Source organism: Oryza sativa, chromosome 1 (genome assembly GCF_034140825.1).
Source record: "Oryza sativa Japonica Group chromosome 1, ASM3414082v1".
Classification (NCBI taxonomy): Eukaryota; Viridiplantae; Streptophyta; class Magnoliopsida; order Poales; family Poaceae; genus Oryza; species Oryza sativa.
Window position 1 is genome coordinate 20,494,510 of NC_089035.1, and position 70,870 is coordinate 20,565,379.

Here is a 70,870-nt window from a genome sequence, read left to right on the forward strand (position 1 = left end):
CTACACCACTCGGTCAGATCACCCTTCCAGTTACCTTCGGCACTCGGGAGAATTTTCGCACAAAAAATGTCTGTTTCGAAGTCGCTGATTTCGAGACATCATATCATGCTATACTCGGACGACCGGCTCTAGCCAAGTTCATGGCCGTCCCGCACTACACCTACATGATGATGAAGATGCCTGGTCCTCGAGGGGTCATATCACTACGGAGCGACATCAAGCAAGCCGTCACATGTGACAAAGAAAGTTGCGAGATGGCTTAAACCCACGAGACCACTCTCGCCCGCGAAGAGATCCGACTGGCCGCGTCCACGGCAAGCGAGGGAGAAGTGCCTGCGACCAAGCTGACGAAGACCAAAGAAAGTGATGCCAAGACGAAAAAGATTCCCTTAGATCCCTCCGATCCTTAGAAGACTGCTGTAATAGGTGCTGAGTTAGATTGTAAATAGGAAAGCGCGCTCATCACCTTTCTTCAGAATAATAAAGATATTTTTGCATGGAAACCATCCGATATGCCTGGTATCCCCAGAGAGGTGATTGAGCACTCTTTACATGTTAAGGAAGACGCCAAACCCATCAAGCAACGACTCCGCCATTTTGCACAGGACAGGAAGGACGCGATCAAGGAGGAATTAACCAAGCTGTTAGCAGCAGGCTTCATTAAGGAAGTCCTTCATCCCGACTGGCTGGCTAACCCAGTCCTGGTTCGGAAAAAGACGGGGCAATGGCGCATGTGCGTCGATTATACCGACCTCAACAAATCTTGTCCCAAAGACCCTTTTGGGTTACCTCGCATTGACCAGGTGGTTGACTCAACGGCCGGCTGTGAGTTACTCAGCTTCTTGGACTGTTACTCGGGATATCATCAGATCCGACTAAAAGAATCCGACTGCTTGAAGACCTCGTTTATTACGCCTTTTGGGGCCTACTGCTACATCACCATGCCCTTTGGATTGAAGAACGCAGGAGCAACCTATCAACGCATGATTCAAAGGTGTTTTTCAACTCAGATCGGTCGCAATGTTGAAGCCTATGTTGATGATGTAGTCGTCAAGACCAAGCAGAAGGATGACCTAATTCCGGATTTAGAAGAAACTTTGACAAGCATTTGTGCTTTCAAGATGAAACTAAACCCGGAAAAGTGCATCTTCGGAGTACCGTCAGGGAAGTTGCTCGGATTTATGGTATCTCAGAGAGGCATACAGGCCAACCCGGAGAAAATCAACGCCATCCTCAGCATGAAATCGCCAAGCTCCCGAAAAGACGTCCAAAAGCTGACTGGTTGCATGGCGGCGCTCAGCCAGTTCGTCTCGCGACTCGGCGAGCGGGGGATGCCCTTCTTCAAGCTGCTGAAGAAAACTGACAATTTCCAGTGGGGACCCGAAGTACAAAAAGCCTTTGAAAACTTCAAGAAATCTCTCACCACTCCACCAGTTTTGGCCTCGCCACATCCACAAGAGCCGCTACTGTTATATGTGTCGGTGACCTCCCAGGTTGTGAGTATGGTCCTGGTTGTCGAGCGTGAAGAGGAAGGCCATATTCAAAAAGTCCAACGACCAATCTATTTTGTCAGCGAGGTTTTAGCCAACTCCAAGACAAGGTATCCTCAGGTTCAAAAGTTATTATATGGTGTCTTAATTACCGTCAGGAAATTATCTCACTATTTTCAAAGTCACTCGGTCACGGTGGTCACATCGTTTCCCCTCGGGGATATACTTCATAACCGCGAAGCGAACGGACGGATTGTGAAGTGGGCCTTGGAGTTGATGTCTTTGGACATATCATTCAAGCCACGAACTTCGATCAAGTCACAAGCTTTAGCTGATTTCCTTGCCGAGTGGACCGAGTGCCAGGAAGACATGCCAGAGGAAAAGATGGAATATTGGACTATGCATTTTGATGGGTCGAAGAGGCTTACAGGCACTGGAGCTGGGGTCGTCTTAATTTCCCCGACTGGAGAAAGATTGAGCTACGTATTGTGGATACATTTTTCTGCATCCCATAACGTGGCGGAATACGAGGTGCTACTCCATGGATTAAGGATTGCAATTTCTTTAGGCATTCGCCGATTAATCGTCCGTGGAGACTCTTAGTTGGTTGTCAATCAGGTCATGAAAGAGTGGTCATGTTTAGATGATAATATGACCGCTTATCGACAAGAGGTACGCAAGTTGGAAGATAAATTCGACGGACTCGAGCTCACCCATGTCCTCCGACATAACAATGAGGCAGCCGACAGGTTGGCCAATTTTGGTTCAAAACGGGAAGCAGCTCCTTCAGATGTGTTCGTCGAACATTTTTATGAACCAACCGTGCCCAGAAAAGAGACAATTGAAGCCATGGACACTCAAGGTGTAAGCATGATCGAAGCCGACTGGAGAGAACCGTTTATAAAATTCTTGAGCAAACAAGAACTCCCTCAAGACAAAAATGAAGCCGAGCGGATTTCCAGGCGCAGCAGACTTTACATTATTCATGAGACTGAGCTGTACAAGAAAAGTCCATCAGGAATACTACAGTGCTGTGTATCTTTGGAGGAAGGGAGACAATTGTTGAAGGATATACATTCTGGTATTTGTGGTAATCATGCTGTTGCACGGACCATCGTCGGCAAAGCTTACCGACAAGGTTTTTTCTGGCCTACAGCTATGTCCGATGCGGACAAGATTGTGCGGACATGCGAAGGTTGCCAATTTTTTGCCAGACAAATTCATTTGCCAGCCCAAGAGTTGCAAACCATCCCGTTGTCCTGGCCGTTTGTGGTCTGGGGGCTTGACATGGTCGGCCCATTTAAAAGGGCAGTCGGCGGTTACACACATCTCTTTGTGGCTATCGACAAATTCTCCAAGTGGATTGAGGCTAAACCGGTCATCACGATCACAGCAGATAAAGCTAGAGATTTTTTCATCAACATTGTGCATCGGTTTGGGGTACCTAATCGGATCATCACTGACAATGACACTCAATTCACTGGTGGAGCATTTAAAGATTTTTGAGAAGACTTCGGCATTAAAATTTGTTATGCCTCCGTGGCACACCCTATGAGTAACGGACAAGTTGAGCGTGCTAACAGCATGATACTGCAAGGGATCAAAGCACGAGTTTTCAACCGACTACGCCCCTATGCTGGCAAGTGGGTAGATCAGCTGCCGTCCGTACTTTGGTCTTTACGCACTACTCCTAGTCGGGCTACCGGCCAGTCGCTGTTCTTTTTGGTTTATGGCGCAGAAGCAATGTTGCTGAGTGAAGTGGAATTTGAATCACTACGATTTCGGAACTTCAACGAGGAGGGCTATGAAGAGGGCCGAGTAGACGACATCAACCGACTAGAAGAAGCCCGAGAAGCAGCTTTAATTCAATCGACTCGATATTTGCAAGGGTTGCGTCGTTATCATAATCGAAATGTTCGATTGCGAGCCTTTTTAGTCGGTGACCTGGTTCTGAGGAAAATTCAAACAACACAGGATCGGCATAAATTATCTCCCTTATGGGAAGGACCGTTCATAATTGCTGAAGTCACTCGGCCAGGTTCTTATCGACTCAAGCGCGAAGATGGTACTATCATCAACAATTCTTGGAATATTGAACACCTTCATCGATTTTACGCTTAGGCATTTCGTTTGTATCTTTCCTCTTTGACTGCTAACTTCAAGTTTTTCCTCGAAGTTTTCAGTCGGGGGGCTACTATAATAATAATGGAGTGTGATTTTTATCAATTCAATTTGCTTACTTGATGTATCAGTGCCCTGTTTGATTTCTTGGCTTAGTCGATGAGGACTGAAAGTTTTTTAACAACTTTTGCGGGTTTTAGGCTCAACAAGGTTTGACAAAAACTTTTAAGAAATCAGGAGCTAAGTTAAGATATCATGCACAGCATAAATTCATCAGTATTGTACAAATTGTGCCTCCATCATCATTAATCATCAAGATTATCGGTACATTAATCAGTATCAGTCTTTTCATCATCAGAAATATCAGGACCAGTCGGTCGAAGATCGGTGTCCTGAAATCTCTCAACTACATCAGCAGCAATTTTGTCAGCCGCTTTCTGCGCATTACTGATGAGGTCAAGAGCAGCTTCTTCGCTCGTCCCGTCCGCAAAGCCATCAATGGCGTCAATATCAACTCTCGGATAAAGGGATTTAGTCATCGCCAACGCCATGCTTGCTCCCATACTTCCAGCTTCTTTGATGTTCTTGAAATATATATCCGGAGCAACTCTCAGCTTGTCGAAAATTTCAGAAGCATCAAGTGCACTCGGGCCGTTGTTATTGAGGAACATCGCTTGAACAATTGGGGCAGCAGCGTTAGCAACCTCATCCTGGGCTCCTTCAAGTTTTTTGATCTTGCCAACCAGGACGTCGAATTGAGCTTGAGATTTGATCTTGCGGTCTGCATCGACAGATTCATATTAATAAGTCAGCATATGGAGGATAATAGCTTTTGAGGTATTGATTGTTGATACCTTCAACTTCCTTCAAAGCCAGGTCTCTTTGTCTTGCCAGTTCTGCCTTGTCATTTTCCAGAGTTTGAATTTGCTTCTCCAACTGAGATATCTTGGTAGCTTGCACTACATTGATTACTGTAAATCAAGATTGCAAAGATAACAGTATAAGTCAGTTGGGCAGAGTTTGTGCAAACCTTTCGATGAGCCACTCAGTTCAAAATTGGATTCCTGGAGCTCAGCAATTCGATTCCTCAGATCATGCTCATTTTTCCTGGCAAGCTCTTTTGTCTCGTGCAGCAGACTCCTGGTGGTTTCAAGGGTCCCGAGATGAGGGACTAGCCTCTCTAAGGTTGCCGTTTTAGCTTCGTTCCTAAGATGAATCCTCTGCAAGACAGTTTAATTAGCGCATGAATTAAATGGCAAACAAGATGGTTGAGATCAGGTACCAGAGGGCTTACATTTACAATGCGGGTTGCCTGACCAAGTGCCTTCTTCAGTAGGCATAACTCTTCGTCCTCTTTTTGCTTATTTATCACGATCCCTTGAGGCTGCATGTTGTCATCCCACCACTTGACCAGAATCGGAGGGCGTGAATCCTCAGCTGCTTGTATGCGGGGAATTTCTTCTTCATCACTGATCATTGGCCCTAATGTATCCACTGACAGAGGTTAGACAATTGGTCAGAGTTATTTGGGTCGACATGGTTTCAGACAAAGTGTTTTACCCGTAATGATTTCTAGACGAGGACGAGTAGATTTGGATGCCTTTAAAGGAGATCCAGATCTCTGGTTATTGCTGGCGTCTTGACCGCGAAGGCTGTCTGCTTGAGCTCCAACTTCTGGAATCTCTTGGCTTAGCCCTGCGTCCGACTGGTTTCCAGTCGGGGGCTCCTGATTAACTCCGGCTTCGGCTTCGGCCGACTGGTTTCCAGTCAGGGGTTGATCACCGGATTCTACATTATCGGTTGCCGGCTGATTGTCACTCGGACGGTCCTCGGCAGTTGGCCCGGTTTCTTTGGAAGAACTTGCGTCCACGCTAGTCGGGTCAGAATCTTTCCCAGACGGATCTATATCAGATGGTTTCTTGCAATTTGATTATCAGTATTATTGCCGCAATGGATGCGCATCAATACAAGAGAGATCGTTATATGAGTTGTACCTAGAAGACTTCCTGATCTTTGGCGCAGGGCGACTGGATGTTTTCTTCCTTGGAGTAGCCTGTTTTGGTAGTTTCTTGGTTGTCTCTCGGTCTCCAGGCCTCCTGGTAGTATCATCGGCTTCGTCGTCACTTAAGACCAGCTTCCTCTTTCGAGAGTCTGACTGGCCGACTGGATCAGAAGCACTTGGTTGAGTTTCAGACCAAATTCTTGGTCCTCCGTTCCCTTGCCCAGTTTGGTGGCGGGGAGATCGGCGTTGAGCGATTGGTGGATCCGACTTTAGCAAAGCAAATTCCTGGGTGTAATATCTTTCATTATTAATTGATTCAACAGGAAGACAAGATCATATTTTGAGGAAGGATGAAATGTTTGAGAGCATACCGGTGGAGGAGGGTTGAATGCGTTGAATGGCACAACGGGCAGCAGATGTGAGTAGCTGACAACAATAGCGTTTGAGAAGATTTTGTACATTCTTTCTTTCATGACCTTAAAGTCAAGAGAATCTGGATCTTCCCGATTTGGATCATGCTTGCCATCAAACTCAAAAGCTGTGCGGGATCTTTCTTTGATTGGTGCTAACCGACACTTGATAAAGTGCCGGGTGATCTGCTCTCCTTGAAGACCCTGTTCTTTCAGCTTTATCATCCTCTCCATCAGTTCTACTGCCTGAGCAGCTTCATCTCCCATAGGCAATGAGTTCCATGTGTCCTAGTAAACCGGAGGAAGACAGCAGTACTCGGGGAGTACGGGCTTAGGATTCTGAACACAGAACCAGTTCGCATGCCAGCCTTTGTTCGAGGTTTTTGGCTCAAGGTTCCTCTGAGTTGGAAATCAGCTCCCCCAACAACGCACGGCTTGCTTTTGTTTGGCTGGGGCTTGAGGAAGAAGATGCGGCGGAACAAAGCGAAATGAGGCCTAATGCCCATAAAAGCTTCGCAGGCGTGGATAAAATTGGCAATATGTACTATGGAGTTTGGATTCAAGTGATGCAAGCTAATCCTGTAGAAGTTCAGAATGCCCCGGAAAAATCTCGAGGTTGGAAGAGAAAATCCGCCATAGAAGAAATGAGCAAATACCACGATTTCGTGTGTATCGGGGGTCGGGAATGCCTCACCAAATGCCGGTCGCCACCCGATGATCTCTTTTGCTGGAAGAACGCCGTGTGCCACCATCTCCTTCAGATTGTCTTCCGTCACATCGGAGGGCGCCCACTGACTCTCGAAGCTTTCTCTTTCTTCCGCCATGAATGTGAACTGGATGGATTGATTTAGTTCGAGATATGGCTGGAAAGGGATGGGGAATCGGAGCGGTGGATGCGGGGAGAAATCTTGTGAAGTTTTTGAGGGTGGATTGGAGCGGATTGATGAACCCTAGTTTGCCCGGCGCAATTTTGCACTGTAGCAGGAAATGGGGAAAATGGCGAGAGTCTCGGCGGGGAAGACGAAGAGACGTTTTTCACTTCGGTATTATTAGGGTATCCGGAGTACTAATGGGCCTGGACCTGTACAGTACTTCAGCCCAATTATGTTTTCAGCGTGGCCCGTTGTGATCCCTAGGGACTTAGGCGCTTTTTGCTTTGGCAATATGTGCTCACAATGATGTGGCCCGATACTGTTAAAATCCTTTTTAACGTGATTCAATAATTCTTTGGAATTATTATGATGCACATGAAAAGGTGCCCGATAGAAAGGTGTTATACCATTTTTGTAAGCTTTTTTAGGCTACAAGAGCTGTTGGGTTAATTTGAGATGACTGGTTTATTAGTAATCATTCTCCTAGCATGTTATATGCTTATTTTGGTTATGATAAGGGTCACAGCCTAGGCTGTTAGACTCATTAATTACCATGATTTTCTGTCATGTTTGGGGGATCATTTTAAGAGTTTCTTGCTCGGATTCCTACCAAATATATCTATTTTTGGGCCTTTTGAGTGTTTGTCACTCGGCCCTTCTTGTATTTTTTGTCCTTGATATATTCAAGTTGAGAAGCAGTCGTCTAGGTATCTTACTAAGTACCATGCGTGCTTCGCTATAAAACCACTCGGTTCTTGACTATATGTTTAGTTTTTCAACTAATCACATAGTCGGGGGCTACACCTAATTAGGTGCATCTACTCGATGCACCATGTTTTATTTTCGCCCTTCACAGTTTTTGATTTTTAGTACTCGACAAGCTGGAGCAAGTTGAATTGAAGCACTCGGATTATTGTTTTTTGTTTCAAGAAGACTATTTTGGTCAACTGCGAAGGTCTCGGGGGCTACTGTGGAGATTATGGTTTGTCACGTCCTGATAAATTCATCCCGAATTAAAAATCATTCGCTAAAAGGAATAATAGAATTAATTAAAATGCGAAAAGAAATTGGCAAACACTAAAATACGTGCAAGAAAAATTCAAATGTGGCCCGGAGAATTTTTGTTAAATTCTCCTTGGTCTAAAAGGAGCCCTCAAATTTTACTTGAATTTTTATAGCACCGGAAATAATTATTAAGCAACAAAAACAATTAACAAAGTTTATTAAAAAGAAAAACCTAAAAATAACCCTCCTTCCTCCTTTGGGCCAAGTCTGGCCCAAAGTCCTCCCTCTCTCCCCTCGGCCCGCGGCCGAAGTCTCCCTTTCCTCCCTCTCTTTCTCTCCCTCTCCTTCTCTCCCTCCTCTTGGGCCCCCTTCCCCTCGGCCCAGCTCCCCCCCCCTCCCCTCCCGGCCTGCCCGGCCCAAGCCGCCTCCCCCTCCTCTCCTCCAGGGCCGGCCGCCCGGCCCAACCCGAGCGGCGCCCTCCCGCCCGTGCCGCGCACGTGCGCGCGCGTGCGCGCCGTTGCCGCGCGCTGACCGCGCGCCCGACCGCGTGGGGCCCACGCGTCAGGCGCGTCGTCTCCCTCCTCCAGCCGCCCGGCCACCTCTCTCTCTCTCTCCCGGAAACCTAGCTCGCTCCCTCCTCCAAATCCGCTTGATTCAATTGGCCAATTCCAAAATTAATTGGGGGGTTTTAATCCCCATTGAATCCTCTTCAATTGCCCCCAAATTCCCCCTTGATTCGTGCCTTCAATCCCCGGGAACGGACGCGCCAAGTCCGGCCGCTTTCCATGGCCGTCGGCCGCCATTCCCGCCGCCGTTCCGACCTCCCCCGTGGCCGGCTCCCTCTTCTCTCATATAAAATGGGATCCTCATCCCCCGTTCTCTCGTTTTAGCCCCCTCCCGAGCCTCCCCGTGGTCCCTAGCCATCTCCCCGCCGCCCTCCTCTCTCTCCCACGCCGCCGGCCGCCTCCAGCCGCCTGTGCCGCCTCGACCGTGCGCCGGCCGGCCGCGCCGTCGCCTCCTCCAACGTCGCCGCCACCTCCTCCACCCCGGCCTGCCCTCCGTTTCGCGCGGTGACCGCCGGAGGCGCGTTCCCGCCGTCGCCCTTCTCTTTCCTCCGCGCCGGCCGCCTCCAGCCGCCTCTCCCTCCTCGCCGGAGCGCCGTCCGGCCGCGCCGTCTTCTCCCTCGGCCTCGCAGCCACCTCCTCTCCCTCGGTCAGCCCTCCGTTTCGCGGGGAAAGCACCGGAGACGCGTCCTCGCCGGCAAAACAGTGGCGTTGCCGCCACTGTTCCACCTCCGGCCGCCACTGTCGCGTTTCCCGTGCGCCGGCCGACGTCGCCACCACCTCCCTCGGCTCCGCGACGCCGCCCTCATCCCCGGCATCACCTCCTCCTCGCCCGAAGCTCGCCGGAGTGGCCTCCTCGTCGGCGTCCAGTACCTCCCCGCCTCCGGCCGGCTCCTGTACGTCGCCGGTACGCCGATCGACGTCGCTGTGTTGTCCTCTCCTCCAGCTGCTCCTCGGTTTCGCCGGAACGCCGTCGCCGCGCCGGCCTCTCCATCCTCTTCGTCGCCGGCGTCCTTTCGGCCACCCATTCCTCCTCGTCGGCTCGTCGCCCCGCTGCACCACCACCTTCTCCAACATCGCAGCAGCGCGTTCCACGCCGTCCCCTCCTCCGCTCAGCCGCTGCTGCCTGCCATCATCGTTTCCTCGTCACCGTTCGTCCTCGCCGATCGACGTCCCGTCGGTCGCCCGGCTCGTCGTCTCGCGGCGCCGCCTCCGTCATCATCATCGCTGCGGCGTGTTCCACGCCGTCCTCGTCCCCGTGCAGCCGCTGCCGGCTGTCCTCGTCGCCTCCTCGCCGGTCCCGGTCGTCGTCGTCGTCGTCGTCCTCTCGTCGTTCCCGGTCGTCGTGGCGTTCGTCCCTCCGTCGAGCCGTTCTCGTCCGTCGTCCGCGTTCGTCAAGCGAGCCGCTGCAGCCCCGTCCTCGTCTTCGTCCTCGGCTCCGCGTCGTCAAGCCTCGTGCCGGCCGCGTCTCGCCTTCGTCCAAGGATCGCCGCCGAAGCCGTCCCCTCGCCGTTCGTCTCCGTTGTGCCCGTCTGTCTCCGCCGCGCCCGTTCGTCGTTGTCGTTCCCGCGCCTCGTCGCGTGGTGGTAAGGATCCCTCTCCCTCGCTGCCCCGTCCTTGTCCTTTCGGTGTCGCCCGTGCTCGTTGTGCGGTTGTCGGCCCCGGTACCCGTGTACCGGTGTCGGTGGTCGTTCACGCGTGCGGGTGGTGACCGTGTAGTGTCCGTGTTAGTGCGCCCGCTCGGTAGCCGCGTGGTTTCCACGTGTGCAGGCCGTGTGGTGCTTAGTGGAGTCCGTTTGTCGGCCACTCGCCTCGGTTGACACACGGGGTCTGCTTCCGTCGACCCGGGGACCATCTCTGTGTACTCGGTCTACCGCGGTCCTTTAGGTTGACATGTGGGGTCCGCATGTCAACAGCGCAGCCTTCCTGTCTCTTCCAGGCTAGCGCTTACACATGTTTTATAGTTGCAAAGCTTAATTATAATAATCCGCAAATCTCCATATAACAGCATTAAACTTCGGATGATCATATCTTGGTCATACGAGCTCCGAATCGACCCGTTCAAGTCTCTTAATGTTTGTTATAACCTAAAGAACCCTGTGCTTTCTTTTTATGTATTGTTATTGCTTCTTTATAGGCTTGTAGCTTTGCTTGTGTGCTTCGCGTAGCTTTCGTCGTTCCGGAGGTTCCCAAAGCGTGGTTCGTGGTCGTCGCCGAAGGTTCGGAAGGCCGTTCTCTCTGAGCAAGGCAAGTCACATCATCCTTGAGCATATTGAATCCCAGTTTATAAAATTATTTTGATTTAAATTAATGCATTATCGCTTTATTTAAATTCCCGCGTTATCACTGTTTTATTTAGCCATGCCTATTTACCTTTGTTAAGACCTTATTATTGCTATTGTTATTATTACCTTGTTCACCCTAGAATAAACAAAACCCCAACTAGTGGACACTCTATTTATGGTTCCACTAGTATGAACTTAGGTAGATGCTGTCACGACCGGAAATAACCCAACGGGCTTTCCTGACGTGCGTGCATTAATCCTTGTCCCAGGAGGCAAGGTACACCAAAAGTTGATACAAATCAGAGTTTAACAAGCGGAAGCGTAAATAGTTAACTTATTACATGGGCAGCGAAGGCCCAGCACACACAGAGACAAACGAGAAACAGCGGAAGACTAGGGCGACGACCACAGGCGCTTGACGGCAGGCACGAGCTAGACACCAAAGCCTTCATCTTCAAGGAGCTCCTCTTCTGGACTTGGGAAAAATTGAGCAAGACTGAGTACAACCACCGTACTCAACAAGACACACCCACAAGTGCAGAATAAATGCAAGGGAGTACAAGGGAATTATAACATAGAGGGGTTAGGGTTGCAGTAAACAGCATTTAAAGACATTTAGTTGCTCAGGGCTATTTTATAAACACGATCTTAGAACTATACAATGTTATTAATCAAGGCCGTGAACCCACACGAACCTGCCTTAACCCAAGGCCTATGATGATTCAGACCGAACTGGCAACCCGACCCTGGGTCCCAGCTCGTCCCAAGCCAACCCAGGCCAACCATTCCATATTTTAGTTGTTAAGCAAGTTTTAAGAATTAAAACACTAACTTGGGTACATTGCTCGGCTTGCCCATAACCGAGGGCTCGGCTATTCGAATAGATTATACTCTGATCAGAGGTGTACATCTTTACCCACAAGACACATCTTCCTCACGTGTAACCACGTGCCACATACCACCACGATATACGGACGGAAGACGTGACATAGTTTCCAACCCATCCTAGCCTTAGACAAGAGTACCGACCCAATCCCGCCTACGGCCGGAACCCCCGGGACAGGCAGGCAAGACTGAGCCCCTAGCAGCAGGGCACCAACCCTCTGCCATATGACATCTCGACTACCGGGCCGCAGCTCGTGTAGCCTTCATTTGCCCTGGAGAATGTCCATCGACCCCCGACTTCATCCATCTTCAATCCGTGTACTTTTGTTTATGACTAGACTGAGCCACAAACTAAGCCTTACCCACTAGACATGTGGAAGTACGGTAGTGCTTTGCAACAGAGGCCCGAAGACCGGTCCTTATATGGCCGAGGTGCTACCATCAAAACCATGCACCCCGAGCCCAGCCTAAAACCAATTTAGGGGATTTTGAATAGAGGGGGCGGTGTGAAGCCAATTCCACAATAATCCAACAATTCCATAGTGTCCAGGTGATATGAATATTTCCCAAGTCTAAAGTTATAAAACCACCTAATGTTACCTAATTAAATTGCGAAGCATCTACCTAAATTTAAACTAGGGATACCACGAGTAGAGTGTCCACTAGTTGAGGTTTTGTTTAATCTAGGGTGAACAAGGTAATAATAATAACAATAACAATAATAATATGGTCATAACAAAGGTAAATAGGCATGGCTAAATAAAACAGTGATAACGCGGGAATTTAAATAAAGCGATAATGCAATAATTTAAATCAACATAATTTTATAAACTGGGATTCAATATGTTCAAAGATGATGTGACTTGCCTTGCTCGCTTTCCCAACCGACGGCTTCGACTTCCACGAAGAGCGGATCTTCCGAAGCTGCAGCGTCTACACGACCAACGGAAAAGAAAAGGCTTTTACACTACTAAACTCCACATAACAGCAGAAACAAAGCACAAAAATGGGTTCTTGACTTCTTAAGGAAAAATTAGAGACTTGAACGGTCCAATTCCGAGTTCAAATGGCCAAGATATGGCCATTTGAAGTTTATATGCTCTTTAAATGGATATTTACGAATTTCTTCATTTAAATTTTAATTAAAAAAAACTCATTTATTGCGTCAGCCGAGGGAGAGGGCGCGCGGACCGGGTCCACGGGAGTGGGGCCCACGCGTCAGCCTCTCGGTCCACGGTGGACCGGGAGCACGCGGCTGGCGGCGGCCGGCGCCGTGGGTCCCACGCGTCAGCCGCACCCGCTGGCGCGGGCGGCTGACGGCCGGGTCCCACCTGGCAGCCGCGAGGGCGCGCCCGAAGGCAGCCTCGCCGGCACGGCCGACGGGAGGGGGACACGCCCGCGCCCCGATGGTCACCGCCGGCGACCACCGGCGCGGCGGAGCGGCACCCGAGAGAGAGGAGGGAAGGGGGAAGCGAAAGGAACGGTCTTCGGCTCACCCCGGTCGACGGCGACGACGGGAACGGCGGTCGAAGCGGAAGAAGGCGGCGGCGCGGTTCGGGACGGCGAGGACGACGGTGCTCCGGCGGTCGGCGAGCGAAACGGAGGCGCGGACGAGGTCGACGGGAACGCGGCGAAGCCGATGGAGGTGACGCCGAGTGGGGAGGAAGTCCGGAGCGACGGCGGCGGCGAACCGGAGCACGGCGGCGACGGCGGAGAGAAGGTGCGATGGTGCGGGCTCGATTCCGACGGGGAGAGTGAGCGGCGAGTGGCGGAAACGGAGGAGCGGAGCTCGGGGATTGATTTTATAGCGACGGGAGAGAGAGGGGGCGGCCGGAGAGAAAGGAAACCGGCCGCGGAGTTCTCGGGCTCCATTGAAGACGCCGGCGACGATTGCGGGATTCAAATCGGACGAATCCGAGGGAGAGAGAGAGGGAAAAGAGGGGGAATCGGGAGAGGGAATCACGGGGAGTAATTCGCCCCTCTTTATGGCGCGCGGGGAAGGCGGGATGCGGCGGATTCGGCGGCGGCGGCGGCGCTAGGGCACGGGCGGCGGCGGGCGCGGCGCGGGGTTGGGGATGACAGGTGGGCCCCACCCGTCAGCGAGGGTGGCGGGCGGGCCCGCCTGTCAGCGGCGCGCGCTCGGGGAGGAGCCGATGGGCCGGAGGGGAGGAGAGAGAGAGGGAGGGAGAGAAGTGGGCCGAGCCGGCCCAAGAAGGAAAAGGGGGGAAAGAAGACTTCTTTTAGGGTTTTTCTTTTTATAAACCTTTTCAACTTTGTTTATTTCTTTTCAATTATTATTTGTGCTCTGAAAATTCCACTAAAATTTATTTACGCATTTTAGCCTTTTAGGAAATATGCAAAAATCCTCCAAGCCTCATTTGACTTTTACATTTGCACATTTTAATTGTTGGAGGCTTTCACATGAATTTTAATTATTCTTTGCACAATTTCGAGGATGTATTTTAGAGTCGATTTGGGACGCGACAAACCTACCCCCCTTAAACGGAATCTCGACCCCGAGATTCGGAAGAACTGGCGAAGAGATCGGGATGGGCTGCCTTCAGCTCGTCTTCACGCTCCCAAGTAGCTTCTTCTTCGGCGTGGTTGCTCCACTGGACCTTGCAAAAACGGATTACCCGGTTCCTGGTCCTGCGCTCCATGGTGTCCAGGATTTTCACTGGCCTCTCCACGTAGGTCAAATCTTCGCGAACTTCAATTTGCTCTGAGTCGGTCTGCTCGGATGGCACTCGAAGGCATTTCTTGAGTTGCGACACATGGAACACATCATGCACGTTGCCCAAGGAGGCGGGCAGCTCCAACTGGTAAGCGACTTCTCCGCGTCGAGCAACGATACGGAAAGGACCCACATACCGAGGTGCAAGCTTCCCTTTCGTCTGAAACCTGTGTACACCTCGCAATGGCGTGACTCGAAGATACACAAAATCATCCACTGCGAATTCCAGGTCACGGCGACGGTTATCTGCATAACTTTTCTGCCGTGACTGTGCCACCTTTAGATTATCCCGAATGATTCTGACTTTAGCTTCAGCTTCTCTCAGGATATCAGTCCCGAACACTTGGCTTTCCCCAACTTGGTCCCACAGGAGCGGTGTCCGGCATTTGCGCCCGTACAACGCTTCATATGGTGCCATTTGTATGCTGGATTGATAGCTGTTATTGTAGGAGAACTCGGCATAGGGGAGACTCTTATCCCAGGTCTTCCCGAAATCTAGTACACATGCGCGGAGCATATCTTCTAGAATTTGATTTAGACGCTCGGTCTGTCCATCTGTCTGCGGGTGATAGGCGGTGCTGAAATTCAATCGAGTACCCAGCTCTTCTTGGAGCTTCTTCCAAAAGTGAGAGGTGAATTGGCTTCCCCTATCAGATACGATTTTCTTGGGAACGCCGTGGAGACTCACGATCCTAGCGAAGTAGAGCTCCGCTAGTTTGTTCCCTCCATAGGTGGTCTTCACAAGAATAAATCGAGCCACCTTGGTTAATCGATCCACAACTACCCATATAGAATCATATCCGCCTTGGGTTTTTGGAAGTCCGGTGATGAAATCCATCCCAATTTCATCCCATTTCCATTCAGGTACTTGGAGTGGTTGGAGAAGTCCGGCCGGTCGTTGGTGCTCTGCCTTGACACGCTGGCACACATCACACAGGGCCACAAACTCTGCAATTTCCCGCTTCATGCTAACCCACCAGTATTTCTCCTTCAAATCTAAGTACATCTTTGTACTGCCAGGGTGGATGGAATAAGGACTTTCGTGAGCTTCCTGAAGTATCAGCTGTTTAAGTTCTCGGTTATCTGGAACGCATACCCGATTTCCGTTCCATAGGGTTCCGTGTTCATCCTCTGTGAAACCAGCGGCTTTACCCTGTTTCATATTCTTGAGGAGTCCATGCATGTCCGGATCATTCTTCTGAGCCTCGCGGATTTGATCGAGCAAGGTGGGCTTGGCTTCCAACGCGGCCAAAAATCCACGACCAACTATGTTTAGGTTCAGGGCTTCCATCTGTTGACTAAGTTCGGGTGGAATGCCACGGACGTTAAGAGTGTTGCAATGGCCCTTTCGACTTAGAGCGTCGGCAACCACGTTGGCCTTACCAGGATGATAGTGAATTCCCACATCATAGTCCTTGATGAGTTCTAACCATCTCCTTTGCCGAAGATTCAGGTCCGACTGAGTGAAGATGTATTTCAGACTCTTATGGTCGGTATAGATTTCACAGCGATTCCCAATGAGATAGTGCCGCCAGATTTTTAGAGCATGAACTACTGCGGCTAACTCCAAATCATGTGTAGGGTAGTTGCCTTCATGAGGACGTAGCTGGCGTGAGGCATAGGCTACCACATGACCGTCCTGCATGAGCACGCACCCCAATCCTTGGCGCGAAGCATCACAATACACCATGAAGTCCTTGCGAGTATCCGGCAAGATTAACACCGGCGAGGAAACCAGCTTTTCCTTGAGAGTTTGGAACGCCTTCTCGCATTGCGGGCTCCACACAAATTTCTCTTCTTTCTTCAACAACTGTGTCATGGGTCGAGCGATTTTGGAGAAGTTCTCGATGAATCTCCGATAGTATCCTGCCAAACCTAAGAAACTGCGGACTTGGGTAACTGTCTTGGGTTGCTTCCAATCGGTGACGGCGGTCACTGTTTCGGGATCCACAGCAACTCCTTTAGCAGATATCACGTGCCCTAAGAATTTGACTTCGGACAACCAGAACTCACACTTGCTAAGCTTGGCATACAATTGATGTTCCCGCAACTTTCCCAACACCAGACGGAGATGGTGCTGATGGTCTTCCTCTGATTGTGAGTATATCAGAATGTCATCAATGAAAACCACAACAAACTTATCCAAGTATTCCATGAACACTTTATTCATTAAGTTCATGAAGAAGGCAGGTGCATTGGTCAAACCGAACGACATCACCGTGAATTCATACAGCCCGTATCGCGTGGTGAATGCGGTCTTCGGAATATCTTCTTCACGAATACGTAATTGGTGATATCCGGAACGGAGATCAATCTTGGAGAATACAGTGGCACCTTTGAGTTGATCGAACAGATCATCGATCCGGGGAAGAGGGTACTTGTTTTTGATGGTGACTTCATTGAGAGCTCTGTAGTCAACGCACATCCTCTTCGTCTTGTCTTTCTTCTCTACAAAAATCACAGGAGCACCCCATGGGGAAGTACTCGGACGTATGTACCCCTTTTCTTTCAACTCTTCCAACTGTTTCTTTACTTCGGCTAGTTCATTTGCTGCCATACGGTAGGGTCGCTTGTGCAGAGGAGTAGTTCCTGGAGCAAGATCTATTCGGAACTCAATCTCTCGCTTGGGCGGCATACCAGGTAGTTCTTCCGGAAACACGTCTCCGAACTCTCTGACGATGGGAATTTCTGACAGTTCTATCTGATGAAGTTCTGAACTTCTAACAGAGGTTGGGGGTGCAAAGAAAACAACCGGTTGTTCCGGCCCTCGGTACAGAGTAACAGTGCGTCTCGCGCAATCCACTACTCCTTGGAATTGTGCCAACCAATTCATCCCAAGAATCACATCCAAGTTCTTGGTGTCTAGCAGAATCAGATCCGAGGGAAAAGGAATCCCCTGAATTTCTATAGGGACGGCAGGGCTATAAAACTTTGCTGTCATAACCCCTCCAGGGGTGGTGATGAGCAGAGGGTTTCTAAGCCTTTCTACCCCCAACTGATTTCTCCCCACGAATGGCACAGATATAAACGAGTGGGAAGCTCCAGAGTCAAACAAAATTGTAGCAGGGATGGAATGAACGAGGAACGTACCAACGATGACGTCTGGAGTTGTCAGCACGTCCTCGGCCGTCACGTGATTCACACGACCCCGAATGACATCCTTCCCGCCGTTGTTGGAGCGGGGAGGCGCTTGGCCTTGCTGACGCCTTGGCTTTGGGCATTTATCCGCAAAGTGCCCGGGCTCGAAGCAGTTGAAGCACAGACGCTGCTGACCTTGAGCGTCCCTGCGGCCTTGAACGGGCTGCACAGCTGGCGTAGGAGGACGGGGCGCACGAGTCCCTTGCTGATTCTGCTGCTGCTGCGGCTGTGGGACGCGCACCACGAATTGAGGTCGAGGCGCTGGGCGAGGTTGCTGCTGCTGCTGCTGCGAGGAGGATCCCCCTGGATAGGGATTGGTGTAGCGAACCCTTTGGTTAGCACCCTGTTGATTGCGGAAATTCGCCAAGCGGCGCTTGTGCGATTCCAACTCCTTGTGCTTGGCTTCCAAGCGGATGCTCTTGTCCACCAGTCGTTGAAAATCCGGATAGTCCCCAGAGACTAGACGGACGGACAGCTCAGGGTCCATTCCTGCCAAGAACTTCTCTTGCTTCTCCTCATCTTCCCGCACATCCTCCGGAGCGTAACGGGCCAGGTTGTTGAACTCATGCAAATACTCCATCACGGAGCGGTTGCCTTGCTTCAACTCTCGGAATTCCCTTTTCTTAAGAGCCACGACTCCAGCGGGCACATGGGTTCTCCGGAAAGCGGCGGTGAAGCGAGCCCAAGTAATCGGCTGTCCCTCTGGCTGCGTAGCCTGGAAGTGGTCCCACCATAGAGATGCAGGTCCCTGCAGCTGATGGGCGGCGAAGACGACTTTCTCCTCATCGCTGCACTGCACCGTGTCTAGCTTTTTCCCCACGGCATGCAACCAATCCAAAGCATCCACGGGGTTGTTGGAGCTGGAGAAGGTAGGTGGGCGGATGCGGAGGAACTCGGCGAGTTTAGAGTGTTGGGGAGGTGGTGGTGGAGCATTCTGTTGTGGCGGGTTTTGGAGGTGGTGGAGGAAAGCATTCATCATGTTGGCTTGCTGGGCGAGGATTTGGGTGAGAATGGCGTTGGTGTCTGGTGGTGGTGGTGGAGGCGGAGGAGGAGGTGGAGGTGGGTTGCCCTGGTGGTTGTGGTTGCTGCTTTCGGGTTGGTTGCCATCACCGGTAGCAGCATTTCTCCTGGTCGTCACCATCTGAAAACCCCACACAGAGCCAGCAAACAGAGAAAGAGCTAACAATTAAAACTAACCACCCACGACTACCATTATTCTTAAATTTATCACTGCTATTAAATTGGTTCATTAATGTTCAAGTTGCTTAGGCAAATAAAATAAGACAGGCTCCGACATAGTTACACCACACACCGGCATAACCATGCCCCACACGACTCCAAAAAAGACAAACGAGAAAGAACACACGCGCAAGCCTACTAACTGCTCGTCTACCGCTGCGACGGGCCAGGACGGAAGGTGAGCAACAGCGCACCCTCCGAGCTACCAACGCCGGAGGCTTCCCCCTCCTGGGGAACCACGGGCGCAGGCTCGGCACGAGGGGTCTCGACGAAGCAGGTCCACGCCAGGGACTGACGAACAAGCTCGGGCCTGGAGGTGCTCTTGCGGGCGGTGATCTTCTGGCTGCGGCAGACACGGCGACGCTTGGGGCGGCAGATCTCTCCCTGGGCGACCTTGAGCTGGTGCAGCTGCGCCTCCACTGCGTCGAGGTCCTTCTTGAGCTGCAGGTTCTCCTGACGCAGCTCCAGGATCTTCATGTTGTTCTCGACCATCCCGCGGCGTACCATCTGATGGAAGTCGATACGAGCCGCGTCGTACGCCTCCACCATGCGTGCCAGGTGCACGATGGTAGCGTCATCCTCCGAGCTAGCATCCCGGAAGGTGGCGTAGTCGCGGGCTCCTCCGCGACGAGGGTGGTAGCGGTAGGGCGAGTGCTGCAACTCGTCCGGGTAGCGCTGGTGAAGGGTGCCGATGGCGAGGAGAGCGGCGTTCTGGCAAGCGGCGGGGAAGGAGTCTCCACCCGCGGTGACTGCCAGCGAAGTCCGCTCGGGGGAGCCAGAGAGGATCACTGCGGTGACCTCCCACCCAGCGTGGGGCTCCGCGTCGTCTCCCTCCTGATCCGGAAGCGGCCTGGCCTGGTAGTCCTCTCCGTGTGGATACCCCAGGACCACGCACATGCCTCGCAGCTCCAAAACGAAGCCAGTCATGTCCAAACCACGACGGGTGACGCTGCCGGCCATCTACAAACAAAAACAAAAAGAGAAACAACATTTTAAAGGTCAGATTTTGATGATAAGTGAAGCAGCAAGACAGAGAGAGACTAGACAGTTTTCACAAATAACAAAGGATTTTTATTTTTGAAAATATTGCTAAGGCTTGGGATCTACGGCTCGTCCTAGGGTCAAGGGAGGCTCTGATACCAACTTGTCACGACCGGAAATAACCCAACGGGCTTTCCTGACGTGCGTGCATTAATCCTTGTCCCAGGAGGCAAGGTACACCAAAAGTTGATACAAATCAGAGTTTAACAAGCGGAAGCGTAAATAGTTAACTTATTACATGGGCAGCGAAGGCCCAGCACACACAGAGACAAACGAGAAACAGCGGAAGACTAGGGCGACGACCACAGGCGCTTGACGGCAGGCACGAGCTAGACACCAAAGCCTTCATCTTCAAGGAGCTCCTCTTCTGGACTTGGGAAAAATTGAGCAAGACTGAGTACAACCACCGTACTCAACAAGACACACCCACAAGTGCAGAATAAATGCAAGGGAGTACAAGGGAATTATAACATAGAGGGGTTAGGGTTGCAGTAAACAGCATTTAAAGACATTTAGTTGCTCAGGGCTATTTTATAAACACGATCTTAGAACTATACAATGTTATTAATCAAGGCCGTGAACCCACACGAACCTGCCTTAACCCAAGGCCTATGATGATTCAGACCGAACTGGCAACCCGACCCTGGGTCCCAGCTCGTCCCAAGCCAACCCAGGCCAACCATTCCATATTTTAGTTGTTAAGCAAGTTTTAAGAATTAAAACACTAACTTGGGTACATTGCTCGGCTTGCCCATAACCGAGGGCTCGGCTATTCGAATAGATTATACTCTGATCAGAGGTGTACATCTTTACCCACAAGACACATCTTCCTCACGTGTAACCACGTGCCACATACCACCACGATATACGGACGGAAGACGTGACATAGTTTCCAACCCATCCTAGCCTTAGACAAGAGTACCGACCCAATCCCGCCTACGGCCGGAACCCCCGGGACAGGCAGGCAAGACTGAGCCCCTAGCAGCAGGGCACCAACCCTCTGCCATATGACATCTCGACTACCGGGCCGCAGCTCGTGTAGCCTTCATTTGCCCTGGAGAATGTCCATCGACCCCCGACTTCATCCATCTTCAATCCGTGTACTTTTGTTTATGACTAGACTGAGCCACAAACTAAGCCTTACCCACTAGACATGTGGAAGTACGGTAGTGCTTTGCAACAGAGGCCCGAAGACCGGTCCTTATATGGCCGAGGTGCTACCATCAAAACCATGCACCCCGAGCCCAGCCTAAAACCAATTTAGGGGATTTTGAATAGAGGGGGCGGTGTGAAGCCAATTCCACAATAATCCAACAATTCCATAGTGTCCAGGTGATATGAATATTTCCCAAGTCTAAAGTTATAAAACCACCTAATGTTACCTAATTAAATTGCGAAGCATCTACCTAAATTTAAACTAGGGATACCACGAGTAGAGTGTCCACTAGTTGAGGTTTTGTTTAATCTAGGGTGAACAAGGTAATAATAATAACAATAACAATAATAATATGGTCATAACAAAGGTAAATAGGCATGGCTAAATAAAACAGTGATAACGCGGGAATTTAAATAAAGCGATAATGCAATAATTTAAATCAACATAATTTTATAAACTGGGATTCAATATGTTCAAAGATGATGTGACTTGCCTTGCTCGCTTTCCCAACCGACGGCTTCGACTTCCACGAAGAGCGGATCTTCCGAAGCTGCAGCGTCTACACGACCAACGGAAAAGAAAAGGCTTTTACACTACTAAACTCCACATAACAGCAGAAACAAAGCACAAAAATGGGTTCTTGACTTCTTAAGGAAAAATTAGAGACTTGAACGGTCCAATTCCGAGTTCAAATGGCCAAGATATGGCCATTTGAAGTTTATATGCTCTTTAAATGGATATTTACGAATTTCTTCATTTAAATTTTAATTAAAAAAAACTCATTTATTGCGTCAGCCGAGGGAGAGGGCGCGCGGACCGGGTCCACGGGAGTGGGGCCCACGCGTCAGCCTCTCGGTCCACGGTGGACCGGGAGCACGCGGCTGGCGGCGGCCGGCGCCGTGGGTCCCACGCGTCAGCTGCACCCGCTGGCGCGGGCGGCTGACGGCCGGGTCCCACCTGGCAGCCGCGAGGGCGCGCCCGAAGGCAGCCTCGCCGGCACGGCCGACGGGAGGGGGACACGCCCGCGCCCCGATGGTCACCGCCGGCGACCACCGGCGCGGCGGAGCGGCACCCGAGAGAGAGGAGGGAAGGGGGAAGCGAAAGGAACGGTCTTCGGCTCACCCCGGTCGACGGCGACGACGGGAACGGCGGTCGAAGCGGAAGAAGGCGGCGGCGCGGTTCGGGACGGCGAGGACGACGGTGCTCCGGCGGTCGGCGAGCGAAACGGAGGCGCGGACGAGGTCGACGGGAACGCGGCGAAGCCGATGGAGGTGACGCCGAGTGGGGAGGAAGTCCGGAGCGACGGCGGCGGCGAACCGGAGCACGGCGGCGACGGCGGAGAGAAGGTGCGATGGTGCGGGCTCGATTCCGACGGGGAGAGTGAGCGGCGAGTGGCGGAAACGGAGGAGCGGAGCTCGGGGATTGATTTTATAGCGACGGGAGAGAGAGGGGGCGGCCGGAGAGAAAGGAAACCGGCCGCGGAGTTCTCGGGCTCCATTGAAGACGCCGGCGACGATTGCGGGATTCAAATCGGACGAATCCGAGGGAGAGAGAGAGGGAAAAGAGGGGGAATCGGGAGAGGGAATCACGGGGAGTAATTCGCCCCTCTTTATGGCGCGCGGGGAAGGCGGGATGCGGCGGATTCGGCGGCGGCGGCGGCGCTAGGGCACGGGCGGCGGCGGGCGCGGCGCGGGGTTGGGGATGACAGGTGGGCCCCACCCGTCAGCGAGGGTGGCGGGCGGGCCCGCCTGTCAGCGGCGCGCGCTCGGGGAGGAGCCGATGGGCCGGAGGGGCGAAGAGAGAGAGGGAGGGAGAGAAGTGGGCCGAGCCGGCCCAAGAAGGAAAAGGGGGGAAAGAAGACTTCTTTTAGGGTTTTTCTTTTTATAAACCTTTTCAACTTTGTTTATTTCTTTTCAATTATTATTTGTGCTCTGAAAATTCCACTAAAATTTATTTACGCATTTTAGGCTTTTAGGAAATATACAAAAATCCTCCAAGCCTCATTTGACTTTTACATTTGCACATTTTAATTGTTGGAGGCTTTCACATGAATTTTAATTATTCTTTGCACAATTTCGAGGATGTATTTTAGAGTCGATTTGGGACGCGACAGATGCTTCGCTGGTTAATTAGGCAACATTAGGTGGTTATATAACTTTAGACTTTGGGAATTCTCATATCATCTGGACACTATGGAATGGTTGGCTTATGGTGGAATTGGACATATCCCTCTCTTCCTCTTTCAAAGCCCCTAAAACCTGTTTTTTGGTGGGGTTTGGGTGCATGCCAGTTGTGGGAAGTAGCACCCCGGCCACTATAAGGATTAAGCTCAGGCCTCTGTTGCAAAGCACTACCGTACTTCCACATGTCTAGTGGGTAAGGCTTAGTTTGTGGCTCAGTCTGGTTATAAACAAAAGTACACGGATTGGAGATGGATGAAGTCGGGGGTCGATGGACATTCTCCAGGGCAAATGAAGGCTACACGAGCTGCGGCCCGGTAGTCGAGATGTCATGGCACAGGGCTGGTGTCCTGCTGCTAGGGGGCTCAATCCTGCCTGCCTGTCCCGGGGGTTCCGGCCGTAGGTGGGGTTGGGTCGGTACTCTTGTTTATGGCTAGGATGGGTTGGGAACTATGTCACGTCTTCCGTCCGTATACCGTGGTGGTATGTGGCACGTGGTTACACGTGAGGAAGATGTGTCTTGTGGGTAAAGATGTACACCTCTGATCAGAGTAAAACCTATTCGAATAGCCGCGCCCTCGGTTATGGGCAAGCCGAGCAATGTACCCAAGTTAGTGTTTTAATTCTTAAAATTTGCTCAACAACTAAAATGTGGAATGGTTGGCCTGGGTTGGCTTGGGACGAGCTAGGACCCAGGGTCGGGTTGCCAGTTCGGTCTGAATCATCGTAGGCCTTGGGTTAAGGCAGGTTCGTGAGGGTTCACGGCCTTGATTAATAATACTGTGTAGCTCTAGGATCGTCTTTATAAAATGGCTTTGGGCAACTAAGTGACTTTTAAATGCTGCTTTCTGCAAAACTTAACCCCTATATTATTACCCCTTGTACCCCCTTGCATTAATCATGCATCTGCCGGTGTGGCTTGCTGAGTACTGTGGTTGTACTCATTCTTGCTCAATCTTTCCCCTCTTCAGTAAGAGAAGCTTTGGAGAAGATGTCTTAGGTGGAGTCCTGGCTTATACCCCAGTTGAGCGCCTGTGGAGATGGAGCCGTAGGCCCGCTAGTCCGCTGCTGTTTATTTTTGATTGTCAGGCCTGAAGCGCCTTTGTAATAATGTAAATATTATCGATATAATAAAGATGTGTCTTTTATATCATGTTTGTGTGGTGTACCCCGGCTTTTCCTGGGACGGGGATTAATACACTAGCGTTCGGGAAAAGGCAATTTTCCCGGTCGCGACATGGTTATCCCATATCTACATGGCGGTTATATTCCAGCTGGATATACAGTACCAAATATAGATAGAATATCTTTATGAGGACTCGGGTTAGATTCTAAACTTGTATGTCAAGAAAGTACCTGGGATCCTAGTCGGTTACGATTGTATTTTATCTGTAATCCCATATTCCGTTAGGATATAGACTGTACCTTGTATTACGGATCCCTTCCCCTATATAAGGAGGGTACGTGTGCCTCTTGGGGCACGATTCTTTTTTCTCCCAATCATACAATCAATAACACACTCGGCGGAATCATCCCCGGACAGGAGTAGGGTATTACTTCTTGAATAAGAAGGCCTGAACCTGTATAAAATTCCTTGTCTACAAACCCATCCACTTTCCTAGCTTGATAGCCACCCCCTTTTATTATTGTCGAAATCTTGTTTCGACATGGATCATGGCTTGTTTAAGTTGAATATGAGACTAAATAATCAGTATTTTAAAAATATTAGATATCTTAAATATTTTTTTTGAGATTAGATATCTTAAATAATTAGACTTACATAGAAAACACATAATATAAAAAGATGGAAATATGATGATTTTCAACAAAATATGATCGACGTGTTAAAGCAAGAATTTAATACAAATTAAGATAATCCTATTAAAGACTAGAAGAATTTAATCCTATTGAACGGGCTATAAAAAATTTAATCCTAGCGGGTACGACTCCATCTGGGTAATCGTGGATCGACTCACGAAATCAGCTCATTTCGTGCCAGTGAAAACCACCTTTGATGGAAAGAAACTAGCAGAACTCTACATGACCCATGTCGTATGTAGATTTGGCTGTCCCAAGAAGATTGTGTCAGACCGAGGCACTCAGTTCACCTCAAGGTTCTAGAAGCAGTTGCATGAAGCTCTCGGAACCGATCTAAATTTTAGTACAGCTTACCATCCGCAGACCGATGGTCAGACAGAAAGGGTAAACCAAATCCTAGAAGACATGCTACGTGCGTGTGCCCTGGATTTCGAAGGCACTTGGGATCGTTGTTTGCCGTATGCTGAGTTCTCATACAACAACAGTTATCAGGCCAGCATTCAGGTGTCGCCGAATGAGGCAATGTTCGGTAGAAAGTGCCGCACTCCCTTGTGCTGGACTGAGGTGGGCGAAGCGCTGGTATTCGGTCCTGACATGCTCAAGGCAGCAGAAGAACAAGTTAAGCTGATCCGAGAACGTTTAAAGACAGCGCAGAACCGTCAGAAGAATTACGCTGACAATCGGAGGCGTGACCTTGAGTTCGAAAAAGGAGATCATGTGTACCTGCGGGTATCACCTCTCCGTGGTATGAGGAGGTTTGGGATGTCCGGCAAGTTAGCACCCCGCTACATCGGCCCCTACCTCATAACCGCCAGACGTGGCGAAGTGGCTTATCAGCTTGAGTTACCTGAAGGTCTCGCAGATGTGCACAACGTGTTCCACGTATCCCAGTTAAAGAAATGTCTTCGAGTTCCAGAAGAACAAGTTCCCCTGGGTAATATCGAGCTGGAAAAGAATCTGACCTACAAGGAAAGGCCGATCAAGGTTCTTGAAGAGGCAGAACGTCAGACCCGAAGGAAGACTATCAAGTTCTACAAGGTCCAATGGAGCAATCATTCTGAAGATGAGGCAACCTGGGAACGAGAAGATCTTCTCTGCACCGAGTTCCCGGAGCTACTCCCATAGGTGCTGAATCTCGGGGTCGAGATTCTTGTTAGGGGGGGTGGTCTGTAGCGCCCGTTCTGTCGTGGCGCCTAGCGGGAAAAACTATCTCTTAAAAACCCTATTTGCGAAATCCGTTTCTTTGCTTGTTGTCTAGTGTCCGTGCCATCTCAGATCTCAAATCCCCGATCTATCATCGAGTTCAATCCCGAATCCAAATCCTTCCCAAATCAAATCCCTCCGCAAAAGTCTATTTTGCCTCCCTTGGGTTCGATAGGCCGAACTCCTCTCGGCCCATCTCCCCCTCCCTCCCCGGCTCTCTCTCTCTCTCTCCCTCTCTCTCTCCCTCTCCCCCCGCTCTGCCCGTGAGCTGCGCACGCGTGCGCGTGAGCCGCGCCGAGCCGAGCGCCCTCCGCCCTCGCTGCCACTTCTCGCCGAGCCGCCCCATTCTCTCGGGCCGCGCCCTAGCCGCCCGAGGGAAGTCTAATTTCCCTCCCTCCTTCTTTTCTTTTCTTTTCTTTTTCAAAAAGGATTTAAATAAATCCTTTTCCTTTTGACCAAAAATCCAATAATCTTAGAAATTCAATATCTTCCCAACCGTAAGTCCGTTTGACTCCGTTCAACTTCCAAAATTCCTCAAATCTCGAGATCTATCTAATGGCATGCTTAGAGGTCAATAATAAGGCTTTATTTTCGCCGTTTGCTGAGTTGTCCCGTTTCGCGTGTAGTTTCGGAGCCCGAAGACCCGCAGTGCGAGGATTTCGAAGATCAAGCTCAAGATCTCGAGCGAGGCAAGCCACCTTTGAACATCTTGAGCCTATATTTGAACTTAATTATGTTGCTTGAAAAATATTATGCATCGATAGGATCGCACTTAATCTGCTTGTCCCGTCTGCAAGGCAGATTGGCGGACCCACCTAACTTGTTGCATCTGATCCTTCCTTTGTAATTGTTATACCATGTTCCCTTGTACCCACCTAGTTGCGCCTCGGTATTCGTGCACTCTGCACGGGTATCGATGGTCGCCTTCAAACTTAAAATCTGAGAAACATCTTGGGTAAAACTTGGGTTTTACAAAAGACTTGGAAAACCCGACACCTGGGTTGGTGCTTGCGAACTAAATGAATCTCCAAAACCGCGGACCAGGGAACGTACCGGGTGTACGGTTTCCCGCTCTTGCACTTAAGGACCGTTTCCTTGAAATTTTATCCGAACATAAGACAAGTACGACCACATGGGTGGAATGGGACACCCCTGGCTGAGTAACTAGCTTATCGGGGGAGCCATGATGCTAAGAGACATGTGGATTCGCCGGGGTGGTGTCGGGGAGGACCCCTGGGCTTCCTGGCACAGTATGGTCTGGGACCTAATCTGGTGTTGGTCTGGGACCCCTCTCGTTGGCATATGGTGAACCTGTGTCGGCTTTCGAAATGCCTTGTCATGAAAGCCTTAAGGTCTCTAGTCGTGGCCGTTCTGCACGGGCTGGATGATCCGGGTTAGTAATGTCGTCTGGGTAAAGTGTACCCCCTCTGCAGAGGTTATTAAACTGTTCGAACAGCCGTGCCCACGGTCATGGGCGGATGTGAGGTGATTCCTAGCGCAGTTTTGTTTGACTACTGCTTTGTGAAATTTGCGGATGTGGTTTGGGATTGATGTTTGGAAAATCTGCGGCTGATGGGATCAGCCAGGCCCGGGTGGCCGTTTGAAAGTTGTTGGCCGGGTGCCAACCTAGATCGATTCAAAAGACTGATACATTGCACATACTCCGACCGAACGAGACGCATTGTCTCATCCGTGTCGTTTGAGAAGCACTCACTTAGTTGTTTCAGAAAAGAGTTTAAATAAAATCAATTGCAAAAACAACAGCCTTTCCTTGAAGTCTGCATTAAACACTTATTTTCCATGGCTTGCTGAGTACTCCTGTACTCACCCTTGCTCTATATAAATAATTCCCCCCCAGTTGCTAAAGAAGATGAAGCGGATCCCGCTGACGAGGAGTTCTTCCAGGAGCAAGCCGGCTACGATGAGTTTTAGGGTTTCGGCCTAGTTCCCAAGTCGCGCCTGTGATGTTTGGTCCAAGTCTTGGCTTCCGCTTCCCTTTTGTAATGCAGTTGTGAGCTCGGGATCTGTCCGCAGCCCAACATGACTGTACTCCTACTCTATAATAAAGAGACCTCTGTTGCTGTGATACTCTGTCTTCCTGTGATACCAGCACTGTTTCCTGGGACTGGTATCGATTAACAGGTTAATTTGGAGCGTCACGGGCTAGTTCCGGTCGGGACTAGTTCGGGGCGTGGCACTAACAAGTTGAGGGACCTTGCGTGTACTTTTTCCTACTTTTTTTCAATGCAGCTAATTAATATGTAGAATGACTTATGTATTTAATAACAATGAATTTCCTGACTATACTGCTCTATGACTGTATCAAGTAGTCGAATATGTTCATTTTTTTTCATAAGAGTTTTTGTCCAAACTCCTTTTCGTAGTAGTAATACACATTATGCCTAAGGTTGTGTTCGTTTCCCAGGTTAGGAAACAGGGGCAGATCTACAGTAGAATGGCCGCTGTCAGGCGACACCGACGACTTTCAGCAAAATCTATAATGAAATTACTTATCCATATGTTATAACACTATGATATAAACATAATTAGCATGCTATGACACCGATAGACACGTTATGACACCAACGAATCGATTTTCTGGATCCGCCACTGGTTGGAAACACATTTGTAGTGCACGAAAAACGTAATGGTCTATTAGCGAGTGATTAATTAAGTATTAGTTATTTGTTTAAAAAAATTGATTAATATAATTTTTTAAGCAACTTTTGTATAGAAACTTTTTATAAAAAACACATTATTTACTAGTTTGAAAAGCGTGCACACGGAACATGAGTAAGATGAGTTAAAAAAAGTTGGAAAAAGAACTCAGCCTAATATTAAAGGCAAATTTTGCTACGGGACATCGCAATCATGTGGTTTTAGCTCAAGGACACCGCGAAAGTAAAGTTTTGGCGGAAGACATCCTATAATCGTGGATATTTGCCGATGAACACCGCGCCGTCTAAAGGATACTTGTCGTGCTGACGTGGCGGACGGGAGTCTGTTTTTTTGACGTGGTCGGACGTAAATACCCTTGTGCCACGTCAGAAAAAAAAGGCCTCCCGTCAGGCCACTCCCCACCGCGGCCAGCTACCACTTTCCCCTCTCCGCCGCCGCGCCAAGCCGTCCGCTCGGCCGCTGCCACCACGCGCGGCCACATCTCCCGCGCGAGCACCACCCCCGCGCCACTGCCACTTCGCCACCACGACTGTCAGCACCTCCGGCCTCCATCTCCGCCGAACGAATCGCCACCGCGACCACCGCCGTCTTCGTCTTGCTCGAGACCACAACCACACTGCGAGCGCCGGCCCGCACGGGCGCCGCCTCCGCGACCACCCAACGCCTCCACCTCCGCCTCCTCTGCCCGGCGCTGCCCCGGCACCTCCTCGCTGCGCCGGCCTTTTCTCCCCATCCACCCAATGCCTGCCGGCGGAAGTGGAGCTGCTGCCTCAGGCGGTAGCCGAGTGGTGGAGCGAAGACGACGGCTGCATCTGGCTCACGCCGCCGCCGCCTACTGCCATTGCTCTTGCTTCCACCATCGAGGTAACCGCACGCACAAAAGTGATCGATCTAGAACAAACAATAATGAGTGATATACAATAATCTGTGAGTTAATTAATTAACCAAGCTTAGCTTGATTGATGCAGGAAATCAAAGAGAGAGGTCGGGATGTTGAGCCTAATGTGCAATTAACACCAGCAGCAGCTCGCTTTGATATAAGCTCGCCTACGCCGAGGCCAAGGGGCGCGTCTACCGCGGCCACCGCGTCTGGCAGATCAGCTTCGGCTCAGGCTTCAAGTGCAACAGCACCGTCTGGCGCGCACTCCGCGACGTGCCGCCCGTGTCCGCCTTCGTCACGGCGGCGTGGCCCATGGCCTTGCTCGGCGGCTCGTTCGCCGCCGGCGTTGCCCGACGCTGTCGCCGTCCGCCACGCTGCCTCCCCATCCACCCGACGCCGCCGGGCCGCCTTCAGGCTGCCACCGTCGCCTCGGCCCGAGCCACTGCGGCCGGTCGCTGGCCGCGCCGTCATGCGCCTGCCACATCCCGCTCGGGCGCGCACGCACGTGGGGATTAAGGGAAACGAGAGGGAGAGAGATGAGGAGGAGAGATCGAGAGGAGAAGAAATCGAGAGAGAAGAAAAAGAAGAGGAGGGAGACATTGTCAAGTGGTCTCCACGTAACCTTATTATCTCTTGCACAGGGGTATTTACGTCCGACCGCGTCAAAAAAACGGCCTCCCGTCCGACACGTCAGCATGGCAGACGGCGCGGTGTCTATCGGCAAATATCCACGATCATGGGATGTCTTCACTTTCGCGGTGTCTCTGAGCTAAAACCACACAATTGCGATGTCCTGTAACAAAATTTGCCAATATTAAATAGCCGTGTTTTAGGATGAAAGGAATAAATATTGCCTGAATGGTGCCATAAAACAGGAATTTTATGGAGTGTTTACGGTTTACCACGCGCTATAGTTTCTTGCCTTCCATCACCAATCGCCAGTGCACAAGGTCGAGGGAGGAGAAGAAGTAGCACAAGAGGAAGCAGTAAACCACGGAAGAAGTAGCTGGCAGATCCACATCAAGACGGGGGAGAGAGAGACGAGACCCACGTAGCAGCAGGAGACAGACAACAAGTCGTAGTTACATGTACAGTACGCATGTGCGCGGGACTCTCATCCCGGGCGCCGCCCACGCATCCGCTCTCCGGATGAGACCGACCGGATACGCGTAATCGTACTACTACTATCGTATCGTTCGTCCTGGTGGAGTACTACTATACATGACACGAGGGAAATTAAAAGAGAAAAACGCGAGGATTTATCCTCGACAAAAAACCAAAAAAGAAAATCTCCCCACGATTTCACGGCCAGGGGCGGAGCTACAGTGATGCCTATGTATTCCCAGGAATACCCAACTTTTTTTATCAAAAAACAACTATACTTCAGTATATACACATAACACATATACACATATTAGTTGTCCCCACTCCTCCAGAGTCCCTCGCTCGGCTCACGCCTCACCCTCACGCGCAAATGCGCTGCTCGCCCGCTCCCCAATTCCCCATTTGATTCCAAACCCTAGGTGGCGGCGTTCGGCGGCGGCACGGCGGCGCGGCGACCAGCGGAAGCGGCAAGGCGTCCGGCGACCGGCGACGGGAGCAGGGAGCTAGACCAGCGGTGGCGCGGCGAGGCATTCGGCAGCGGCGCGACGCCGTGGCGAGGCATTCGGCGGCGGCGCGGCGAGGCCGCGAGACGGCAACCGACGGGCGACCGGTGACGGCGGGAGCGAGGCCACGAGGCCGAGGGGCAGGGGCGCGGCGACGGCCGGCCAACAGCTGCAGCTCAGCGGGACAGCGCCCAGCGGCACTGCGGCAGGCGCAATTTCAGGTGACAAATCAAGAGTTCAAGATTCAATCAGTCCTAAATCCACTCACTATGTGTCCATGTCTGATGTTTTTTTACCTTAGTCTCTGAGTAGTTTCTTTTTCCTGTACTTTTGTAGTTCTGTAGATTGAAGAACTCTCAAAATGAAGAAGAAATCGATTGATTTGAAGACTTTGTGGGATAGACATTCAAAGTCTAGGAAGGTAGGGTTAGGTTCTGGTTCTGGATCAACAACACAGCCAGTTAGAATTGACAGTGAAGTTGCTGTTCCTTCTGTTCAGCCGATTACAGATGCAAATGAGAGTCCAGTTCAGATTCAGATTACTGCAGTTGAGGTTGTGCCTGAGGTAGCAGCCAGTGATGCAGCAAGAGATGTGACAGAACCTGAAACAGAGGTAGCTAGCAATGATCCAGACATAGCAACAGCAGTGACACAGCAGGAGCAACCTTCCACTTGGTCTCCTATCAGAGATTGGTCTCCCATCAGAGATGGTGATGATGAAGAGACAGAGTATGACTCAAGTGATGAAGCTATTTATGACATTGATTTACTTTGTCATGATCCTGGAAGGCGAATTGCAATCAAAAATTATGATGTCAATGAACGGAATTCTGTGATAAGGGGATATATTGCATTAGGGCCATGCCAACCACGCAGCCACAATTTTCCTATAAGGAAAATTGGAGGTAAGCCTCGGCGCTTCCTTCCTAGTTGGTATGACGAATTTAAATGGCTTGAATATAGTGTGGAACAAGATGCTGCATTCTGTTTTATTTGTTACTTATTCAAGCATAAAATTAATAATTCTGGTGGAGATGCATTTGTAAATAGGGGATTTAGGAATTGGCACATGAGAAAAAGGATTGCAAAACATGTTGGTGGTATGACTAGCTTTCACAATGTGGCACAAGATAAATACAATCACTTCCTTGCACCTAAAACAAATATTGTTGAGAGCTTTGCTGCCACCAATGAACAAGACAAGGCTAGATATATGGCTCGTTTAACCTATTCAATGAAGTGCTTGAAGTTTCTTTTAAGGCAAGGTTTGGCTGCCCGTGGACATTATGAAAGTGAAAAGTCACTTAATAAAGGAAATTTCCTTGAGATGTTGAGTATGCTAGCAGAAAACTTTGAAGAAGTTGGTAAGGTGGTTTTGAATAATGCTCCAAAGAATTGTAAGTTGACTGCTCCCGAAATACAAAAACAGATAGCTAATTGTTGTGCCAAAGAAACTACTAAGCTTATCATGGAAGACCTTGGTGATGAATATTTTGCAATACTTGCCGATGAATCTAGTGATGTGTACCAAAAAGAACAGTTGGCTCTTTGTTTGAGATATGTTGATAAAAAAGGAAGGGTAGTTGAGAGGTTCCTTGGTGTTGTTCATGTTGAAAATACTACTTCCTTGACACTTAAAGCTGCAATTGAATCATTGCTTATGGAGCATTCCTTGAGCTTGTCTAAGGTCCGTGGGCAAGGCTATGACGGTGCTAGTAACATGAAGGGTCATGCTAATGGACTAAAGAAATTGATTATGGATGAGTGCCCTTCTGCCTATTATGTCCATTGCTTTGCACATCAACTCCAATTAACACTTGTGGCTGTTGCTAAAGAAAACCCAGATTGTGTGTGGTTCTTTGAGCAACTTAGATTTTTGTTAAATCTTCTTGGGAATTCTTGTAAGAAGACAGAAATGCTTAGAGTTGCACAAGCTCAAAGAATTGTAGAAGAACTAGATTTGGGTGACATTGAAACTGGAAAGGGTTTGAATCAAGAAATGGGTTTGGGCAGGCCAGCAGATACTCGTTGGGGATCTCACTATAAAACTGTTATGCATGTCCTATCTTTGTATCCTTCAATTCAAAAAGTTCTTATAATGGTTGGCAAGGATCGCTCTTTTGGTGCAGAATGTGCAAATGCACAAACAGTGTTGACAATATTCCAATCATTTGAGTTTGTTTTTATGGCACACTTGATGCAAACAGTACTTGGGTTCACATCTGACTTGAATCATGCTTTGCAGAAGAGGGATCAAGACATTGTTAATGCAGTAGGACTGATTTTATTGACAAAGTTTCAATTGCAGCAATTACGCGAGGATCCTGGATGGGATGATTTTCTTCAAGAAGTGCAATCTTTTTGTGTGAAGCATAAGATCAAGATCCCTGATATGGACTCTTTCTATCGGCCGGTTGGAAGAGATAGGAGGTTCTTTATTAAAATCAAGAATATGCATCGCTTCCATGTTGACATGTTTCTAAGTGTCATTGATAGACAACTACAAGAGCTTAATGAACGGTTTGATGAGGTAAACACAGATTTGCTCCTTTGTATGGCTGCATTTAGTCCTATAGATAACTTTGCTAGTTGGGACAAAGATAAGTTGATTAAGCTTGCACGGTTTTATCCTAATGATTTCTCAAGCACAGAGATGAACCATCTTCCATCAGCATTGAAGCTCTTCCTCACTGAGATGCGTATAGATGAAAGGTTTAGAAAAGTAAAAAATCTTGCTAATCTTTCCATTATGATTGTTGAAACAAAATTGCACAATAGACATGAGATTATTTCCAAGCTTCTCAAATTGGTTCTGGTACTTCCAGTAGCAACAGCTAGTGTTGAAAGAATATTTTCTGCCATGAATTATGTGAAGAATAAATTGAGAAACAGGATGGGGGATCAATACTTGAATGATTGCTTGGTCACATTTATTGAGCGTGAGATGTTTTTGAAAGTCAAGGAGTGTGATATTATAAACCGCTTTCAAGCCATGAAGGAACGCAGAATTAAAGCTACTCTTCCAAGCCACGAAGGAACCGAAATAGAAAATTAGAGATACCATGTAATAATTTGTAATTTTATTTCTTAGATTATCGGTATTGACATACTGTGAACCATTGATTTTTTTTACTATGAATTTTTTTGTTAGACGGGAATACCCAACTTTCAAATCCTGGCTCCGCCACTGTTCACGGCGACATATCCCCCGAACCCCCGCATGGTTATATCTTGCGGACGGGACACGTACGACGGCAGCCAAGCCAGCCGCCCAAACCAGCAACCAAAGAAACAGCTAGAGAGAGAAAGAAACCCCGGATTACGGATTCCTCCCTCCCCCAAAGGCCAAAGCCTCCCACCGCCGAGCCGCCGCCGCCGCCGGCTTTCTTGTTTCTAGCTTCCTTTGATGATGAACGCTCTCGGTTTATCGGTGGCGGCCACCAGCACCGGCTCCCCCTTCCACGACGTCTGCTGCTATGGCGCTGGGATTGCAGGTACTACCATTGCTTCTTCTTCGTCTTCTTCCCATTCTCTCTATCTCTCTCTTCCCATTTTTGGGGTGCTTCGATGCTCTTTCCTTTCTTGCTTCTTGGTAATCTTGGTTGGATTGGGGAGAGGTTTCAGATGTTCTTGGCAGTTGATTGTGCCTATTTGATTCATGTTTGCTGTCTGTCACCCATTACTGCAGGGAACATCTTCGCTCTTGTGCTCTTCATCTCCCCGCTGTAAGCCCCCGGCCCCTCTCTGATTTCCCCCCACTTGTGATCTTCTGATTTCTTGGTCCGGATTGGTCGGATCGCTGCAATAATGCCGACAACTGAGAATGGCTGTTGTTGGATTTGATTTCAGGCCGACGTTCAAGAGGATCGTCCGGAACGGATCGACGGAGCAGTTCTCGGCGATGCCGTACATTTACTCGCTACTCAACTGCCTCATCTGTCTCTGGTACGGCCTCCCCTTCGTCTCCTACGGCGTCGTCCTCGTCGCCACCGTCAACTCCATCGGCGCCCTCTTCCAGCTCGCCTACACCGCCACCTTCATCGCATTCGCCGACGCCAAGAACAGGGTAACTTAACTTACCTTACCTTACCTGCCACCTTCATCAGATTCCCAGCATATGCTCTTCTGACCATTGACTTCTTCTTTTTTTTCCATTACAATTATATTATCAGTATATACTGGCAGTGTAAAGAAGTGCATATGTTAGGAATTTGATAGAAAATTGAAAAAGATGTTTTAGTAATTTGTGGTTCGGATTTAATCTAATTGTAAGTACCCGGTCCTAGATCTCCTCGTTTATTAGTGGAGGACTGTCCTGAGCGCCATTTGATGATGACACACTTAGCGGCAACACTGTTTGACGATAGAATAACGAAAAAAAAAGGAGACAAATTTACCCTTTCAAATTTTATACTGCAATTGAAATTGAATTGAGTATAAGATCAAATCAATCTACACAATTATATCATTTATACTGACAGTATTATACTAGTAGTATATTGTACCATAAAAGTTCTCTAACGAAATGGTGTGTTGCTGCAGGTGAAGGTGTCCAGCCTGCTGGTTATGGTGTTCGGCGTGTTCGCTCTAATTGTGTATGTTAGTCTGGCGTTGTTTGATCACCAAACACGGCAATTGTTCGTCGGTTACCTCAGCGTTGCGTCCCTCATATTCATGTTTGCGTCCCCCTTGTCCATCATTGTGAGTTCTAATGAATTGCACTTCTTAGTTTTTATAATCCACAATAAATTGTAGTTTCAAGTAAACATTGTGCATTTTGATACAGTTAGCCTTGACTAATCTTTTCATGTTCTTGAAATATTCTTAGCAACAGTGTATTGATCCTTTTCTTTTATGCATTTTTTGTCTTCAACAGAATCTGGTGATCAGGACGAAGAGCGTGGAGTACATGCCCTTCTATTTGTCACTCTCTATGTTCTTGATGAGCGTATCGTTCTTCGCATATGGAGTTCTACTGCATGATTTCTTCATATATGTAAGATTCCAGTTAGCTGTTGCTTTTGCTTAGTTGGCTGTCTAGCATTATATCTGTTCGGTGCATTCATCTTGTTGAATTGTCAATTTCAGATTCCAAATGGGATTGGAACCGTTTTGGGTGTCATTCAATTGGTGCTCTATGGCTACTTCAGAAAAGGATCAAGAGAGGACAGCCTCCCATTGCTAGTCACACATACATGAGCACACCAAGGAACAAGGTCCTGCAAGCAATTTGCCTGCCTTTGTTTCTTGGAAAATCATCGGTTCTCTTATCAGTTATCACATATTGGATTTTGTGTTGGTGGTGGTGTTTACTGTTCTTTTGTAAAATTGTTTTGTGGTTTGAAATGTACAAATAGATTTTGGTATACCATATTGAAAGTAGTTTTCCAGCTCTGTTGCTAGCTGCCACATCATTTCTTGGTTCTTGGATACCTTTGTATATCAGAAACAAAAATCGTCACAATCTACAATTGGAGCTGTAAGAGGTGAAATTTATCTAGCTAAATCCGAAAGCTAGCATTAACACTTACTATTTGTTCTAAATTTCTGGCTCCTGATTTAGCCAAAGGTTGGTGAGAAAATTCAAGTGGTCTCAACTTGGCTTTCCAAGGGAGTAGCTTTCATTGGGATCGCTTTCTTGCAAGCTATTGGTGTCTCAGTACAGCTTGCACGTTTTGTTTTGTTGAACACAATAATACAGAAACGTCACCCATCTACTGATTTCTAGTACAGAGCAGTTGATAATATTAAATTGCAACTGGTCCTTGATCAATTCAGTTGCTTTCTTCATCCAAATGTCAGTTACATTGCCTTAATTGGACGAAATTACAACCAGGAAGCTTGAATTCAGAGGAGAAAGTTGACCTGATGTTGATATCTCTGTTTGGCACCAGATTGAGGTTATCAGAAATTTCTGAAGATATAACAAGTGCCGTGGTTATCCGATTTAGTTCAAGTTTCTGTAAGAAAGATAGCTGATTCATGATTTCTCCTATTCGTACACAGCGGCACAACTAGGCAAGTGATCTTTTTCTATTTTTTTGAGATGGAGTGATCGTTTGTTGTACAGGTAACAGGTCAGCTTCGCTGTAATGTGATCAAGTTTTTATATTTGAATATAGGTACCAGGTTCCTTAAGTGTACAGCATCATTGTTGCGTAGACTTAATCCACGATTGTGGTTTGTACACAACATTAATGTGAAGACAATGATAGAAAAAAAATATTTTAAGTCGGGTTATTTGACCTTGCATGAATGCATGAGATATCTCGTGACAGTTACTGTATTTATTAAGATAAGTGCACTTGGGACCAATAATTATTTTTCACGTGCCTCACGGCTTGGCAACGACAGGTTGCCTCCGGATTATCCGTATTTGACGAACAAAATTTCGGTACCTGTATGAATCATTCAACGATTTCTAGCAGGTGTTGATACGAGGAACTGGAAACATTTAAACTTGGACCATCGACAATTTCACAAAATTTTATTGAGATAAGTATTGAATAAATATGGTGGAAACATTTAAAGTTGGACCATCGACAATTCCACAAAATTTTATTGAGATAAGTATTGAATAAATATGTTTTGTTCTTTTGGCCTGGAAGGTGCACAAATGAGATGAATCAGAGTTGCATAAACATTGACCAATGAAAGAATGCTATATCTCCTATCAGAAAGATTAATCATCTTTCTGCCCTAGACAGGGTAATCAGCAAATCCAATTTGTGTACAAGAACGAATCGGTGGCTTCTTTCCTTTACAGTGGTGATAATAGTATCTAAAAATTCTGACAAATGATGAAGTTACCAACAAGGCTTTGTGGTTAGTATATTCGCTCAGCAGTGGAGACGGGGCGAAGGAACACAACGATGACAGTGATGTTGTCCTTGCTGCCACGCGCTGCCGCCTCCGTGGCCAGCCGCTTGGAGCACATTCCAGGCTCTTTTACTGTGTCCTTGATGATGGACAGGACATCCTCGTTGCTCATCACGTCCCACAATCCATCACTTGCCATCACCTACAGGTAACCAAATGAAGTGGTGTGAATCTATAATGAGGTTTCTTATCTTTGATGCCATGTTTCAGTGCATCTCTTGGGTGTTCGCAGAAGCACCAAAACTAGATACCCTGTTTTGAGGTTCATCTCTAGAGTATTATGTATGAAGTCGAAACTTTGCAATGACCTCTCTTTTTTGAATGGTGGTGTTTACATTAAATTAGGAACAACACAAATATACATATTAGAAGCATAATGCCCAATAACGTTGAAAGAGTTTCATTGCAGCCAAGCAGAGCCAGGCATGTTGAGGGGTTTCTCAAAGAAACGTAGTTTAGTTACTTCCCTAACAAATAATTAGAAAAAGTAATTTGCCCATTCAATGCAGATAATAGAAATTTTGGAGAAGTAAATAATACTGGATCTCTGATATCATTATAAGATATGAAAGCAAAATAAAGAAAAGGGCCATTGGTCTATTTCTCAGAACTTAAGAATTTTCATACATAGGCTTGGATTTACTACTATATTTTGGTGGCAGTAATTGCTCAGTGTTCTACAAGGGAGAAATAAAGGTATTGCTTGGCTGAAATAAGACAAGCATTCACAGCCAAACTTCCGAAGCTGATGCCAATCATTCAACTGAACAGATTAACAGCGATCGAACAATAATGACATAATAATTTTTATGCCACACTGGTGTTAGCTTTGGTATTCTAAGATATAACAAATTGATGTATGAGAATGAAAGAAACCGCACAGATGAGAGAAACAAAATGGACATACCAGGAACTCATCATCAGGTGATAAAATGGTTTCTATAACCTCAGGTTGTGCTGTGACTGCTGGCTTAAGATCATCATCGCCAATGGACCGTGTGACCTGTCAAAAAATAACCACTCGTTTGTGTAAACTACAGACCTTACGGTTATCCTTTTATTTCTGCAAGAAATAGTATAATTACGCCGATGCAAGTGTCAAGGGATCGTTCATAGTGTGCAAAAGCATAGAATGATTTTTTTTTTTTGGGGGGGGGGGGTGGTGGGGGGTGTTGGGGGGGGGGAGGTGGGGATAAGAACGAATAATATTCCCAAACCAATTAACCCAAGTAGAATCTTGGGCAGAGTAGCGTATGTATCTGTGGTTGGACCTCAGCAAGGTAAGCTTGAAATCCATGCCCTTCTTTGGACACTGTGTGCTAGCATATACCTTGGCTGAGTTCCAATAGGCATTTCCGTATTGTATTATTCATAGTACAGAAAGGAATATTGCTTGCTGTTTACGTAGCTGACAACCCCATTTGCAGAAACAGCATAATATCACTTCAACAGTTCTAAAACCAACTGAAAAAAAACTCATGGATAGAGGGCGTATAATGTTATGTGAGCATTTTTTTTTTCTATTGTTATCAAAATTAATGATTATATCATGCATCTACAGCTAATCATGGCTACCATAGTGAATGATACTCATGCGAGCACATGCCATAAAGAGCAAAAGCTAGCACCTGAAGAGCAGCTGCACCAACACGCCATGTATCTATTTGCCATTTGACTTCAGTTCCTTCCTTTACAATCCGTTCTCTTTCCTTTGGACAACTAGCAACATGATCCTACCAAGGCAGAATGAAAACATATCTTATGTTATAATGCTTAAATTTCAAGAAGCGTGCAAAATAAAGAAGAAATATTATGCGGACCCTGGTCATAGGAAATGGTTCACCAGCACGGTTCAGAATTGCCCGGCAATCACCAGCATTCGCTACAAAAAGCTTGTTTCTCACTATCAGTGCTGTCACTGCCGTGCAACCAGGATGCCAATTTTTCTGGGTTATCCTTTTTGACTTCTGGTGAAGAATTAATTCCTCTCGAAATGCTATGTCAGTCCTTACAAATGCTTCTGTAAGGGCATCAGTTGGGCTACGAGAAAACAGAAGTCAGATTGAGACTTCAGGCATGAAAAATGTCATCAGATTGTTTGCATTCATTCCATACCTTGTATTGGAATTAAACTGTTTGAGAAAACCAGGGACTGCTCGAACTGAGAACTCAGCAGCTGCTGAACCTGTAGAAATTGTGGTGTAAGATATGGTAATGCAAAAGTTAGTAAAGAACATTGTCAATTGTTGAGTTGTAGACCTCTGTGACCATCAAAAATGCCAAATGCATGCAGATCCTTTTCTTCGCTCATGTGGGGAAGCATAAAATGGGTATCTTCCATTGTTTCTCTTCGACCACATGTTGCAAAAGATCCCCAACTTAATGTTGGACAGTACTTAGAGGACTGATCGAAAATATCAGACCAATGGTCAACTGTACTGTCCAATTTGTTTCCTTTTGCAAACAACTCCCCTTGGTTCAACCAGCTCAATGCTTCTTGATAGTGGTGAACTTCTGTGTTGCCATTTTGACTCTTGTTTGCAGGAGATGCTAGTGAGCAAGAATTTACAGCTATATGCTTTTCAATTATTTTTAACTCTTCAGTTATATCTTTAAATGATGGTCTCTGTTGAGGATCAGAGTCCCAGCATCGCTGGATAAGTGACAAGAGGCTAGGTGGAGCACCAGACTCAGGAAGGGCAAGAGCTGGGCGCAATCCTTGAGAAACAATTGCTGCTGTAAGTTGTTGTTCGGTGTAAGTCATTTCAAGAACGGTGTGTGCCTAGAGAAAAATCAATGAGTTCCCAATTGTAGAAAATAGTGTATCTCACATGTTTGCTTCAGCAATGGCATTATATACGTAATTAAAGCTAATACAGGGCTAGAGGCGCACATGCATGATTGTACAACCAATCATATATGAAGATAAATGATGCTATAATTTCAAGTATTTGGATATAACAGAAATAGTCAACAGGAACTAAAGATTATAGCAAACAACCCAAATTTCTAAATGGGGTAGAATGTCAAAGCACTTAATGTACCTTTTCCATTAGGGCAGCATGAAATAAATGGTATTCAAGTGTGGGGATGGCTAGATGCATGTCCAATTAGAATTTTTAACAAAATGATGTTATATAATTTAGAAACCATACACAACAACCTGTGCTGTTGGAGTGAAAATGTGAAAGAGACAAAGATAAAGAACAAAAAATACGTACCTGTGCTTCTGCTCGTAGGTCTGTATAAGGCACCACACCCGTAAGTAGCTCACTGTAAATTGATGAAAAAAAAATGAAACTGTTAATACATGAAAACCTAAGCTAGTTGAGTATTTTCATTTGTTTTGAATTTATTTTATGTACACAGGGTAAGAAAAAGCCTGAGAAAGAGTGGGACAGAGTGTGCAAGTAACATTTGGAACCATGCAGCTTTGTTTCAAATGAGCATTTCACATCAGCTGGCCAAAGTATACAATTAGTATAATTTAGCCAAATGTGTCCCTCGTCCCTTTTAAAGTCATGTTATTATCAGTGGAAGTGAAATCCGTAATGTTCACAGTTCAACAGAAGCAGCATGTGTATGCAGATGAGTATACTGTGTTGTCACCAAAACCAGGTTGCACGACTAGATATGCAGCTAGATATAGTCAATCAGTCACCATGTCAAAGCATTTATTAAAATTTAAAAGTTAAACTTGTATATATTTTCTTGCAGGACTTAACAAGACATGATCATAACACAATAAAAATTGGTTGATTGGTTGCTTATCTTAATACAGTGCTAATATCACTGCAAGCCACACAACCAAAATAAAACGTGATTTATATGAACTAGTATTCAACAACAGAGAACAAAATGATAGGAATATCACATTTTGTGATCATGGCCCTTAGTTACAGATATGAGAGAACATTCGTGTAGGTTTCCATGTCCAACATTTGTTCAACATGGAATATATCTCCCCGCACAAAAAAAAATAGAATACATCACCTAGCAGAAGTGTATATGTAATGCAAGTCTATATGGGAAACACCAAATCCTCCAACACAGAAAAGGCAATTTACCTCCAAGCAACCATCTACATATGTGCGTGGACTGGTTATATGGTACTTAACAGAAACAGAGGCAATATGTCATGCATACCACCAAGAAAACACAAACGTATTTTCTCAGGCAATGGAGTACACATTTGAAGTATATGAGGCCAAACTGCAGTTAATACCAAGAGAGAAATGGCTTACTTGATAGATATTGCAAAGCTATATACATCTGATTTCTCTGTATGTATGTCCTTTCTCAAAATTTCTGGTGCCATGTATATTAATGTCCCAACCATGTTCTTTTTATGGAAACCACCAGTAGGCTTGCCAGATGATCTCCAGTTTTCAACTGAAACATGCTTGATGTCCTTCTGGTACATGGCTAAGCCAAAATCTGCTAAATGTGGATGGAAGTCCTTATCTATCTGTACACAATTATTAGACTTTGTTAATGTATGTAGAAATGCATTATGTGTAGAACTTAAATCATTCAATATAGAAGACAAAATTACCAAAATGTTTGCAGGCTTTATATCTCTGTGTACTATGCCAAGGATGTTTAGGTATTGGAGAGCCTTTGCTGCAATATACATTGAAAATAAATGTTAATTTGCGCTTTATCAACAACAGATGTTCAATTCAAGTTAGAGCCAGCAAGAAACTTCGAATTAGAATAACAAACTAAACACAATGACATATTTCTCATTCTGAATTAGTAAGAACTAATTGTTCATACTTGGTTCATGGACTTTAAGAAGATCTTACTATCATCCTCTTATCTATATTTCAGGAGGAATATTTTTGTTTTTATTTCACCTAACATTCAGGGGGGAAATTAGCTATCCATGAATTAATTTTACATTTGTGCATTCGGTTACATAATAAGCACCGTACCACAAAAGGTTAGCAGAGAAATACAGTGGTATATTAATAAAAAGGAAATGAAAAATCGTTCAAAAATCGCTACATGTGAAAGGACAAAAATGATAGGGAAAAATTCGGTATTTTCAACAGAAATGCTGCAAATGTGTCGGAAACATTTATCGTGCCATTATTTACTCTAAGATCAAGAACAAGGGTTTTCAGAATATATCTGCATTGAAAATACTACATGACCATTGCAATCCTGATCCTAGCCATATAAAATAGTGATCTAGAGCATATGAAAGCAATTCTGCGTAGGATCCTGATCTTAATTACCTTACTTAAAATTGCTAGCACAAAAGAACATAACCAAGTTACACCCTCACTAGTTTCTAAAAGAAGTCACTAAACGCAGTAGATAATATTAAAGTTATATTGAGAAATAGAAAATGTTCATGTAGGCCAGAACTCACATGTTAATAGAGTCCAGAATACGTATGATACGATGACAAGAAATCATCGCGTCAAGCTCAGAAGTGATACAGGAGTTAAAAAGTTGCTTAATTGCTTGAAACAAGTGGGGAACTGCCAACTCACGATTGAATCAAACATATCAAGATGGGTCCTAAAACAACAGCATTCCCGGTTTGAAGGCAGCCATGTTTTATGTCTTATTCTAATATAGAAAAGAAACATACACATGACACGATTCAATCTCTCAAAGAGTAAAAGGAAACTTGATTGCAATAAATTGGGACCTAGATCAGTGGCAATGGTGACCACTTGCTGCACAGAAGGGTTCCACTCCTCAACATGTATCTTGTCCGCAAGGTTTGGAGGTTCAAAGAAATCAAAGAACATCAAGTAATTCGGAGGACGTGCATGTGCTGCGACCAGTCTCGCCAACCCTGGGTGATCCAGTTCACTGCACAGACATAGACCCATTTTATTTCAATGAACCTGTCAAGAGCAATTCTTGAAGAAGTATGTTTTCACTTATTCAGGATATAAACAACCATTTTCAAGCCAAGAGTTGAAAGCTGAAATGATAGTTTGCAAGTTTTACAAGCGTTACATGTCATAATTACAAGTGTCAGCAAGTATCCAAGAAACTAAACTCCCTGCTTTTCATCATGAAATCAATCAATATTTGCAACAGCTTAAAGCTACCATATACTATTGCATAAGGGTTCGTAATTAACACTCTGTTTGCACCAAAAGATTACCGCCTAACGATCAAGCAATAATGGAACACAAGCACTGGTCAGGTGGTCATCCTGACTCACCGATAAATTTATGATCACAAGTCTCTGCCAAGCTATAAAATGCTAGCTATTCCATCGGTTATGAGCGCTAACTTCCATCTCGAGCATCAGCAACCCAAACGACAACAGTGAGAGAAACTCGACAGGCAACGGAACAAACATGGGGAGTACCCACCAGAGCAGCTGCAGCTGGTAGTGGAACTTGTCGAGGTCGTCGGAGGTGGACAGCACGGGCTTCTTGGCCGCGACGCGCTCGCCGCCCAGCCGCGCCTCGTACACCGTGCTCTCCGACCCTGCGCGCGGCACATTCCATTTTCCTCGTCAGAACTAGTAGAGCGTAGAGAGAGAGAGAGAGGATTTAGTTACCTTTGGCGATGGGGGAGAGGAGGGAGAAGGAGGAGGGCGGGAGGTGGAGCGGGATGGCGGCGCTCCGGCAGCACCCGCGCACGCACCGGTTGGACTCCTCCGGCGGCACCTCCACCCCCATCTTCCTCGCCGCCGCCGCCGCCGCCGCCGCCGCGGGAAGACGAATCGAACACGGCGGTGGCGGAGGAGGCGATCAGGCGGATTCAGAAGGGAAATCGTATGGGCTGTGCCTGTGGACGGGGCAGGGGCGGCGTGGCGAGGAGGCGGCCAACGACTCGAGAAATGGGATTCGTTGACTTCGTCCCTTGTCTTTTGTCTGCCTCGCTGACGTGTGGGGCCCACCCTCACGTACGGATCCACATGCCAGGGGCTGAAGGCGACGAGTAACCCACCTGACCCCACCACCAGTCTCGTCTGAGGTGTGCACTTTTGTGCTGTGGAAGAGAGCTCACTTTGGGCTCAAGCGTCAACTGGCATCGTCATTTTCTTAAGCCAATGATTCCGTTCAGGTTACATTAGAGAACGTATTAGTTCTACAATGTTCTAGAGCTTTGTAATTTTAAATACAATAATAAATAATAATCACAAGTCAAAAGTTTTTAAGTCCAGTCTTCACCAAAAAGATGATCAATATATTCGGCTTGTATTTTCTTTAGCTACACGGCAGCTAGTTGCAGCCGCACAACACAAGCGCTGGCAGCCGAATAGGCCCTATACTCTTTCCTCTCATAAGTTGGATGGATGATGATTTGGTGTCATGATAATACGATATATATTTAGGCCAACTCTATGCTAACAAGTCACAACGGCAAAGGGAAAGTGGAGATCACTGTAATTTCTTGCAATGGATTGAGCCCAAGTCAAATAAGTCTCAGCTAATAATCAAAATTGATTTCAACTATGAAAATATAAAGTAGTATGAGTATCAAGGTACAATAGAAACATCCCTAGCTATACGGCTGCCATATATACACTATTTGTTTATTGTGATAGCTAAGAATAGGAAGTGGGAAATGAAAATTGTTGCCGAAACCAATGGCTCGAGTGGTATAATTAGCACCCAAGTATTTGGCTGTTTTGTTTTGGCTAAGACTATGTATTGTTATGTGAGTTCCGAGCGCAAGCATCAGCGACACACCCCCCTTATCAAAAGTTATAGTATTTGACAGCTGTTAGACGACAAATAAAGAATATCAAGGAGGTAGTCTAGAGAATATGTAGGATCAAGCTAGGTTTCCCCGGGAGGATGGTGACAATGGATTTTGAGTGGGTGGAGGTGGAGCACGATGGTTGATGCCATTGGTTAGTGACGGATATTGTAAGAGTGAGAAGACCTGACCTGTTGAATCAACTCAACCAAAGGTGTTTCATTCTCATGATAAAAAAGAAAAAGCAAATTCATTCTTATTTTATACAAAGGCAAGAAATGACATTATAGTGGAGATGAGGTGCCATTTTATATGTCATTTGCAAGTGGTATTAGAGTTAAATCCATATCTAAAGGTGTAATCCCAAATTTCTTCTCGTCATCCGAACATCGGATCCCTAGATTTAGAACTACAATCATGTAAAAATCATTCCAATAAAATCAATTTAATATACAAACATCAAATCTACTCCATCCATCCAAAAACAACCTAATCCTGGACATATTGTTTTATTTTTTTACGGGAGGGAGTATTATAGATTAAGATTCAGAGCTATGCTAAATACTCTATCCGTCCCAAAATAAGTGCAGTTTTGTACTGCTCATGTCTAAGTTTTATTTTAATTTTTATTATTATTAGTACTTTTATTGTTAGTAGATGATAAAATATTAATAATACTTTACGTGTGACTAGTTTTTTTTAAAAAAAATTCATAAATTTTTTAAATAAAACGGACGGTCAAATGCTAGATACGGATTACCACGGCTACACTTATTTTAGGACAGAGGTAGTAAAACCTAAGTTATCAAAATTACAACCTCCAAACAAATGATCCTCCTATTTCCTTATAACTTAATTTGGCTCTTTAGGCCTTTACCAACGTGTCACTCGACGCAACCAAAGAAGAACAGATAAAATATCTGTATAATCCGCCGCCCTGGTCGTGGTCGTCCTCCTCACCGCGGTCGCCTCTCTCACTTCACTCAACTCACTCACTGCTGCTGTCGTACTTGTGGCCACTGCTCTGCTCCCTCCCCTCGCCTCGCCCTCAGATCCATCCAGCCCCCGCCGCCCCCCGCAACCGCGACATCCACCGCCCCATCCCCCATGGCCGCCGCCGCCGCAGACCGCCGCTTCAAGATCTTCGCGGCCGCCGACGCCTTCGGCCAGCCGCTCAAGGACGCCGTCGTCGCGCACCTCCGCGCCCACCCTTCCGTCGCCGACGTCGTCGACCTCGGCGTCGACAAGTACTACGCCGCCGCCGCCGCCGTCGCCCGCAGCGTCATCGCCACCCCCACCTCCTCCTCCGACCCCGCCCTCGAGGCCCGCGGCGTCGTGGTCTGCGGCACGGGCGCCGGCGTCGCCATCTTCGCCAACAAGTACCCCGGCGTCTACGCCACTCACTGCGCCACCGCCGCCGACGCCGCCAACACCCGCTCCATCAACGCCTGCAACGTCCTCGCGCTCTCCGGCCTGGCCACCCCGCCCGACGCCGCCGCCGCCATCGCCGACGCCTGGCTCGCCACCCCGTTCCGCGCCCCGTGCCCGGCCTCCGGCGACGCCCCCTGGCCCGACGACATCCAGCGCTTCTTCGACTCCGCGCCCGCCGAGATGGCCGCCATCCCCGACATCTCCTCCGCCTCCGTCCCTGACTCCGCCTGCGCCATCTGCTGCCTGAGGAAGGGGATGGAGTTCGAGCCGGTGGGGATCATGCCCGGCGGCGAGATGCGGATCGTGCGGGAGAGCCCCACGTCGGCGTACGTCCGGTTCAAGGCCGGGAGCGTGGAGCCGGCGCACCACCACACGTTCGGCCACGACCTGGTGGTGATCAGCGGCAAGAAGAAGGTCTGGAACCTCACCAAGAAGGAGAGCTACGACCTGGTCGACGGCGACTTCCTCTTCACGCCGGCCGGCGACGTGCACCGCGTCAAGTACTTCGAGGACACCGAGTTCTTCATCCGCTGGGACGGCCATTGGGACATCTTCCTCGACGAGGACCTCGACGCCGCGCGCAGAGCCATCGATGCGGAGCTTGGAGCAGCAACCGCCAAGTGAGGCTGCCATGGCCCATGTGTTGTGATGATGAGGTTGTTTGCCAAGGTGCCTCCATGTCCCCATTCCTTGTGTTTTAGTACTACCATGCTTTGTTCTACAGAATGTTGCTGGTTTGACCTTGATATGCTTGTACAAATAATAAAATGTGTATTGCAAGGTTGCTGGATCCTTGGTCAAGGTTGAAACTCATGCCTTTTCACAATTTTGTGGCAATTATGTTGATTGTTATGGTTGTCAATTATTTAATGTTAGCTGTTACGCAACCATGAGAGTGTTTTGGCTTGAATAGTACTTGATTCTATTTGTTTCATGACTCTCAGTGTCCCAGAATGTCTGAAATAGTTCGATTTCTTTAGCTGGAAAATGACCCTCTAAAAGATAGATTTATCTCTGATGCAAAGCATTGAACTGGTACAAGGTACAAGTTAAGAACACTGAGACTACAAACTCCAAAAAGAATAGTTAATAAGTCCAGCTTACAGTTGTTTCAGAAATTGAATAGAAATCAGATGATAAAATAAAAACAACATTTGAGAATTTGGGTTAGTTAACTATAGTTCTAATGGAGTGTCGAACCTGCTCCATAAATTCAACTGCAAATCTCGCCTTTAGGCTCCAATGTGACAATTATCTGATGAGCATTTTATTTGAAGGATAAAGTCCTTCTGAGGACTCTTAAACCTTGCAGAATTTCAAACAACGTAATGTTTTTGGGAATCTCGAGTTTGCAGTAGTTCTAGCATGGTCAACTTCTTGGAGACTTGTTGTGGATGGCAAGATTTGATTACAAGCCAAGCAATGTCGTTGAAAAAAAACAAGGAGTCTTATACGTAGTTACTTTTGTATAGCAACAACCAAAGATCAGTCTTCGCGATAGATTAACCATAAACTAGTTGCAGTTTCAAATTTGGTTGCAAAATATTTGCTTATTGTTGCTCCCCTACAAGCTCAATGCAGAAGCATCTTGCAAAACATTTGGAACAATGTCCAGTGGTTGGGCTGCTCTCATGGCTCATAGCTGCTATACTGTGATAGTGTTCTGGCCTCCTCTCTGAAAGTATTCTTTGAGCCTGAAGAATCTTAGGTAGATCAAATTCTGTGAGATTTGTCAGTAGGAAGTATGTTAGATAACTTTCAGTGATGAAGTTCTATAATCATACCAATACAATTAAGTGAATTGACTGGAGTACCTGATAGTTTTAGCTCCAAAACCACATATTCGGTGATTTTCCCCAGAAACTGGAAATTCTCTTCCTTTTCTAATGCACCACATTTCACTTCACAATTATAATTGATACTCCTTCCATCCACAAAAGTTAGGCATATTTCACATTTGAGTTTTTCCAAACAAGTTGTTCATATTTGTAGTCTTTATGCATCCAAGACTGAAATGAAAGATAAATTAAATGTTTGATTAGAATCCAAGGAGTCATCTAAATACTCATTGGTTGCATGCTTGCATTCACTCCTTGATTTTGTAACATGCAAGATGATTTAATATCTTCTTAGTCTTGGTGACAAAAGTAATAGGTGTAACTTTTGTGGATGGAGGGAGTATCAATTACCATTAAAGAAAAGTATTGTCCCCACTTCTGGGCAAGTGTTTTGGCCTGATTTCAAGGATTTAATTCATAGAGAATAAGCAGAAAGAACTTAAGAGTAGAGTGTGTGATCATAGATTAAAAAAGTAGTAAAAACTGACATCATGTCTCCTCCATCTGCTAAGGTTGATATTGGCACATGAATATAACTATGTTATATAAATTCATATAAATTAAATAGCTAATAGCACAGCCATTTACTGTCATAGTTGTGCAATTGGCATGTGAATAAGTTGCTGTTTCTGTTCTTACTATCCATCGAGTTCACATCTGGGTTCTGATTGGTTGAGAATTAGGTTTGTTATCGGTGTGCTAGTTCTTCTCCTCATCTGTAATTCTCTCCATCTTGCTTCCTGTTAATGCTTGTTATCGAACATGCTTCCTAGAGAAAATATTGTCACTCAGGTAACCTTTTACTGTTTAATGTTACACCATTGTTTATTGTCCTTGAAGGGCATTTATTCTTTTCTTTCCAAGTTGTTAATGTGTCACTGATACTATCATGCATAATGGAGTTCAAGCATCATTCATATAACTGCTGCCATCATTCAGTCACAAAGCAAGCAATTCTGTTGATGTACCAAGTGATGGAAACAACTCTAAGTATGCACCAATTTAATATAAAAAGGCAGTATGAACATCAGTGGGACAGTCAATCAGTGATACTATTATGTTCTACCCTCAAACATCTTCAACCTATCAGCACCATAATTGTCTCATAACGCGCATGATCTCTGACTTGCTTGGGACCATATCATGGCACTTTCCATTTCTTTTCTGTTAAGTTAAGGTATCACCTGTAAGTTGTATCTCTCACTTGTCATAGGCATGCATTATTGCTGTTCTTCAGATTTCTTAGTGCTGATAGAATGTTAACCCTAGTCAGATGTCTGGCTTCATTGATTCTAGAATCCGAATGATATCACATTGATCAGTTTTGATGTGTTTCATCCGTTTATGTTCCTTTTAACCTCGACTTATGTTTTCTCCGCCTTATTCTTGTTTTATTGTTTTGGCCTCAACACAATGTTTCGTGTCCACCAGTTTAAACTTTAAACGTAGTAAATCATTTCAGAAATTTAATGATTGCTAACTGTAGTTTCAAATGTACCATTCTTTAAATTGCAGTCCCTCTTGCAGAATTTTTATAGAAATCATCACCATCTCTTGAAAGGAGATAACAGTGAAGTGGGTATCTAAACTATAGTAATGCTCGACATTGCAAATTTGCATAACGTGGCTGCCTCATTCAGTTATGGGTCCTGCTACTTTTGGAAATGTCTTTATGTTGTAGCAACTTATTTTGTTGTTGAGGCTTTGAGCACTAGTAGCTAAACTTAATCAAAACGCACACAAAAAGGCCTTTTGCACCTCACAGAATGGGACCTTATACCCTTTCTACGATATGGTAATATGTTTACTTTATCTTTTTACCGGGAAACTGTAGATATCTTGAGTAGCAATTACCTAGTTTATGCATATTTTCTTTATGTTTGCTTGGTGATAACTTGGAAGCAGTCATGGTTGACAACTTGACAACCACAACCATTGAAAAAATGGCATTCACAAGCAGCATTCTGATGCTATAACACTCATGATCTGTGTCCGATTTTTGGCTGATATCAATGGGGCAGAAAAGTTTGCATCCTATATTATAAAATGTTAGCCACAAACATGATGCTGAAATAATTATCCTTGAATCCTGGTGAATTCTCACCCTTCAGGTGCTGCTGGTGATGATCAACAAATTGCTCTTGCTCCAGTTGCTTGTTTCACATGGCTGACGACACATCTATGTCTGCTGGTGATGATCAACAAATTGCTCTTGCTCCAGAACTGCAGACTCTGTTCTGGTTATGAACATATTATGTTTTCTTTCCCTCTAAGCTAGATGCATCATGCATGTCAATAAGGGCTCAAGGCATCTTGTTGTTTTGGCCTCTTGGGGGTGGATCAAGAAGAAAGATAAGATGCACCTTTCTGCCTTTTTAGTGTTGCATTTCCCAAACGAGATGTTGCTTAGGGAGAAGAAATTGCGTTGCTTAGGGAGAAGAAATTGAGAAACACGATGAAGGCAGTGTAAAAGGTATACTCGTAAAGAAGAAAAATATTGCATAGCCCATTTGTCATGCACATGGCTAGTGTGCATTACCAAGTTGACATGATATATTTCATCACAAGCACTACTACAAAACATAAAACATCAAATAGGTGTCGCCACTATAGGTGCCGGTAGTGCTAAAACTGGCACCTATAGGCCTTTTCCCACCTCCGCGGGTTGAAATCGTAAAAAATGGACACCTTTAAGCAATTATAGGTGTCGGTTCCAAATAAAAACCGACACCTATTATATTTTGTGCCTTTTTTTTAAATCGACACCTATAAAATATTATAGGTGTCGGTTTTTTTAAAAAACCGATACCCAAATCGAGCCGAGCCGGCGGGCCCCACCAGGACGAGATAAGGATAAGGGCGTCACTAGTGGCTTCTCGATCTCTCTTTCTCAGTTTTTCTCTCTCTTGCCCCCTCCTCCTTCTCCCTGCATACGGCATCGTCGTCGGTGGCTTCTCCCTCGGCGGATGCGGCAGTGGGTGAGGCGGCCGGGGTGGCGACGGCAGGCGGAGCAGTGGCGGCCCCACGACGGATCCGGCCTCGGCGGTGGCCAGGGTGGCGACGGCGGGCAAAGCAATGGTGGCGGTGTCGGCGGCCAGGGTCGGCATCGGCGGGCGAAGCGGTGGTGGCCCCATGATGGATCTGGCCTCGGCAGTGGCCGGGGTGGTGACGGCGGGCGAAGCTGCATCCAGCGTCGGCATCGGCGGGCGGAGCGGCGGCTCCCGCAATGGATCCGGCGACGTAGCGGCAATGGTGATTGTTTCTATGAAATTGTTGAGGGATATGTGATTTGTGATTCTTTTATCTGTGATTTGTGTGAAACTTATGTGATTTGCTTTGAGAGATATGTGTTGGATGAATTGATTTGTGATTCTTTCATCTGTGATTTGCGTGAAACTTTTGTGATTTGCTTTGAGGGATATGCTTGGATGCATCGATGGTGACAATGTGAAACTTCTTGTGATTTTGTTTTGGATTGATGGTCTCGGGGTGACGGGTCTAGGGGTGACGGGGAACATCGGCTCGATTCGAGCCGATGCATCGAGCCTTTTTTTTTTTTGGGTTCGCAGAGGTCTCAAAGGTGCCAGTTTTCAAAATGGGATTGGTGCCGGCTCCCTAATCAGTGCCGCTAACATAGTGCCAGTTGGGATAACCGACATCAAAGGGGGTCTCCCAACCGGCACTGAAATGCATTTCTGTAGTAGTGAAGGGAAACAAATCCTTTGCAATATTGCTCTCTGACTTTGAGGGGCTAGCATGTGGGCCCCACAACCAACGAGCCCACATGTCGGTGAACCCCGTAAGAGGAGAATACTGCATAGGAGAATCATCCCATCACATGAGTCTAAAATCCCATTTAGGGGGTGTTTAGATAAAGGGGCGTAAAGTTTTAGCGTGTCACATCGGATATTTTATAGGGTGTTGTATAGGGTGTTTGGGCATTAATAAAAAAACTAATTACAGAATCCGTCAGTAAACCGCGAGATAAATTTATTAAGCCTAATTAATCCATCATTAGCAAATGTTTACTGTAGCACCACATTGTCAAATCATGGAGCAATTAGAGTTAAAAGATTCGTCTCGTAAATTAGTCGCAATATATGCAATTAGTTATTTTGTTAGCCTATATTTAATACTTCATGTAGGTGCTCAAACATTCAATGTGACAGGGTGAAAATTTTTGTGGTGGGATCTAAACACCCCCTCAAGTTCTCGGTATGGTTGATGGGTGTTGGTGTCAGGATTCTAGCTCTGCTTCTGCATTTACTGCCTTCGGAAGAGTGGAGGATGGTGCTTCTGGTTTTGGTGGGAATGGGGTTGGACCGGAGGGAAGTTTTGCAAATTGTCCATCAAGCTCTATCTGTTGCTGGAGGTGGGGAGAAAGGGATGGAGGAAGATGATTGCGTTATTCATGGGCCATCGGTGTTAGCTCTTAAGGCGCCACGAGCGCCGTAACGATGCTGAGCTGGAACTGCCAAGATATAGGCGGTCACATTGGCAGTAAGAAGATGCATTACCTCCTTCGTATCATAGCATCTACTATGTCACGGGTAATTTTCATTTCTTAAAAAAAATGATAGTGAAATGTCGCAGGTAATTAAAAGGGATAATCAAAATGTTCAACAGGTAAACACCCAAACCCTTCCCCTCATGAATCAAATTTGGAAAAATAAACTGATTCCTCCAAGAGTGAAGACTTTTGCTTGGAGATTACTCAGAGAGGCTCTTCCTCCCAGAGGCTAAATTGCAGAATGAGAGATATTTCGCTCAACTTTGGCCGATGTGGGCAGCTGGAGTCTGATTATCATCTTCTTTTTGCTTGTCCTTTCAGTAAACTAACTTGGAGAATTTCTGAGGCTAATATATCTATTTTTGTGGCAATTATGAAAATCTAGGAATAACTTAAAATTTCAGAATAAACATAGAGAACCTACTGATGTTTGTTTTGCAGCTGAAGCAATGGGGAAGACTTATGCCAAATTCTCATCTCAGCAGGAAAATCAAGACGAACATGACGAAGTTACTACTCACATAAGAATACCAGATATTCCGAGGGGTAATAGGTGTTATGTTGATGCAGCCTGGGTGGATGGCCATGCTGGAATTGGAGTTTTCTTCCACATACCAAGCACTCATAATGCACTTTTTCTAAAGGCTACTATTTTGGTAGCTCGATCATCTTTGCAGGGAGAATTGATGGCTCTTCAAATGGCGATGGAGGTAGCAAAATTTTTGGACTTTGCATGTACCATTTTCCTCACCGGCAACGAGACGATTGCAAACACAAAATATCTTAGTCAAATTCAAACAAATTTGAATTTGAAGATGAGCCAGGAGCCAGGACACGTCTGAGGCTTTTCCTTAGTCAAATTCAAACAAATATTCCGGACAATTTGATGCAGGACAAATGGATTCCCAGATAAATTAACAAGATGGCAGACATATTGGCTAAGGATGTGAGATATTAACTATCATCAGAACTAGTGCATATTTTTCAAAATATCTCTCATCTAGCCTATCATAATAGAAGAGATTAACTATCATCAGAACTAGTGCATATTTGTCAAAAATATGCAAAATATCTCTCATCTAGCCTATTATAATAGAAGATGTTATGCAAAGAATATGAAAGGTCGTTTCAGTTCAATAAACTGTATGCTGAACCGTGTAGTATGTTTCTAGTTTTTTTTTTCAATAAAGTAATTTAAAAAGAGAGGAAAAAAACGATTGCATAGCGCATGTGTCACGCGCTTGGGCTGCTAGTATGGCGGATGCTCCTCAGGGCTTAGAGGGAATTCATCAAATCAATTCATAAGTAAGTTGTTTTAGGGATTGCTACGTGCACATATACCACGCACGCCGTGCTGCCAACTAGCACACGAGCTCACTCGTGCTCTTCGTGTGCCTCCACTTTGGCACGCCTGGATGGCGCCGTGGCCACCAATTGAGGAGCAGCGTGCCGGCTTGGCTCCCCGGTATGGGACTAAACCCAAGCAACAACCGTTTAAATGTCCCTTTGTATTCGGAAAAAGTACACTAGAGGTCCCTGAACTTGTCACCGAGATACGAAAACATCCTTGAACCGTAATACCAGACATCCTAGGTCCCCTAACTTTACAAAACCGGACACCGGAGGTCCCTCGGCGGTTTTCAACCCGGTTTTGTTCGACGTGGCGGCTGAGTCAGCATGGGACCCACGTGGGCCCCACATGTCAGCCGGCCACGTCAGCCTCTCTCTTCCCCCTTTCTCTTTCTCTATTTCTCTTTCCTTCCTCTCGCTCTTTGCTCGCACTCGCAGGGACGACGCCGCGGAGGCGGCCGGGAGGGAGCAGCGGGGCACGCTGTCGATGCGGCGGCGAAGGAGGAGGAGGACGCCGGCGGTGAAAGGCGGTGGCTGGCCCGGAGCTCGGCGGGGCGAGGCAGGAGAGGCGGCCCTATCCATGATGGGGAGCATGGCGGCGGTGGCGGCCCCATCCCCTTGGAGGCGCCGCCGCCGATGAGGCCGAGCGTCGTATCCCTGCCCGGAGCCGCCGACGACGACGAGGCCGAGCGCTGCCACTCCCCATCCGCGGCGGCGGCCCGTGGGAGGAGGACAAGGCGGCGCGGTGATGCGGGAGCAGGAGGCGGCATCTCCCCTGCCGGCCGAGCACCGCCACTCCCCATACGCTCTCCCCTTGCCGGCCGCCGCGCGCCTCCTACTGTCCCGCGGCCGCCGTTGTTCTTCTCCCCAGCTTACTCCCGCCTCGCCGCTGCTCTTCTGGTGACCACCGCCTTCCAATCCCTCCACCGCCGCCGCCATCTACGCTCGCTTCCTCACGTGCCTCCCCGCCGCCGCCGATCCTGATGCCTTCTCCTTCTCGCGCGCCTTCCACGAGCTCGCCGCCGCCACCGCCAACTTCTCCTCCTCCCACCGCGGCGAGTTCTTCCTTGTCGTTCCGCTGCTCCCTCCGCGGCCACTCCGCCGCGGTGTTCCGCCGCCCGCTCCGCCGCGACCAGGCGCACATCACCGCCCACCTTGCCGTCCTCGGCCACTGCCACCACGAGCTCCTCCCCGACGCGTCGCTGCCACCTCCGATTTGGGTTTCCGCCGATTTGACTCACGGCAGCCTCAGCCCAGAGCGAAGAGGGCGGGGGAGGCCGCCGCCGCCGCCGCTGCCACCTTGCTCCCCCGCCAACAGAGACAAGAGTGAGAGGGAGAGGAGGAGGAAGGGAGAGAAGAGGGGGGAGAGGGATGAGGCTGACGTGCCCGGCTGACATGTGGGGCCCACATGGGTCCCACGCTGACTCAGCCGTCACGTCGGATAAAACCGAGTTAAAAACCGCCGAGGGACCTCAGGTGTCCGGTTTTGTAAAGTTAGGGGACCTCGGGTGTCTGGTATTACGGTTCAAGGACGTTTTTTTTTTATCTCGGTGACAAGTTCAGGGACCTCCAGTGTACTTTTTCCTTTGTATTCTACTCGTTTGGGCCCAACGTGGTGGTCCCGCGTTCCGTCTTTGCCGTCCTGTCGGCCTGCGTGCTACTGTGGCGAACAACCATCCTGAGTTAATTAGGTCTTGGTTCTGTGTTTGTTTTTTATCTCTGAGAGCAAGGCTAATAATACAGACGACTTGTTAACTATAAAGTTCTTTTAAGTCTTCTCTCAGCCCACCCATATAATAGTTAGCTCTTTACAATTAATATAGGATCCACTTGTGTCTCTCACAGAATTTCTTGGTTCTTATGTCTAAGCCGGCTGTAAGTTTACAGTCCGCTTCTCCTCCCTCTCCTCTCTTCTCTCCTCCACTTCAGCATTTAGTCGGTTTATAGCCTACTATTATACTTGCTCTTGGTTCTTATGTCCAAGCCAGCTGTAAGTTTACAGTCCGCTTCTCCTCCCTCTCCTCTCTTCTCTCCTCCATCACAGCATTTAGTCGGCTTATAGTTTACTATTATACTTGCTCTGAGCTTGTCTAGCCCGGCTAATGATTAGCTCGTCTAGCACGCAGGATCGAATGGTCCATCTTCGCCGATCGATCAAGATCCTTTTTTGGTTCTTGGTTGGAGTCGCGCGTATTGTAGATTTCTGTAAGCAGATTTGTGATTTTTTTTATCTCTTAGTGTTCTGTGGATGGTAATTGATTTATTCGAGTTATTAAGTTGGTATTACGAATGGCGCCCGTCTTAATTTATAACAAACCTATAAAAAAAAGGGACAATTGCTTATTTGACCCCGTTTTGAACCCTAACTACCAATTTGACCCTACTTTTCACAGTTTGCTTATTTGACCCTCCTTTTTAAAAACGAAGCCCCCGTATGACCCTGTTCTGTTAAGGGCATCTAACGGTGTTAACTGAAGCACAAAATATCTCTTTTGCCCTTACTCATTTGACCCTATTGCATGTGGGACCCACCCGTCAGTTCTCTCTTCTCCTCTTCTCCTCTCCTCCTCTCCTCTCTTCTCTCTTTTCTTCTCTTCTCTTCTCTTCTCTTCTCCTCTCCACGGATCGGCGAGAGGGCGAGCAGGCGCCGATGGGGCAGCGACTTGCGGCGACGGCATTGTTAGGGCGGCGGCGGTGGTGCTCTGAGGAGGCGGAGGGAGGAAGCGGCGGCAGCGGCTGACGAAGTGGCGAGTTGCGGTGGCAGCGCACGGAGGGGGTGAGCAGCCGCGCCGGCTCGTGGAGGGAGGAAGGAAGTGGCGGCGGCGGCAGCTAGGGGCGCGGAATGAGGGAGGTGGAGGCGGCGGCGCCGGCGCCGGCGCAGGCGGGTGGAAGGAGGGAGAAGGCGGCGGCAGCGGCCCCGACGCAGGCGCGCGGGTGGAGGGAGGAGGCGGCAGCGGCGGCCCCGGCGCAGGCGCATGGGTGGAGAGAGGAGGCGGCGCCGCCGCCGCCGGATCCGCTGACCGCAGCTCGAGCTCCACCCCTCGGACTCGCCGCTGCCACTCCTCCTCGTCGTCGTCGTCAGCAGGGCCGATGCCAGCTCGCCATCTCGCCATTCACTGCCTCTCCTGTGGTGGATCCGTGGAGGAGAGGAGAAGAACTCGCCGCCGCCACTCCTCCTCTTCGTCGTGACCAAGGCCGGCGCCGGCTTGCCGTCTCCGCCGCCCCATCAGCGCAGCCGCCGCCCCATTAGAGCACCAGCACCGCCGCAAGGAGAGAGAGAGAGTGTGTGTAGAGAGAGAAATGTGGATAGGGTTGAGGGTGGATGGATAGGGTTTCCTAAGGGTATTATGGGTATTATGAATAATAGTTGCATTTCTTTTTTTATTTTAAATAAAAACTTAACGGACTAGTGGAAACAGGGTCAAACGGGAGCTTCGTTTTTGAAAAGGAGGGTCAAATAAGCAAACTTTGAAAAGTAGGGTCAAATTGGTAGTTAGGATCCAAAACGGGGTCAAATAAGCAATAGCCCCTAAAAAAACAGTTTCATCTATCATAAGCTTGAAGGTGACCATAACACTGCTTGAAGATTACTAGTACATATGATCCATATCTAAAATCACTCACCCTTGTGTTCCACTTGTGTTTGGGGAGCCTGTTTTAATTATCAACGAGTGGTCCACTCATTTATTACATACTAACTAATAAATGGTTATGTTTTTTTAAAAAATAATGTAGATCAAATGATCAATATGTATTTCATCACTCTGCATATTACATGTTAAAATTTGACTTCTACAAGTTTAAAAAAACAACAAATTCAACTACAGATATACTCATTTATTTAGATTCTAGAGATAAATCTGGACACATATTTATCGAGATTCATCTTTAGAATTGGATTTTTTTGACAGAGAATGTATCAAATTTGACATTTACAAGTTATAACAAAAATAATAAAATAAGTTCTAAAATCTATATGTACTCTCTTCATCTTAGAAAAAAATCTATATGTTCAGAAATATCTCTAGGATTGGGTGTTTTGTTTGGGACATTTAACCAGTTAGGAGCCTTTGGGCCTGTCTAGGAGAGCTTCTAACTGCTGCAGCTTCTCCCAGAATCAAAAGCTCCCCCAAACAGTCTAGCTTTTGATTCAGATCCTGAGAAACTGTAGTTGTAGAATTCAGAAAATAAACTAGAAGCCAGAAGCTAGGAAACCCAGCTTTCCAGATTCTGAGAAGCTGGCTACCAACCAGCTGCTTCTCAGAATTTTAAACTCCACTAAACAGACGTTTTATTTCTTTTGCAAGGGTGAAGGAACAACTTACGGAAAGACACCCATCTACATTAATGATACTATTGTTTAGATTGACAGAGGTTATTAATAGCCACCCATCTAACGAGAGGTTGAAGCCCTCCTATGAATCAAGAAGAGCTTAAACATCTAAAATGGGACACACACACATCTATATCCCTATCTCCACTATTCAAAAGGTGCGTGGATGCATCGCTTGTGTTGATAATTAATGGACGAACAACACGCACGTCGATGTCGAAAGGGCGAACAGCACGACGGCCAGTAGCGGATCTACAAGTTCCCTTGACGGCTGCTGGTGTCGTAGCCTCCACAAAAAGAAGTAAATAAATTAGACAATTATTAAGTGATAATACATTGGTTAATGCGGTGGAGCCTGGGCACCTGCCTGTGGTGGCCGCCACTGAGGAACGGACGATGAGAGCAGCATGATTAGAGCAGATACAATAGTAGACTATTAGCCAATTATAAACATATTTTAATGATATGAAAGATGAAAGAGAAGAGCAGCGGTCTACAGATCTATAGCCAACTACAACACGGACTACAAGATGCAGTGTGTGTATCGCAGGTGGGACCATATATTAATAGTATAGTAAGTAAGTAACTATCTATCTATCTATCTATCTATCTATACCTATACTAATTGGGCACTTTTTAGGAGCTCTCACGTTAACCAGAAAAATCTGACCGTTGATTAGATTAATCTCATTATGATGACCGTAGATAAAAGATCTCACCTAATGGGCCAATTTCGAAGGCCCAATCAATCTGAATACCAATATCAATTATGTGATACGATCTCATCTCTTTTTTTAGGGATTCGGATCAGGTGAAATTGCTATTGTTACTGCAACTTTAGCAGTAGCACCTGATCTGACCATCCACGAAGCATCCGACGTCTACGAATCAACAACCCTTTAGTCCTCTCCATCTCCGGTGGGCTTCAAGAGTGGAGCGGTGGAGGCGGCACCAGAGCGTGGTCACCAACAAGACGGAGGTATCAGCGGGTGAGAAGGGTTCAAGGCCAGGAATTGTGCTGCTTAGCTTTGTTACTTGCCTGATGCTCGTGGTTTGGCGGTGATTTGGACTGGTAGCTAGGTGTAGGATCGAACGAGGAGGATGCGAGGTTGGCTTGGTCTGCTCGCAGGTTAATTACTGCCTTGGCGTTTGACAGTGACAGTGCAGATTATCACTTTATGGGAGTTCACAGAAGAACATCATGATGAAGCACGAAAAATAGAATCTGCTTGACCGGTTAAACACTGTCACAACAATGGTTTGTACGAAGGTCCCGTAGTTGTCAACTTGTCATGAAGTAAGAAGAAGCACCGAGCACTTCCATTGACATGGAGAAGAAAGAGAGCTCTACCGCTCAAGGAAGAAGATGACCTTTTGGGTGCTAGCTGGTGCAGTGGTGTGAGCCAGCCGTCTGATTTTTTTTGAACGGTTCAGATTGGCTACTGCCAAAGTTGCAGTCTCTATAGGGACTGCACCTGATCCCGATCCTTGTTTAGATATGATAGGTTCTCATCTATATGTACGTATATACTCTCTCGATTTTCATGTGTTCCTCGATTCATGCCACGACGGGACGAGCGTTGGGCCGGGCCGCGGCCATGTCGTCGATGTTGAGGCGTCGACCTCCTTGGAGTTCGCCTGTTGCTCGGTAACGCTCCGTGTCGAGAACCGCTTCAAAGCGCAATCAAGCAAAAAGAGAGGCAAAGATAGGACGCACATGACATCACGATCTCGATCGGGACCTATCCGACCAGTTTCTGGAGTCAGTCAAAGCTTCAATTGGTACTTTTAATTTTTAATTAGTTGGTTCTTTACATGTTCCTGATCTGAAAAGTGGTTAACATGCAGAGTATCGATCTGGATTGATAACGCTCTTCGGCGGAGATGCCACAGCATGACGTTCGTCTATGCATCTAATCTAACCTGTTTTGGTGTTGCATGGCTCATGCATGTTGGCCTGGTTTGCACATACCGCAGCGGCACAGCCATCAACCATCAGTAGACGATTATTGAGCAGCACGATCTAATGCCAAAGGGCCAGACCTTCAAGTACGAAGTAAGCACGATCTAATGTTTTTTTTTTCTAATCTTTACGTTTTGATGACTCTATGTACTGCTTGATTGTATCTCCTAAAGCTATGTTTCAATCAGCCTCATTCTTTCCACGCTAATTAATACTACAGCAAATATACCAACATCGGCTATTCACTTTTAGTTGTAATGTAAGTAAAGAGCAACACTCAGGAGTTATTTTACACTAACAACAATGTAATATGTGGAGATTAATCAAGTGCAGGCAGACAACGGCAATAGTTTCAGAATTGTTAAATCATGAAAAGATATAATCCGGACTCCAAAGTGAGTGCACCACGCTAATTATTAATTATGAATTTCAAAATGATTAAATCATTAATAATTAAAATTAAAACTAGAATCTTTGTGCAACATTTGGAATTACTGAATCATGAAAAGAAATTCAGACTCCAGACCTAATACAATTTGGTACAAATACTTATTAATTCATCTTTTTAAAAATCATGAGTATAACAATAGGACAAACTAGCAGTTACAATATTCAAATTTTGAATTGTTAAATTGAGAACCTCGAAGTACCAGAATATATATATATATATATATATATATATATATATATATATATATATATATATATATATATATATATATATATATATATATATATATATATATATATAATATATATATATATATATATATATATATATATATATATAAAATAAGAGCAATGCTACACGTACTAAATTTTTCTTACTAAACTTTTACTAACAATCATCTCAACCGTTTGATTTAAGTAGATGGAAGTTACAAAAAATCTAGATGCACTCATAGCATGACATAGCATGACACATCAGTGTTAGTAAGAATAGAAAAAGTTAGTACATATAGCCTTTTCTATATAATAACCCATGCACTTCACGGTTCGGCACCATGATAAATTGATACATAATATAAAAAAAATTCAGGTCAATAAGTTCAGGCCATTAATAGTACAAAAGATCAGTACTGATCTACATTGCACAATTTTCATCCGTAGTAGAATATCATCCAGTTAACAATGACAAAAAAACTGAGCTTTTCAAACGATATCAAAGTTCAGAACATCAAGACTAGAGAAGCAAAACTAAAACATACCTTTTTTATTAAATGCACTGGTGCTTTTTTGCAACAGAATGAATTAGGATTTTTTTTCAATAGAATGAGTAGCAAAACATACCCCCTATCCGGTATGTTTCAGATCACTGCAGTTCGTACAGTTAAATAATTAAAACTTATTGCCTATCACAATAACATTTTTAATAAACTATATATATAATTGTAAGAGTGTTGCTCTTGACACAATAAGGTTGTAAAACAACTTTATTAATTATTAATTATGTATATATGTAACTCATACCAATATAATGACTGTAGATATGTACCAAAGAATTTGTGTTAAATAAAACATCAAACTAGAAGAATTTGTGTTAAATAAAACATCAAACTAGAAGTACCAAGGATTGTTTAGTTCTAATTTTTATAGAATTTAATAATTTTAGAATTCAAAATTAATGAATATGACATCAGACCTTTAGTACTTGATTAACATAATTAAAAAAACTAAATTAATAATTACAAAACATCCAATTCCATGATCACAATTTTAATATTTATTGCATCAGGTAGTAATAGCCCGTGCAACGGGTTGGCGACTAGTTGTATGAATTGGCTATTAGATTTGCTATAGGTGAATTGGAGCTAATAATGGGCTATACTATTAAACTTATTAAACTTGCTCTTAGAGCGGCCGAATACGTTGGGCATAGTGATACGCTACGGGAAACAATTCAAAATTTCTCTACAGATTGCTCTTCATGCTTCCAGATTCGTGAGGTAGTAATAGATAGATAGATTTGTCACACGTTCGTGAGCTTAATAATCTAAACATATATTTGAACTCCAGATTAAAAAAAAACGAATTTTGAACTAGCAATTTTTCTGATATTTATATACCATTGCACCGTTTTGGTATGCGGTTTAGCTAGTTCTCGCTAAACGATCTATCACGTCCGTTTTCGTTTGATTCACCTTTTTTTCCTTTCTCCTCTTTTCTTTATTTCGTCTTCTTTCCCATCCACTATCCACCAATTGCAAGTACCCCACTAAAGTAGGATTATACTTAACCCCTAAGCAAAACCTCTGCTATAAATTTCGCCCCTCACTCACTAAGGTTTGGTCGCTCTCTTGCAGTGGCAGCGCCGCACTGCTTAGCTAGCTTTGCTCTCGTGCAGTCGTCTTCCTTCCTCTACTGGTTCTACATCTTCTACTCATCAACCAAACCCTGCAAGAGTTTTCAAGTCGTTAATTACTCTTGTTAATTAAGAGTTGTCCCCGGAGCAAATCAATCAAGTAACCAAGTAATTAATTACTTACGTTCTCTCCGAATTGATAATACTTATCGTTTTGGAGCGGTATTTTGTCTGACGGATCGGAGGTGGCTGGGTGATGGAGGAGGGGAAGCGGAAGCGGGAGGAGTACTCAGACTCCGAGCAGCGCTCGCGGTCGCGCGCGCGCAGGCGGCGGCGGCTGGCGGCGCAGGCGGCCGCGCTGCGGTCCGAGAACGGCGCCGTGGAGGTGGCCGCGCGCGAGGCCGTGGGCCGGTGCGCCGCCGTGGACGCCGAGAACGAGCTGCTCCGCGCGCGCGAGGCCGAGCTCGCCGCGCGCCTGCGTTCTCTCATCGACCTGCAGCAGGCACAGCGCATGCATGAGGCGACGCCCTCTTCGCCGCCGCCGCCGCCGCGGCCGTCGACCTCTGTCGATTTGAATCATTCGATCAAGAATAAGTAGATGGCTCAGGTTATCGATGTATCGATCGTGCCAGGGTTTGCAATTCTCATCTTGGAGGTTATTGCCACTCGCCACCCCATTTGTATGGATGATTACCGCGGTACGTAACGTAACTGCGTCTAGGGTACTGACAAAAATCAAACAAAAATTTACTAATCGAAATTTCAATTCGAACGGCGAGACCAATAGGATTGGAAACGGTGACCGATCGGGAAAAAAAATTATATATCAAGGGTGTTTGCGCAATGTGTCGATTTTATCGAGTCAAATGTTTTGAATTATCAGATATCAGGAAATTAGAAGAAAATGAAGAAACATCTACAAAAATGCGTGGGGATTTTGGATAATTATATGGAAAAATATCTCTATAACTGTAAAAGGCCACAATTATTGGCCTTTCAACACCTACCACAACGCAGCGCACGTTTCAAAAATATCGTGAGAAAGAGAAAAAATAAATTATACTTCAGGTACATGAACTTGCGTGACGGGTATGAATAAGTACAATAACGTCTTTTAAAAGCACACATTCAACATTTTACTTTTTTTTTTTTACAATTTTGAGCATCGGGGTGCTTAGATTTGGCACAAGAATAGATCCAACACCCACAACCACATTATGGAGGAGAGGGTTTGTTAGTGAGAGCCTGAGAGGACAGATGTACTCTAGTAACCCAAGCCATCCGACCCCATGATAGTGCTGCTCATCGGTCCGTTTGATCATTTGGGACCGTATATATTGAATGATAAGCGCTTTATTACCTTCTGGATTTTCATGCATTTATTCTTCTAAATACTAGAGTTTCAAAAGGATCTTTCAATGAATTTTGTTTTTTTTTCCAAAGGTCGGGACGAATCAATTAGGACGGTAGTATATTATGGTCAATATTTTTTTTATAAAGCTTAGTGTCGAAACTAGATTTCGGCAATAATAAAAGGGGTGGCTATCAAGCTGGAGAAGTGAATGGGTTTGGAGACAAAGGATTTATACAGGTTCATGCCTTCTCATTCAAGAAGTAATACCCTACTCCTGTCCGGGGATGAATCCGCCGAGTATCTTATTGATTGTATGATTTGGAGAAAATCAACACATGCCCCTAGAGGCACCCGGACCCCCCTTATATATGGGAAGGAGTCCGTGTTACAAAAGATAATCTATATCCCTAACGGAATATGCAGATACAGATAAAATACAGTCGTAACCGACTAAGTCTCAAGGTATTTCCTTGATGTACAAGTTGAGAAACAAACCCGAGATACAAATAAGATATTCTATCTATATTCGGTATCCTATATTCAGTCCAAATATCATCGCCGTGTAGATATGGGATATCCATAATCTCCACAGTAGCCCCCGAGACCTTTGCAGTCAACCATCATAGCCTTCACAAAGATAATAATCCGAGTGCTTCAAACTTTTCATGCCAAGGCCTGCCGAGTAGCGAAGACGAAGACTGTAAAGGGCGAAAAGATAAAGAATATGGTGCATCGAATAGATGCACCTAATTAGGTGTAGCCCCCAACTATGTGATTAGTTAACAAACTAAACATATAGTTGAGAACAAAATAATAGCACAATCGTGCATCATATGACAAAAGCATACACGGCGCCTAAAGAAGCATTCTTAGCCGACTGCTTTTTAGCCATAATTAAAAGGAATCCGAGTGGTTAACACTCTAAAAGGTTCACGAATGAACACACTTGACAGGCATCCGAATAGAAAACTCTAAAGATTACCCACCAAATATTATAAAAATTATGGTAATGAATAAGTCTAATAGCCTAGGCTATGACTATTTACCATAATGAAAACAGGCATATAACATACCAAGGAAATGACTATGGTAAAAACAAGTCATTCCAAGTTAACCCAGACAGCTTTTGTAGCCTAAAAAAGCTTACAAAAACAGCATAACACCTTTCTGTCGGGCACCTTTTAATTTGCATTGCAATAATTCCAAAGAATTATATGACCGCGTAAAAAGGATTTTATCAGCATTGGGCAACACTATTGTGCGCATAAATTGCCAAAGCAAAAAATGCCTAAGTCCCTAAGGAGCACAATGGGCCACGCTGTTAAAAGTACTGGGCTGAGGTACTGTTCAGGCCTAAGCCCATTCGCACCTCCGATACCCTTAACAAGAAATCCCGAGATCCAAGCGACACTTCATCTTCCCCGCCGGAACTCTCGCCATTTTCCCCACTCCCTGCTACAGTACAGAGCTGCGCCGGCAAACTAGGGTTCACCATTCCACTCGAATCCACCTTCGAAAAGTTCATCAAAATCCTTCCCGTGATCTACCGCCTCAATCCCTCACCTCTCCCTAGCCATCCCTCGAATCAAATCAGCGCATTTGGAAAAAATCAATGGCGGAAGAGAAGGAAAGCTTTGAAGGCCAATGGGCGCCATCCGACGTGACGGAGGAGAACCTGAAGGAGATGGTGGCGCACGGCGTTCTCCCTGCCAAGGAAATCATCGGGTGGCGGCCAGCGTGCGGTGAGGCTTTTCCGACCCCCGATACACACGAGGCTGTGGTCTTCTCCCATTTCTTCTATGGCGGCTTCGCTCTTCTGACCTCAAAATTTTTCCGCGGGATATTAAGCTTCTATGGAATCAGCTTGCATCACCTAAACCCAAATTCCATAGTTCACATCGCCAATTTCGTCCATGTTTGTGAAGCCTTCTTGGGAATTAAGCCCCACTTCGCTCTGTTTCGCCGAATCTTCTTTCTCAAGCCCCAACTAAACAAGAGTAAGCCATGTGTAGTCGGAGGGGCCGGATTTCAGCTGAGGGGGACTCTGAGCCAGAAGTACTTCTCTATGCCCTTTAAGACCTCAAACAAAGGGTGGCATGCAAACTGGTTTTATATTCAGAATCCTGAGCCTGCTCTTCCCGAGTACTCTTGTCTTCCTCCGGTGTACCAAGATACCTGGAACTCTCTTCCGATTGGGGATGAAGCAGCCCAAGCCTTGGAGCTGATGGATCGCATGCTAAAACTCAAAGAACAAGGCTTACAAGGAGAGCAGATTACTCGGCACTTCATCAAATGCCGATTGGCACCAATTAAAGAAAGATCCCGTACGGCATTCGAGTTTGACGGCAAGCATGATCCTAATCGTGAAGAACCAGATTCTCTGGATTTTAAAATCATGAAGGAGAGAATGTGTAAAATCTTCTCAAATGCTATTGTCGTCAGCTACTCACATCAGCTGCCAGTTGTGCCATATAACGCATTCAATCCGCCTCCGCAGGTACGTATCCGAAATCTTCAACCCATGACCAAAACATAATCTTGTCTTCATGTTGAGTTAACTAACCGTGGAGGCATCTCATTCAGGAATATGTATTGATGAAGTCTGACCCCCCAATCACTCAGCGCCGGTCTCCTCGCCAGCACACCGTTCAGGGAGGTGGAGGGCCGACAATCAGATCAGATCCGCAACCTCAAACCTCCAATCCGACTGGGCAGACAGGTTCTCGCAAGAGAAAGCTGGTGCTTAATGACGACGAAGGCGACGACGGCAACAAATCTGGGGACAAAGGCTCGCCCAATAAACTCCCAAAGCATACCACTCCCAGGAAAAAACTGGCTAGTCGTCCAAGGCCAAAGATTAGAACATCTTCCAGGTATAAACCTCTTGGTACCATTTCACTTCGACATGCTTCTCTCATGGAAATAATACTGAATATTGAAAGAACACTTTGCAGGAAACCATCCGACATAGATCCAACTGGAAAAGATCCTGATCCGACTGTGACAGAACCAAGTTCATCCAAGGATTCTGAGCCGACTGCCGAAAGCCAGCCGACTGGCGCCCATACTTCAGGTGATAAGGCCAATCCGAGTGACCAGCCTCCGACTGGAAACCAGTCGGCAGCAACTGAAACTACAACAACCCAAGAGCCCCCGACTGGAAACCAGTCGGATGTAGGTCCAGATCAAGAAACTCCCGAAGTTGAAACGCAGACGACAACTTCTCAAGGACCAGAGGCTGGTAACGACTCGATGATTGGGTCTCCAGATAAAGAACAAGGATCACCCCACGCTCAGCTAGGAACACCCTCAAGTAACTCATCTTCTCAAGTGATGCCGATTTAAATAACTTCAGCTTATTCGTCTAATATCTTGGAAATACATCAGGACCACCAGGCGATGACGAAGAAGAAATTCCTCGCATAAAGGCGGCTGATGACTCTCGTCCTCCTATCTTGCTCAAATGGTGGGACGAGAACTCATAAGCTGCCGGCATCGTCATAAATCGTCAAAAAGAAGATGAGGAAGTGTGCCAGCTGAAGAAGGCACTTGGAGAAGCCACTCGCATTGTGAATGTAAATCTTCCGGGTGACTGCCTTTGATGACTTTGTTTTCTCTTCAGCAAAACTAAACCATGAACCATCATGCAGAGAATCCATCTTCGCAATGAGGCCAAGACCGCAACTTTAGAAAAGCTGGTTCCTCATTTGGGAACTCTTGAAGCAGTTAGGGACCAGCTACACGAGGCCAAGGAGCTCGCCAAAAAGACAGAGAAGGAATTAAGGGACCGAATTGCTCAGCTCCAGGATTCAAACTTCGAGCTGAGTGGTTCATCAAAAGGTAATCTCTAGATCTGTCCCATTAATTTACGCTGTCGTAACTGTATCCTCAACCATTTGGATTTCAAACAGCGCAAGCCGCCAGGATGGCTCAAATGGAGAAACAAATTGAAGCCCTGGAAAGAGACAAGGTAGAACTGGCTGCGCAAAGGGACTCGGCCTTGAAGGAGGTTGAAGGTACTGCCAGCTGACAATCTGAACTTCTCTCTTTTTAATGCAGTAGATTTTTATCATAAATGTGTTTTGTAGACCGCAAAATCAAATCTCAAGCTCAATTTGACGTCCTGGTTGGTAAGATCAAGAGGCTTGAAGGAGCAAGAGATGAAGTCGCTAATGTCGCTACACCACTCGTCCAAGCTATGTTCCTCAATAACAGTGGTCCGAGTGCACTCGACGCAACCGAAATCTTCGACAAGCTGAGAGTTGCTCCGGATGTATATTTCAAGAATATCAAGAAAGCTGAAAGTATGGGAGCTAGCACGGCATTGGCGATGACCAAATCCTTGTACCCGAGGATTGAAATTGACGCCATTGATGGCTTTGCAGACGGGACAAGCGTAGAGGCTGCTCTTGATCTTATCAGCAATGCTCAAAATGCGGCTGACAAGATCGCAAGTGACGTCGTAGATCAATTTCGCAACACCGACCTTCAGCCGAGTAGTAATAACTCTGATGATGAAAGGACTGATTCTGACTGAGCATAAATGTAGCAAATGGAGGCATAACTTGTACAATACTGGTGTATTTATGCTGTGCTTGATAATTCTAGCCAAGTCTTTGATTTCTTAAAAGCTTTTATCAAGCTTTGTTGAGCCTAAAACCCAAAGAAGCTATTAAAAACTTTCAGTCCTCGCAGACTAAGTAGAAAAATCAAACAAGGCAATGATAGACCAAGGAAGCAAATTGAATTGATAAAAAATCACACTCCGTTATTATGATGATAGCCCCCGACAGACAACTTCAAGAAGAAAACTTGATGTTGACAGTCAAGATAGGGAAGTACAGTGATAAGCTTAAGCGTAGAAACGATGAAGATGTTCGATGTTCCAAGAGTTGTCGACGAGTGTACCGTCTTCGCGCTTGAGTCGATAGGAACCTGGCCGGGTGACTGCAGAGATGATAAATGGCCCTTCCCATAGAGGAGATAACTTGTGCCGATCTCGTGTAGTTTGAATTTTCCTCAAAACGAGGTCGCCGACTAGAAAGGCACGGGATCGAACATTGCGATTATGATAACGTCGCAACCCTTGTAAGTATCGAGCCGACTGAATCAAAGCTGCTTCGCGGACTTCTTCCAGTCGGTGCAAGTCATCCACTCGGTCCTCCTCGTAGCGTTCTTCGCGGAAATTACGAAAGCGCAAAGACTCGAATTCAACTTCACTCGGCAACATTGCTTCTGCCCCATAGACAAGGAAAAAAGGTGACTGGCCTGTGGCCCGACTGGGTGTAGTACGCAAAGACCAAAGTACTGATGGTAGCTGTTCCACCCATTTGCCGGCATAGGGTTTTAGCCGGTCAAAAACTCGCGCTTTAATCCCTTGAAGTATCATGCCATTGGCTCGCTCCACCTGTCCATTGCTCATGGGATGTGCCACTGAGGCATAGCAAATCTTAATTCCAAAGTCTTCACAAAAGTCTTTAAAAACTCCGCCAGTGAATTGTCTGCCATTATCAGTGATGATCCGATTGGGCACTCCAAATCTATGCACAATGTTGATGAAGAAGTCTCGAGCGTTATCTGCTGTGATTGTGACAACCGGTTTAGCTTCAATCCACTTGGAGAATTTGTCAATGGCCACAAAGAGGTGCGTGTAACCGCCGACTGCCTTTTTAAACGGGCCAACCATGTCGAGCCCCCAAACCACAAACGGCCAAGACAGTGGGATGGTCTGCAACTCTTGAGCTGGTAGATGAATTTGTCTGGCAAAAAACTGGCAACCTTCGCACGTGCGCACAATTTTGTCGGCGTCGGACACTGCAGTAGGCCAAAAAAAACCCTGCCGGTAAGCTTTGCCGACAATGGTGCGTGCGGCAGCATGGTTTCCGCATATCCCAGAATGTATGTCTTTCAGCAATT

General features: G+C 46.6%; 4 protein-coding genes and 3 long non-coding RNA genes across 7 annotated transcripts; 5 read left to right on the plus strand and 2 right to left on the minus strand.

The window, feature by feature from the left end:
* Window positions 1-28,872: 28,872 nt before the first annotated feature.
* On the plus strand, window positions 28,873-29,993 carry LOC112939333 (uncharacterized). Its single transcript, XR_003242948.2, has 2 exons — window positions 28,873-29,685; window positions 29,790-29,993. It is a non-coding gene; the product is annotated as an uncharacterized lncRNA (long non-coding RNA).
* On the minus strand, window positions 29,733-30,718 carry LOC136354999 (uncharacterized). The gene is made up of 2 exons (XR_010738975.1): window positions 30,604-30,718; window positions 29,733-30,494 (listed from the first exon to the last, which is right to left on the minus strand). It is a non-coding gene; the product is annotated as an uncharacterized lncRNA (long non-coding RNA).
* Window positions 30,719-31,117: 399 nt separating this feature from the next.
* On the plus strand, window positions 31,118-34,453 carry LOC107279238 (uncharacterized). Its single transcript, XR_010741847.1, has 2 exons — window positions 31,118-31,529; window positions 31,645-34,453. It is a non-coding gene; the product is annotated as an uncharacterized lncRNA (long non-coding RNA).
* Window positions 34,454-34,547: 94 nt separating this feature from the next.
* On the plus strand, window positions 34,548-36,837 carry LOC4326868 (bidirectional sugar transporter SWEET2a-like). The gene is made up of 6 exons (NM_001406288.1): window positions 34,548-34,802; window positions 34,997-35,033; window positions 35,158-35,374; window positions 35,851-36,009; window positions 36,185-36,304; window positions 36,397-36,837. Exons 1-6 carry the CDS (start codon window positions 34,715-34,717, stop codon window positions 36,505-36,507), a joined length of 732 nt encoding a protein of 243 aa, NP_001393217.1. The 5' UTR covers window positions 34,548-34,714; the 3' UTR covers window positions 36,508-36,837.
* A 995-nt stretch (window positions 36,838-37,832) lies between these two features.
* On the minus strand, window positions 37,833-44,978 carry LOC4326869 (protein kinase and PP2C-like domain-containing protein). The gene is made up of 12 exons (NM_001408975.1): window positions 44,726-44,978; window positions 44,535-44,652; window positions 43,853-44,019; window positions 42,743-42,810; window positions 42,432-42,655; window positions 41,409-41,460; window positions 40,447-40,969; window positions 40,303-40,372; window positions 40,008-40,227; window positions 39,816-39,920; window positions 39,095-39,190; window positions 37,833-38,329 (listed from the first exon to the last, which is right to left on the minus strand). Exons 1-12 carry the CDS (start codon window positions 44,844-44,846, stop codon window positions 38,135-38,137), a joined length of 1,959 nt encoding a protein of 652 aa, NP_001395904.1. The 5' UTR covers window positions 44,847-44,978; the 3' UTR covers window positions 37,833-38,134.
* A 1,838-nt stretch (window positions 44,979-46,816) lies between these two features.
* Window positions 46,817-48,191, plus strand: LOC4326870 (DNA damage-repair/toleration protein DRT102). Its single transcript, XM_015766008.3, has one exon. It carries the CDS (start codon window positions 46,981-46,983, stop codon window positions 47,926-47,928), a length of 948 nt encoding a protein of 315 aa, XP_015621494.1. The 5' UTR covers window positions 46,817-46,980; the 3' UTR covers window positions 47,929-48,191.
* A 15,665-nt stretch (window positions 48,192-63,856) lies between these two features.
* Window positions 63,857-64,198, plus strand: LOC107278562 (ocs element-binding factor 1). The gene has a single exon (XM_015780332.3). It carries the CDS (start codon window positions 63,857-63,859, stop codon window positions 64,196-64,198), a length of 342 nt encoding a protein of 113 aa, XP_015635818.1.
* Window positions 64,199-70,870: the final 6,672 nt, after the last annotated feature.

Bases quoted from the DNA above. Each gene is read 5' to 3' on its own strand.
- LOC4326868 (NM_001406288.1), top strand. From the start codon at position 34,715: ATGATGAACGCTCTCGGTTTATCGGTGGCGGCCACCAGCACCGGCTCC. The intron at 36,010-36,184 runs GTGAGTTCTAAT...TGTCTTCAACAG, and splicing joins CGTCCCCCTTGTCCATCATT to AATCTGGTGATCAGGACGAA. The intron at 36,305-36,396 runs GTAAGATTCCAG...TGTCAATTTCAG, and splicing joins TGCATGATTTCTTCATATAT to ATTCCAAATGGGATTGGAAC.
- LOC4326869 (NM_001408975.1), bottom strand. From the start codon at position 44,846: ATGGGGGTGGAGGTGCCGCCGGAGGAGTCCAACCGGTGCGTGCGCGGG. The intron at 41,461-42,431 runs GTAAGCCATTTC...ATCAATTTACAG, and splicing joins AGCTTTGCAATATCTATCAA to TGAGCTACTTACGGGTGTGG. The intron at 40,970-41,408 runs GTACGTATTTTT...ATTTTTCTCTAG, and splicing joins ACCTACGAGCAGAAGCACAG to GCACACACCGTTCTTGAAAT.
- LOC4326870 (XM_015766008.3), top strand. From the start codon at position 46,981: ATGGCCGCCGCCGCCGCAGACCGCCGCTTCAAGATCTTCGCGGCCGCC.
- LOC107278562 (XM_015780332.3), top strand. From the start codon at position 63,857: ATGGAGGAGGGGAAGCGGAAGCGGGAGGAGTACTCAGACTCCGAGCAG.